Raw genomic sequence first — 57,021 nt, forward strand, 5'->3', positions numbered from 1 at the left:
TTGGTGACACACTTACGCCGCTAATCCGGCGCGTCCTTTTATTTTTTTTTTCCTTCGTGATTCACTCGCGCTGGCCTTTCTTTAAAGCCTTGTATTTCGCGACGACCGACGAACTTGTCGCGCTATACCACCTCTCACGTGGCAGAAGACTCGACCCGAAGTATAATCAAAACTTGGAGATGCGTCCGTTCGCTTAAAGCGTCCGTAGCCCAAAAAAAAAGGACGAATAACGCCTTTTTTCTTCCTCCACGGAAGTGATGCTTGACAGCCGCTTTGTTGTGCGACTGTCCTATGCGCACGGTTGGTGATGACATTTACCGTCATATAAGTGTTATACAGTACGGGGGGTGCTGTGTTGTGTGCCATTTATTTATTTATTTATTTATTTTTTTTTTAATTATTTTGGTTTTATGCTGACAAAAACGCCACGAATGTTACAACATACTGACATATATCTCACCTTCGGCCAGGCCTAAGTTTTCGTTCAACTGCCGTAAAACTGCCCGGCTGGGCATCGGAGCATTTTTGTAGAAGCCTTGGATCTAAGAAAAAAAATCCGTTGAATAATTGTTGTTGTTGTTTTCTTCCATCACCATCCGAAAATAGTTTATTTTCGTAGTCATACGTTAGACGCAGCAAACGAACAATACATTCTGTCAAATATATACCGGGAATTTATAATTTAAAATATTTTTTTTTAAGTTGGTACTACTGTCAATAGTCTCAATGTCAATGTCAATCGCGATCTGTTATTTAGTTTGTTTATAGCGTCATTAACAACAAGATAACTTTTTTTTGTTCGGTGATATTTGGATAATTATATTGGGAAAATTATTAAAACTTTGTGAAATTTTATGTTTAAAATATAATGTGTTAAAATATAATGTGTAATTTTTGTGTTAAAAACGCAGCGGTACTCAACATTTTTTCCAGAGGGGCCACAAACACATGTTGATCATGGTGTCGCGGGCCGCAAAAAAAAGAAGGGTGGTATCCAATATACAATCGCATTATTAGCGTAGGACTAAGAAAATATGGATTAAAGCATGAAACTCTTTAGTACAGGGTTTTCCATTTCGGGCTTCCGAAAGTATACAGCCCTGCGCTGACAACCGTTTGACATAGCTGTCAACCAAAGCATCATATCGTTAGTTGAATGTCTGCCATTTTACAATATGGATCGTTTTAGCATCGCACAACGTGTTAATTTTGTTAAATTATACTATAAAAATGATGAAAAACCGGCAAATGTTTTTCGAGCATTACGGACGGATTTTGGTCGTCACGTTTGGACGGCCTACAGAGCACACAATCGCTAATGTAGTGCGTAAATTCGAACAAACTGGATCCGTAGCGGATATTGTGAAACCTGTGCATAATCGTAATGTGCGTTCGGTCGAAAATATTGCTGCTTAAATGTAAAAAATATTGTGCTTAGCAATTGGGCTTGTCAAACACATCATTGTGGCGAATTTTGCATTTGGACTTGCACCTACATCAATATAAAGTCCAACTGGTGCAAAAATTAGAGCGTGGTGACCATGGAATGCGTCGGGCATACGTCGATTGGGTGAACGAACAACAGCAGCAAAATGCTGCTTTAATTTGATAATATCGATCATCTGAATCGGTCCAGTAGTTCAAAAGTAATAAATTTTTGAACAAACTCATTTTTGGAAAAACAAAAACATAACTCAAAAACGAAAAAAACGCCTCTCTGGTTTCGACATATGTTATGTGAAAAATCCTCAGCTTTTCAGAAAAAATATAAAAAAACATAGCACCCTTGGTCCCGAGACTACGAACACAATAAAAAACCAATACAATCAATAATAACGAGAACAGAATTCGAATTTAATTTAATTTGATATGTTGATCATATGAATCGGTCTAGTAGTTAAAAAGTTATGAATTTTTGAAAAAAGTCATTTTTGGAAAAAAAAAAAAAAAAAAAGATGAAAAAATTAATTTTTCGGATAACCCTAAAATGGAAATGGTCATCCTACTGAAAAAATTAAAAACTTCGGGTCTATTGTTTTGCGATAAAGAACAAAACTACTACTTTTCACGGAAATCTGAGAACCACTTCATCGGTTTGGCATGGAATGACTGTATAGCGATATCAAAACAGTCGCGGTATTCCCTATTTATTATGTAGTTTCTGCTTCGCTTCTTCCCGTCAGTGCATTCTTTGCTTGCTGCGGGAGCGAAACTGTTGAATAATAATGACCATGTTTTGTAGTATGACGCATTTAAATTTATCCGTCAATTCACCTCTAGCATTGAAAAAGGCCATTTGTAAAGCCTCGCTGCCGTTCGATCACTAACTGAATGACTGATAAATTGTGAATACAGTGAAATCGCTTGTGGTCACGTGGGGTAAAGTGGTCACCTGCTTGTTTGGTAATATAACTATTAACTATTGGCACCGTATTGATAGTCATCTTATGTTTGAAGAATTTCATGACTTTGCCATACAAATGAAATACAAATTTCTGCATTACTCGGCAATTAATCAAATAAACGAAACCAGATTTGGCATGTGGAGGTTTTAGGGTGCAATAAATATTTCTATGGTGGTAAGACACTCCGCCCCCCTCTCTAAGGGGGGGCTGCCATACAAAGGAAATACAAATTTCTGCATTACTCGAGAATTGATCAATCAAATGAAACCAAATTAAGCACATGAGGGTTTTAGCGTGCCATAAATGTTTCTATGGTGGTTAGACACTCCACCCCCTTCTCTAAGGAGGAGCTGCCATACAAATTTAACTGCCATATAAATGTAGCATACATTTCTGCATAATTTAAGAACTAATCAAGCAAACGGAACAAAATATGGCATGTGAAGGTTTAAGGGAGCAATAAATTTTTTTATTGTGGTTTGACACTCCTTTCCCCTTTCTAAAGAGAGAGAGAGAGAGAGAGAGAGAGAGAGAGAGAGAGAGAGTTGTTGGGGGACAAAGTCTTCAGTGGAGGATTACTACTGACAAAGTTCTGTTTTCAAAAGCTGATATACCTTATCACCTTCTGATCCTAAAGGGATCCCTTTTGTGGTTTTGACCCAAGAAAAATATGCCACACCAACCAAAAACCAAGCTTCATTATGAAAAACGTTTTGTGTTTCCTACTACGTTTGAATAGGCTTAGCTCATTTCATACATGTACCTACTATTTCAATAATGATTTAAACAAATTTGGACAAGAAAACACGCATAAATCTATCCCTTCTAGCGTGATATGTGCGAGTGACCACTTTGCCCCCACAGGTGACCACTTTACCTCCTCACTAAAAAAATGTTCGATTTTTCAATCTTTTTTCAAATAATGAAAAATGTACTATTTTCAATTTTGACAATAAAAACCGCTTACTATCTTGAACTACAATAAGTTGAGCTACAATTTTCTTCGAAGAACGGGAATTTTGGTGGTATGCGGACACAGGAAATGGGCATGTTCCTTAGAGTGACCACATTCCCCCCAGGTTCCACTACGTCTGTCAACAGAACGGCGCACCGACCTACACGGCAAATATCGTCCAAGTGTGGTGTCGGGAGAATTTTACTGATTTTAATAAGATAAGATAAAATTTTGGTGCCTCCCAGCTCCCCGGACCTTAGTCCCATGGACTTTTATGTATGGTCGTCGGGGTGCCAATGAAAATGGTCATCTCTAATTTCAAAAAATGTTCACCACCTCGAAAAAACACCCTATGCCAAATATCAGCTCAATCGGACTTAAGAGGCCCCGCATACTACAGACTTTCTGTCAACCAACAGTTTAGTCGGGTCGGCCTTCTGGTGCAAAAACCGACCCAACTGAATCGGCGTAATGTGCGCACATGCATACCTCTCCGTACTGATTAAGAAGCCGACCAAACTATCGGCCCACAAATCAGTCTGCAGTCTCTAAGGGAGAGTGGCGCAGAACGGTCAAAGTTTGAGTTTTTGGAAAATCGAAAAATCACCCAAGAGGGGAATCAAGGTTTTCGAAAAAAATTTGGATGCCAAATGTCTTAAAATTGCATAAAACGTCGAGATCTAGTGTCATCTTGAAACAAATTTTTTTGTCAAAAATCGACACTCTGGTACGTTTTTTTTCGGAATACGAGGCGAAACGTATGGTTTTAAGTGAATATAAAAATAGTTATCTCGATTTTTCATTCGGAACTTGTTGCGGAATGTTGATTTGCACGATAATATACGCTATGCAAAATATTGACTCATTCGAACTTCATTTATAAGTGTGTAAAAAATCGACCTTTCAGACGAAAAAACAACCAAGTGCCAAAAAAATTGTTTTTGATAAAAAACTGTTTTCGAGATAACAGTAAATATCGAAAAGTAATGCAATTTTGAAACATTTGGCACCAACAATTTTTTTTAAAACCCCGATTTTCGGCAACCTTTCGTTTAAAAAAAAAAAACTCAAATTTCAACGTCTGTGACACGAATAAATGAAGTTCGAATAAGTTAATATTTTGCATAGGGTTTTTTCAAGGTGGTGAACATTTTGTATAGGGTAACGTTTTGAAATTTTAGGGTCGATTTTTTCCCATACATTCATTGGCACCCTAATGGTCGTACATGCTGGCCAAACAAAGCGAACATAATGTGAGCACTTTGGACCAATTCAAGCACAGCTCATTTCCAAGATCTGGAACGAGATGCCGATGGACGAGGTGCGTGCCGCATGCGATTTTTTTGAGAAACGTCTCAGGCTCATCATACATAGGCTGACCAAATAGTTCAGGATTCAAAACGGGACAGGTGAGCAAATAAAAGACATAATATTTTTTCAAAGAATTTTATTGGGTGAATTAAATCAAGAATAAAACAAACAATCAAACATTCTTGGACAAGCTTAAACGATGAAGAGACATTGCGAAGGAGATTATGATTTTTGGAAATGTAAGATTGAAATGAAAGTTTGAGAATACTCATAACTTTCGTTGTTTCTACATTGATTCGTAACTGACTTTTCAGTTGTCTACCTATTGATCATCGTATAAAAATCGTTTTAACTGATGCGATACTACCAGGCAAACAAAAAATATAACCAGCAAGCTTCACGAATACCTTGCTTTCTAGAAATTCGTTTCTCGCCAGTTGATATAGAAGGTTTTCTCCACCCTTTTAATTCATTTCTTCATGAATCCTTTTAGCCTTGTCCACCCATCAAACAAAATGTTTTCATCTGTCTGAACAGGAAGATTTTTTTTACTGATGCTTTTTTAAATCTCTGGCCATTCAGGAATAGACTTAAATACCATCCATACCATACAGTTGTGTTTTTCCTAGACTAGCCTTCCATTTTTCAAGGTTCTACCGTATACATGTTCCACAGTTTTAAAACTTTTAGCCTCCTGTATTTCTCCTGAATCAACTAGACCTTTAATAATACTTTGCGATTCACTATTCAAATATATTTGAAAAGTTCTAATAAAATCATTAAAATTGACAGCAACTCAGATGGTACATCGTTATTTTTTAACGGCCAATAAATGTTTGAAAGATCACTAACTAACATCCGGTTGAAACCAACCATAATTTAAGGTTTAAATAAATCGCGTGGGAGGCGATCTTGCGTGGTGATTAATATTCGTATATCTCACGCTAAAGGTCACGAGTTCTATTCTCACTCCTGGCATTCAACCTTCGAAATGGAAGTAAAGCCGTGGCCCGATCGATAAACTCTAACCAAAAGGTTAAAAGTTACTAAAATACAGAAGTTAATAAATCGCGTGTACTACACTGCCCATGTTTGCATAGGAGACGTAATCACCAACACCATTAATGTTGGAAAAACTCAATTTTGTTGCCTACAAGCGTAACCATGCAAATTTCCAATGAAATAATCTGTCCAGTTGAAGGATATTATCGGCAAAAAGAGGGCCTAGGAGATTTTGCGGATTAAAACTTTTTTTTTCCATTCGGAAAACGCTTAATGAACATTTGTTCGCATAGCTAAACGTAATCACCAGGTTGTTCTGTCTGTAGCGTTAGTATTTACATTTTCGATAATAGTCAAAACGTCTCCGTCGGTAGTTTCAGTCGTTACCGGATAAAATCAAAAAGGGTTGTAAGAAATTTATGGAATGTCTGGAAAAGGTGCTCTGGATTTGTTGCGAGTTTATGATAGTACTATTTTCCTGAATACTCTGGGATATGATAAGAACAGCAGGTTCGTGTTTTCAATCAATTGAATTTGTAAAATCAATCTGCAATGTTGGTAATTTTAGCAACATGATTAACCGATATCACGATCAATCACATAAAGATGGTGGAGTGACATACACCAACGGCATGAGTAAAGGGTGTGTCACATCAAATTGCATCACGGAAAAAACGCTGTAGAAATTTAATTTTTAGGAATTATATCTTCAGCTCTCGCTTATAATCAGATAAGAGTGTATAGATCACGTTGGCCATGCTTCACTGTTAATTTTTCGTAAATTTGGAAAAATGTCGTCGAACGAAAAAGAGCGTCGTGAATTAATCCTGTGCACTCATTTCGAGAATCCAGAGTTGTCACATCGGAACATCGGTTAGTGCTGGGAATCGTCCAATCCACGGTCAGCAGAGTACTAAAACGATACTTCGAGAACCCAACCATCGACCGGAAGGTGAAGAACGGCAAAAATGGATGCTCCGTCAGTGAAAAAGATCACAAGCGCATAGTTAAGCAGTTTAGACGTGATCCGAGAAGTTCGGTCCGGGATGTCGCCAAAAAGCTAAATTTGTTAAGTTCATTCGTCCAGCGGACCAAGCAGCGGGAGGGCCTGCGTACATACATGGTTCAGAAGGCTCCTAACCGCGACGAAAGGCAAAACATGGTGGGGAAGACGCGAGCCCGGAAGCTGTGCACCGAAATGCTGACGAAGCCGCATTGCTTGGTAATGGACGACGAAACCTACGTCAAAGCGGACTTTCGTCAGCTGCCGGGCCTGTTGTTCTTCTCCGCAGAGGACAAATTAAGCGTTCCGGAGGAGATTCGCAAGCAGAAACTATCCAAGTTTGCCAAAAAGTACATGGTGTGGCAAGCGATCTGCTCTTGCGGAAAGCGGAGCGCCCCCTTCGTGATGACCGGCACGGTAAACGGGCAGGTTTACCTTAAGGAGTGCCTACAAAAGCGCTTACTACCACTATTGAAGCAGCACGAGGGCCCGACCATCTTCTGGCCGGATCTCGCTTCGTGCCACTATTCAAAGGACGTGTTGGAGTGGTACGAAGCCAACGGGGTCACCTTCGTGCCAAAGGAAATGAACCCGCCCAACGCGCCGGAGCTTCGCCCAATAGAGAAATATTGGGCGATTATGAAGCAGGCCCTCCGGAAGAATCCAAAAGTTGTCAAATCGGAGGCGGACTTCAAGAGAAAATGGATTTCTGTTCAAAAAAAACTACAACCTGACGTTGTACAGAACCTTATGGACGGGATAAAGAGGAAGGTGCGAGCATACGGGCTTGGGCTCGAAGTATGAATAAAAAGAAAATGCCAAAAGTTGTTTAATAGTTTTTATTTTACTGTCTAAAATTTTCAAAAGGATCGGTCTACTGGGCGAATTTCTACAGCGTTTTTTCCGTGATGCAATTTGATGTGACACACCCTTTAAATGCTGAGTTTGTGGAATAATTCGATGTCGAGTCCTAGAAGTTACAATGCTAAGAACCAATATTATTTTAATTTTACTACTGATCTGATTGTTTCATTATCTACTTGAAGATTCATATGCAGATATTTAGGTAATTATAACATTACAAAACACAATTGCTTCTCTTTGTTCAACACAGTGCAGTGTACAGAAAATAGTAATTATTTGAGCAGCGTTCCAATGGTTTCTTATATTCATCAATTAGGAAACACTAAGTAATAAGACACTATCGTGACAGGCATGTTTGGACTCTACAAAGAATGTGATTCAAATGTAGATTTAGCTTATAGCTCATAATACTGACAATTGTTGATTTTCGAACGATGTATGAAAGCTGTATGGAACTACGTCTGTTATGCGGACAAACAGTGATTTGTCGGAAAGGTTTTTTCAAAATTGCTCAATTGTTTTAGAACAAAAAATGTTTGTTTGCATGTTGAGCAAATGCATAATGGCGACCAGTGATTTGTCGGAAACATTTTTTTCAAAATTGCTCAATTGTTTTCGAACAAAAAATGTTTGTTTGCATGTTGAGCAAATGCATAATGGCGAAAAAGTCGATTTTGTTCATTATGTCGCTTACGTCTCCTATACAAACATGGGCAGTACAGGCACTTATTACAAATATTTTTATACTCAAAATACGGTACAAATTGCTGAAAAGACGGGACACTCAAAAATAGTCGGCAAACGGTACTGTACCGTTAAAAATGGTACGGTTGGTCAGCCTAGTCATCAGCACAAAAAGGAGGGTGCTCCCAGCTAATATGTCGTAAAGGTTATCAATAAACTTCTCAATATCTTGTATTTTTTAACACAGGTTAAAAGTGCATTCTAATTTATTGAACACCTTGTAAAGCATTTACAAAAAAAAACACAGTCTCCCGAATACAGTGTTATAGATTTGTCGAATCATCTGATAAAAAATCAAATCAGTTCAATACATTACATACAATACAATACATTTAATTTTGATATTCCTACATTTTCGACAAAATGTGCCGAAGCCATTGTTAATGTATGAATTGTATCTCAATCATGAGGGAACACATTTTACGAAATTTACAAAAAAATTGTCATTTGTTTTTTCTATACTAATCCATACTTATTTCAATGAATGAAACATCGATACACCCCGCAAAATAAAATTCGGGTAAATGTTACATTCTGGTCAACTTTACATTGGGGTACTTGTTGCATTCAATTAAATGTGTCCCGTATGATTGGTATTTGGGTATATGTTACAGAAACCTTGCGAAAGTAAATTGTGAGAACAAGATTCAGCAAGAATTGCTGAAGCACGAGGTTGGAGAACTGCAGCCATGAACGGGGTTATTATATATGAAATGGAGCTGTAGAAAAAATAGAATCTCTCTGTTTTGAGGGGGCTGAAATAGATGACTATTAACACTGAATGAAGATGAAGAAAACATATTTTCTGGAGTTTTTTCATTCAATTATACAATCTTCTTCAAATAAATACTAATAAAGTCTAAAAAATACACAAGAGCGCAATATTACAGAGAAGTTCAACTTTCGGTTTGTGACAACGTCCGCGAGTACGGGAGAGTTTAAAAGTAAAGCCCCTAGATTGTAGTTTTGAGGAAAAGAACTCTTTCTTTTCACGGTATAGATACCATTTCGAATATAGAAATAATTTCGCTCACGTTATTATACTCCTTCTATGCTCACGACATGCCGTCCTAAGTCACATTTTCAACATTGCTGCTCATCAGCAGCAGCAGTTGGTTTTATCCTGTGGCTCGAGTGGAATCTAGTGGATCATTAATGACCATGAATTGAATTATTAGCCCTATATATCGACGTTTTAATACACCAACAGTTATAAACCGTTAGAACTTTTATCACTTCAACAGTAAAATCACTACATTATGTCTGAGGTTATATCGAGAAAGAGTTTCCTCGTTTAGTTTCTGCTCATGGGCAATTGATAGTTAATGCCATCATGAAAACCTCTGCTCCAACGATTTTATTATGCCATTGACAATAAAATGTGTTTGGAAGAACAGTTTGCTTTATAGTGGCTATATATCAATAGTGATTTCGCCACGTAATATATTCATCGGTAGCATTAAGGATGAAATAGATCCAATTTTGTCCTGCGAGCAGGCAAAATATATAAAACACTGCCGAAGATGTTTATACTGAATCACGTGGCACTGTTAACATAAAAACTGCGTCTGAACATTTTCAATACATCCATACGTTCGCTTATGCCGTTCCGTAAACACATTTTTGCTTCAGGCTGCTGCTCCTAGCTGCTCCTGTCAATAAGGATGCTTTTTTCTGTGGTGGAATCAATTCTTCATTTGAGCTTGATTGAATTTGTGGATACATTTTGTGAATGTGCCAACCAGAGTACGCGGTGTAGGTGATGTAATCCCAGACAGTAGAAGATTATTGATTCGTATAAGTCAACGCCATTGATATGGTTGGGAAGCGCACAGAGTCGGCAGCAAGAAAAACGTGAAAATGAGGGCAGATTCAACAGCTACATGCGAATAATATCAGACAGTCGTACAGACACGACGAAGGGATAAAAAGGAAAATCGCCTGATTATAATTCCGAACGTGTTCTGCTAGATTTTCTCGTTTACCAAAATGAAGTGTTAGACGGTTTGGTTTCGGATATCATGCAGTGCATCACCCCAGAGGGCCAATGAGTACTTTTTTGCTGTAACAGAGGAGGAGGATGTTGGTAAGTGGTTCTGCCAATTTGTGGTCTGTGAGTAGATTTGTGCTAGCATTTGTCGTGGACTAGACACAATGCTGGTCTGGGAATTAAATACTTCTTAGAAGTATCTAACTCTCCGATTAATCTAGACATCGATCCTGGAAAAATAAACAATGGAGTAGGTGTTTATTTTTTTCTGTATATGACAAAGCAATTCTTGCAAGCCACAACGTGCGTATTTACTTATTTTGGGAAACCAGAACTGTTTCTTCGTCATTTGAGCATTTTGACGTAGGACTACGTCTTTGATTTCTATATAGGGGGTCACTCTATGAAAAATGTAACGTTTATTAAGAGTTTACAAATGCATATTACGCAGAATCGTTCTTACGATATATGTTATAATATATACCTTTAGACGGCATATTTATCCACCATTTTTTTCGCCTGAGACATCAACAGTGGAAATAATAAAACAAGTGAGCAATTTAACAAATAAAAGAGGTATGTTTTGCGAGTGGATGCGAAGGTGAATTATGTATTATGCATTCTTTCCTCCAACTCCGTCCCCATAAATATTGTATGTAACACAAAATTGCGTGCAATAATTCGTTCTATCTAACAGATTAGCAAGATGTTAAAATAATCAGATGCAAGATTTCATGCATCACTCAAACTTCATACAAGATTTCATCAAAGCAACGAGGAAAGTGTCACCCATACAGTGATCGTTCATTAATTAGGAGGAGGCAGCGATTATCATGCGAAGACTTATTGAGATCGGCATTACAACGCATCACAAAAATGAAACGAAATGAAATATTATTATTCTTCATGACTCATATTCATAATTCTCAATGACTTAATTCCTTCTACGATAGATTGAGTAGTAGAACCAATACGACTTGATTGTGATAGTCTACAAACGAACATTATTTCACCGAAAAAGCTACTGTTCCCGATGCCTAATAACAGGAATACGACAATGGAAAGGAATTACAATAACATAGCTATTCATTAAAAATAAAGCAACTTCATGATTTAATGTGTATTTACCTCAAAATATCATGAAATCGTGAGCATTTTCAATTTGTTTTTTCGTTTCTTCTCGATAAATTTCATATTCAATGTAATCAATGGAGATATAATTTTTTTTGTTTGCAGCTTTCACATATACTTTATCTACCATTCCATCCTGTTATGTGTCCCACTGATATTCATTAATCATTTCCATTTAGACAGTTGAACTACCTGCCAGAAGCTTATTGTCTTTCTTTTTTCGATACAAACCGTTCGAAGGTTAAGAGTACATACAACAAACGGCCCTTTTCAGGGCTACTATTTAGAGTTTCAAAAGAGTTGAACTGACATATTTCTGAACAATGGGAAGAATTACATTTAAAATAACCAAGTGTTCTGAACAATCACAGTCCTACGTCAAACTTCCGTCCGTGCCCCTAGGCTCAGACCCTTCTACTTTTTTTCTTCGACAGAACAGACTCGATTATCATGAAAGCCTTTCGCCTTCCTACAAAAAAATTTTAGCTTGAATCAACTAACATTTCGTTCCATCCACTAGTCGGCAGAGGTGATAATTTTCCAAAACACTTCACGATTTTAATCCGTTAGAGGGTTTCTACATAATTAACCAATCGTCTCCGTCAACTTTGGGAAGCTTTGAGTTGCTAATCTCAATCGCCAGCACATTTTCCACATATTCCTGTCATGCTTTGTCTCTGCACACAAACATTCCAAAACATTCCATGTATGTCACGAGCGCCACCACGTATGTCACCAGCGCTGCTGTTATCTCGCATTTTGACGTAAGCGCCAGAGAGAAGAATTATCAGTACGAGGCTTTCCTTCCAAATGCATGTATAATCAGTAAACGCGTATTCTACAAAAATCAGATCTGTACAAAATGTGTACACCTGTGAAAACGTTGCCAAAGTATTCTGTTTCCAACTATTTTCTCAAATATGCCGCCGTTGAACGAAGTTTGAGGAAGCATCAGGAAGGTTTATATTAAGATCTGAAAGTAGTTTATAGAAAAGATCTTATGATCAGCAATAACAACAGATATTATCATTAATAAAGGATAAATAATCCCTTCAAGCTGAGTTTGATTTTATGAATTTAAATATTTGATTAAATGTTTAAACAGAGATTCTAAATGCATTTTATTCACTTCAATATGGCATGAAGTTCATTTAACGGTGAACACCGACCGTCGTAGAGCACATAGTGACGATTGTTATCTTTCATGTTGAAAGAGAATCTGCTGGAAGAAGTTGAATATGACATTGCTGAGCACTGCATCTGCATTCTTATTGTGATTTGGTCGAACTGAAAGATTTGCTGTTTTCTTCTTACAAGCATGTCTGAAGAAACTTTTGAATATTCAGATAAAAATATGACTATTACATAAATCAAAATTCAAGGCAATTGACTCCATTTTATTCAATTGAAAGTTATATGCCTCTATATAAATTTAGCAAATCGACTAGATCAGATGAGATCACATATCTTATTTTGATCTTCTAATGCTATGTGGCTTACTAAAAAATGTCTGCATTGATGAAGTAGATACAATCCGGAATATGATATCGAAATTCTTGAAACTTTTGAGTTCTTCACCAAAAATATTTCAAGGCAACAACAAAATAGATAAGAATGATTCTGGTCTGGTGATCTGGTAATAAAGGTTACCGACGAATATTCCTTTCTACATTCTTTTCTATTCTCGAAAAAAAAAAATACTACCGGTCTACAGTAAAAATTGTATGCACTTTGCTTACAACTAACACTATCATAAATCTATATTTATGTTAATTGGCACCCAAATCCAAACTTAGTAGGGGAAAGGCGGGAAAGACGGACAGGGTGGGTAAGAAGGACACCTTTGTATTATTAATAAATTACATTTTTATTTTAAATTTGAATGATGTACAAACTTGCAATACAGTGCATCAATGTTATTGATACTTACTGTGTGCGCCTTGCTGGTCTTCTGTCAAAAATGTAAATAAAAACATGAAAATGATCTGCAATGAACAGTTCGGTGTAAATTTTTGCCTGCAGAGAATAAGGGTTATTATTGCTAACAACTATTTTTTTTGTATTTTTCGTTACGTGAGTGTTTTACCAACACTTTCCTTCCTTTTTATCGAATCAGCGGTATTTTTTTTTGCTTTAACTCCAGAGATATTGACCTTTAAAATCACTAATCAATTCGAGGAAGACGGATACTTCACCGAAGGGGTAGACGAACATGTTGGTTTGAAAATAATTCGAGTATTCCCTTCTTTTTTCAGCAGTTGCCCATTGACTATGTTTACAAGAGGAACCGGATGTCATGACCGAACCAGCGGATGGTAGAAACTGTTAAGTGAGGGTCCCACGTGAACACAGCTGCATTGAATTCCAGCATTCCAAGAATAATACCAAGAACGGCAAATACCAGTTTTTCGTCACGACCAGGATCACTTCCGACAGTTTTGAGTCAGCACCAGGAATAAGAAAATACAAATGGAAGAGACAGAATCGTTGAGAGTATCGAAATCTCCTCTGTCCAACTTCTATAAGACCACCCTGATTATGTTTCGTTGCAACACAAACAGTTAGAATTCCAACAAGATACATTCATACATTGTAGAATGCTTAGAATAAAGTATATTTCACGTCAATTTCGTTCAAAAGAGTTGTTTATTCATTTATTGTGCTTAGATATGATAATTTCAGATGTCCAGTTTCTATAAGACCAATTCAAAATTCATAAGTATTATCATCCTTGGCATTTCGGCTAATAACCTGGAAAATTCCTGTTGGCATACTATTTACCAAATTTTGCTGAACGGATTTCTCGATATTTTTCTATTTTTCCGAAATTGCGAATTTGAGCTCTTCAATCATTGTGTATTGCTTTCCTTCAGTGTAGATTCTAGGTACAAGGATCCCTCTAAGACTTCCAACAGGATTCAAGTCTGGAGAGCGAGCCAGTCAGTCTAAAAATTAAGTTTTTGGTACCTTATCCATTGCTTAGTTTTCTTGCTGGTATGAATAGTAGCATTTTTTTTGCTGGAATGTGAATTTTTTGTGATGATATCCACGCAAAAACGGTAGGAGAGGATTTCAGAACATGTATGTAATCCTTGAATCTTGAGCTTTCCAGTTGCACAGAATTCCACCCAGACCATGCACGAGCTGCCACCAAAGTTCCTGGTTAAACAATACTGTTCCTCCTTCCGTAAATCACGCCAGTACCCGTTGAAACCATCAGGACAATCCAAATTGAACTTTTTTTCGTCACTGAAGATAGCATGGCAAAATTAAAAGTTAAAAAATAATTCAAAAATTTTTCGTTATGATATATAGCAAAATATATTCTTTTGAAAACGTTCTTTGTCATGACATACCACGTCCCACTGTTTTTTTTTATCCCTTTTGTTTATTTCAGGCTCATTAGCATCTTGGCTGTAACAGAGCCGAATTTCAATCGTGTACATGTCACATGCTTATCATATCTATAATTAGCACATTACACAGTTGCCATGTTTTCGGCGTTAGAGTATTCCCTTCTATACCATTGCATATGGTACACATTTACACAGTTGCCATATAGGCGTAAGAGTTTTCGTTCTGTTCTTCCATTATCCAGTTAGACCGGACAGCGGAGACAGTTGGATTGATCATTGTTGAGTTATTTATAGAACAGCAGCCCGATGTGTCTTGCAGAGCAGAGCAGTTGTATGGATGAATCGATCTTATTTCGACCGTGGATCGATCTCCATCGCTGATGATTGTTGCGTGGACGTAGCTTTTCTGTAACAACACAAAGATGGTCAATGAGGGCCCTGAGTTTTGAACTCACGATCGATCGCTTACTAAGCGAACGCGCAACCAATGTGGCTACGGAGACCCCCCTGTCCCACTGTTGATTCATGTGAACTTTGGCAAAACTCTGACTTTTTCGATGTGAGATGGTGTAAGATTAGGAGCTTAAACCATTTAAGCCCTCTTTATGCAAGAACTTTTTACCAAAATTTGACGAATTGTCTCCCGTGAAACATTTAAATTCTAAGATTGCTTTATTTGCATAAGCGATTTTGAAGTACTCGAAGCTGTTATAGTTATTTCCCGCTTATCCCGGTCAGAGAGCTTCGATTTACGTGGAGCTCTCTTATTTTTACCGTATCCTTTCGGTAAAGGATGAGGATTCGTCAAATAATTGAGAACTACTTGATTGGATCGTCCAATCCGACGAGCAATTTCTCTAGTTCCAACATTTTCATGGTAAATTGCATCGATTTGTCTTTTTCTCTATCCGTGAGCACTTTTCCTTTCGGCATTTTCTAGATTTATGAATCAAACTAACTAAAAACAACGGAAACCGTAACTGGTCTTATAGAAACTTGACACTTGAACAACACAAAAACATTTGTTTACACTCAACGCTTGCACACACACATATGAAAATCACGCAATGTATGATAGTTACCAATACATATACAGTAGAATATAAATTGAAGCGTTGTTTGTTTACAATGACACAAATCAGCAAGATCATCATCTGGTCTTATAGAAGTTGGACAGAGTGTAGAGAGGAGATTTTATGGGAAATCCATGACGTAAGGCAGGAAATTAATTTTCGAACTGACGGAAAAAGACGGACGGAAGCATTCGTCCAATAAAGCAACTTAAATGGCTGGAAAAACCTGGCTTAACGGTTTTCAAAACGTAATCCTAATCTGTCATTCCGGATGCCGGAAACTATTTAAGATATGAAAAATGAGATAAATTACAAGGCCCTTCTAAGTGATTTTAGTCAAGCCTTTTTGTTCAATCATTTGTGAGGGAAGACCTCAAAAACCTGTTAAGTACATCAACATGAATTTCAAAACATAACTTTTCAGTCAGTGTCCTTCTTTCCCACCCCAAGTGTCCATCTTTTCCTTCAAGTATCCGTCTTTCCCTACTATTTCTTATTTTTTTCAAAGATGCCTCAGAAACAATTTTTATTATTAACAGAGACTTAGACTATCGATTCGTGATGATAGCTGTATATTTTTTGTAAAATTCAAGAAAAAATCAATTTTTACTTAAAGTATTTACCACCCTTCCCCTACTAGAGAAAATATCACAGGCAATACAACATTGAAAATGCGAAAGTTTCCATAATAACATGAGTCCCAAGCGAAAACAGATCATCAATAATTGTACCGTATCTTATTTGTATAGATAATACTGTTGTTTACCTAAAACGTATCATGGACGTACATATGACAAGTGATAATTGATTCTTCTGAGATAAAACAGACTTTCATTGATAAGTAGCTGAGTTATCAATGGTATGGCAAACTGCATTATTGTTATTCGTTAAGTGGAACTAAACTCATCATTCGGACTTACACTCGTACATACCATTATTTTGGGTAAGTTGCATGGTCCTGATTATCGCATCAAATCATACGTATTTTCTAATCGTATCTTACTATCAGAAATTTGTTCAGGATTTTATGTGTAGATTTAAAGTTAAAGAAGAGTGCCTAAAGTTATAGTGCTTTTAGTGATCTTACTCTTGTCATTCCGAAACAATGACTACTTTAATTTATATTATATATAAATTAAATTAGTCACTCTTAACGCCGAGTTCATCTATAACATCGGTAGTTCTACAATTCTACTATTCTACAATCCTACTAGTTACGTTGATCATGATTCGTAGTGCGGATTATCCGTGATCGCGAATTCCATCGTAATTATATTGTCTTTCCCAAAATTTGTCAGTGAGAGCCTTTTCTGTCGCAACATTCACATTATCTGATCACTTGTGTACACGACCTGGCAGAAAGATAACATAATGATTCCTGTATTGATAAAACATAGTTTTCATGCTGAAATACATTTTTGTGTTATCCGCGGTGACCTTGCCACTCAATTCCGCGGATAATCGGGGTTCTACTGTACTTACAAACAACAACAGGCTTAACAGTTGATTCAAGCAACAACAAGGTAGCCAACAAGCACTATCGTACATATAGGTGAACTGGGGGGAATGTGGTCACCCTAAGGAACATGCCCATTTCCTGTGTCCACATACCACTGAAATTCCCGTTCTTCGAAGAATACTGTAGCTCAACTTGTTGTAGTTCAAGATAGTAAGCGGTTTCTATCATGAACATTTAAAATAGTACATTTTTCATTATTAGAAAAAAGGTTGAAAAAACGAAATATTTTTTAGTGTGGTGGTAAAGTGGTCACCTGTGGAGGGCAAAGTGGTCACTCGCACATATCACGCTAGAAGAGATAGATTTATGCGTGTTTTCTTGACCAAATTTGTTTCAATCATTATTGAAATAGTGGGTACATGTATGAAATGAGCTAGGCCTTTTCACCTAGAATCGTAATTGAAATTTTCTCGTGCGTACAAAAACGTAGTAGCAAACACATAACGTTTTTCAAAATGGTTTTGGTTGGGGTGGCATATTTTTCCTGGGTCAAAACCACAAAAGGGACCCCTTTAGAAGCAGAAAGTGATATGGTATATCAGCTTTTGAAAACAGAACATTGTCAGTAGTAATCCTCCACTGACCACATTGCCACAACGCCCCCCCAAAACAACGAAATACGAAATATCCGAAATAATCACTTAAATTGAACAAAATATCTGTTCACCTCCCCTAGAATATGTGAACAATCGTCGCAAATATCGTCGCAAATAATAAACTAAATTAAAAACACTAGAAATTCCTTAAATTCGGAACGCACAAAACTACGGCCGAGAGGCGTTTTTTGTTTTATTTATATTTTGACATGCGACAGCTCCACTGTACTACAGGGTGACTCAAAAGTCATGAAATTCTTCAAACATAAGATGAGTATCAATACGGTGTCAATAGTCAATAGTTATACTACCATACAAGCAGGTGACCATTTTACCCCACGTGACCACATTACCCCCATTACCCCTACATGAATACTGGTTTGCTAGAGCTTTCATAGAAAGCTGTTGCCCTAGTATTACTAAATAATCAGTAACATTGTCGGAGTTCTAAGGAATTTATCATGTTTGTGTAGCTGTAAATATGATTTGATTCGTGGTAAATATGTATGTTAGTTTTTTTTCATACTTAGATTTCTATAGCACATTGTTCTTACAAATGGCTCCCTGAGAGCAAGATTCTCTTCGCACCATTCCTCGAATGGCAAATTACCACGCTTTCTGAATTAAACATGGTAATAGTTATCACTTTTTAGTTTCTTCGGATATTATTTTAGAATGCTGCGAAATTTTAGAAATAACTGTTTAGTAGAATGGTTTGGTCGCTCTGAAATGGTGATGATTCATTCTTGCCCTCGCAGAACAATACACAAGCTGATCGTATGTCGCACTTTGTTGCATATCAATGCATTTAAAAGTTACGTCGAACGCTATTCCGGTGGCCTTTTGCGCAATTGACATACACTCGGCTGCAGGCGATTACATACTTGTTGCACTAGCACCATTATTCCACATCTCATAACTACATCAACCTTTCTTTTGCGCCGAATGGAAACAACGTCAACGGCAATACTTCCAAGTATCAAATATCATGATACATGTTGTTTAGTATTGTCTCAGTGGAATCGCACCTCGAGACATCGTTCATACAACGAAAACCAACCAGCACCAAACGAGCATTCATACAGCATGCATACAGAGCCATACATTGGTGCCTTGAAGCGACTAAGAATATAAACACTTCTTATTATTTTGCGCTATTCTCAAAAGAAACGCTTCTGTTAAAATTACTGGCCTCGAAAAGAGTTACATTACTTTGGGGATCACCATGACCTCAACGGTTGCGCGTTCGCTTATTAAGCGAATGGAAATCGGTTCAATCTCTGAACCCTCCAATTATTGATCTTTCAATTATTCTTTTGACGTGGGACTACGTCTAACCGGAGTATATTTGGGGGTGAAATGAACACCTAAACACAGAACATGCAGGAAAAAATGAAAGATTCTGAATGCTTATAACTCGAACATTTCTTACTGGATCGGACAGATGTTTGCATCAATTGACAGGGAATATTTCTACGCATCTATCGCAATTAATAAAATGTTATTTTTCATTAGATAAACAAATGAATAACTGTAAAATGTTAGGCGTTATCTAAACGCCCTTACTACCTCGTTTTTATTGGTCCGATTTACGGTTTCCCCAACACAGCTATCATAACCAAGCAGCCTTGGGGAAATCGGCAATGCAAATACATGAGAAGTATGGGGATTTTAGTTCTCACCGAAATGTGTTCCCTAACACAGACTTCAAAACCAAGCAGTGTCGTCGGGTATTTTTGTTCCGACTGAAATGTGTTTCCCTAACACAGACTTCAAATCCATGGAGCGTGGGGAAATTGGCATTGCAAATTCATACAAGTGGGGGGTATTTTTGTGCCGACTGAAATGTGTTTACCTAATACAGACTTCTAAACCAAGGTGTCTGGGAAAATCGGCATTGCAAATAATTTCAAGCTGCGAGTACTTCCGAACTCGCTTGCCTTTGTGCAGAATATGTCTCCTTCACATGGTTTTCTAAACATAGGAACCTGGGAAAATCTTGCAGACATTAGAGGCGAATGAACATTCAAGTCTAAAGGCTCTATAATAGTCGTATAAGTCGAAGTATAAGAAATCGTATAAGTCGAAGTTGTTGATTCATGCAAGCCGAGGGTACTTTTGCAGCCGCATGTTTTTTTGCACTCCGAAAAGTGTTTTCCTAACACGGATTACAAAAACGGGTACGAACACAATGCTTTGGTTCGGTTATTCAAGATTGCATTGAAGGATATGCCTTCATATCTTCTGCTCACTGAATTTCTGGCACTGAGTGCCTGAAGTTAATCAAATCAAGCAAATGCGCGGTTCGAGAAGTACGTACACTTGAGAGATGCAAACTTCAGAAGGAAATGTAAAATTAAATAATTGTTCGATAATTCTTCCGTTCACATATTTTGTCCTAGGCATCATATCTAACGTAAAAGGACTGTCATTAAATTTACTTGTAACGAAGAACATAATCTATCACAATATATAAATTGACCTTACATGGCATTTATTCAATCTTTTTACTCACAAAGCAAATATATTGAATTCGATTGAATCCGGAAATTGTTTCATTCAATCAAAAAATTAATCAATACAAACAAATGATTGCTAAGCTAAGCTAGTCCTACGTCAACTTTGCGGTTATATCATAAATATAAACCACCCATTTTTTCAAGACGAAAGGACTTTGGAATTATAAGTTTCTATAATGAAGAAAGATTAATGAAATAAATCGTTCCTCACATCAAAATTGCGACTATGAAACTTTTCGGACCACTCATAACATTGCGATTTTCAAAGAAAATTGTTGCCATAAGCTCCAACATTCTATGCGAATCGAAATTGGAAAGTTAGAAGGTTTTTTGTTTATAGTTTATAGTAAACAATCAATGTCCTCAGATCATAGTTCATAGTCACAAAGTGTACAATTTTGACGTAGGACTACGTCTTTCATTTCTATACCGGGGTGTAAAATCAAAGTTTCAAAAACGAACGCGTTACGCCGAAGACCGGAATTTTGAGCGTTAATAGCTCCTAAACAACTGAACTAAATGGTATGATAAACACTTCATTCGAAAGATAAAATGTCTACGCGTTATATACTTTTCGATCCAAAAACTTGTTTCAATAGCCTTCAAATTGCTTTTAAAGAAGGCTATTGAAACCACCAATCGGCATATAAGCGAGCGCCGCTCGGAAATCCACTAAGTTGTAATTGAACAGCGATTGGAGCATGTTGTCGCTGTTGTGGTGAAGCTAACTTCGTTCATCATGAAAGCACTGACGAACGGTGTCACCAAGAGCCTGTTTGTGCACCTTAGGCCAGAAGGGAATCCAGCAGGAGGAGAGTGATGTCGCTGAAAAGGTGACCAACAAAGTACCAGCATCGAAAATTGGTTCCGTTTGATGTATCGGAGCAGTCGCCACATACACACACATACACGCGCGCAACTATTTTCGTTTGCTGGTTATCGAGAGGAATCCGGAAAGAAGTGATCGTTGCTGAAAAATAATCCGCCAGTTCCCCTTGGAATTGAAAATTACATTCAAGCAAATGAGTTTATTTCAATGTTTTCTATTCATATAATACTGTGACCGAATACATTTTGTTTTGTGGAGAAGGCGACCAAGAGAGTAACAGTATCGAAAATTGGTTCCGCTTGAGGCATCGGAGCAACCGCTACACACACACATACACGCGGGCAACTCTTTTCGTGTGGAGGCGATCTGGCGTAGTGGTAACATCCATATTTCTCACTCCAGACATTATTCCAAAAAAGGAAGAAAAAGTGACGGACCAACCGAAATGTGTTGGAAGTCACTATAATAGAGAAAAAAAAACTCTTTTCGTTTGCTGGTTAGCCAACGCGAGCAACACATTTTTAATGTCCACTTTCCACTTTCTGGGACTGGTTAATTTCGGAGAACGAAACGAAAAGTATGGTTTTGGGTGCCGATAAAAATACTTATCTCGATTTTTCATTCGGAGCTTGCTACGAAATGTTGATTTGCACGATAATATACCCTATGCAGAATGTTAGCTCATTCGGGCTTCATTTACTGGTGTCATAAACGTTAAAATTCGAGTTTTTTTTAAAAAAGGAAAAATCACCGAAAATCGAGGTTTTCAAAACAAAAAAAAATTGGTGTCAAATGTCGGTTTAGATTATCGACATATCTAAATGAAGCCAATGAGCTGTTTATTTAAAAATATTGAACTTGCAAAAAAATGGATTTTATTTTCGTAATTATCGATTGTATTTCTTTGTTATTGTATTCTTGTCTTTGGACTAGAGGGCGCCATATTTTTTATATTTTTCTTGAAAGATGAGGATGTTTACATAACATATCTCGATTTCAGAGATGCTATTTTTTTCGTTTTTGAGATATGATTTTTCAAAGTTAACCGGTGGTCCGAAAAATCATTTTTCCTCTTGAGAACGCATGGAATGGCTGTATATATATACTAGCTGAACCGGTAAACTCCGTCCCGCCCAAAATTATTGTTTTGATATGAATTCTTTAGAACGAATTTCTAAACATCTTCTCATCATAACATTGTTCTATGGGCAGAATACAACAAATACAATAAAATGAAGATGGTTCAAAAGAGACCTTTACTTCATCGGATTTTGCGATTAGCAACACATTTGGCCTTCCATTTTTACCATTTTTATTTATATAGATGGATAGATAGAAGATATAGAAACGCGTTGTTTTGCCTGAAAATCCATTTCCACATCCGAACAAAGATTAACTTCGCGAACAAAGATCAAATATCGAATGGCCTAACAACGCTTATCATGATGTAATTTTCGGTCATTCAGTTTTCCAAAGTTCCCGACATTCCTTCATAGTTTTCCGAAAATTTTCCGATTTTGCTCTCCACTATATTGATCTACGGGAAGAGACGAATACAACAAAATAAAGAAGCTAAAATCGGGCCATCCCTTCTTCGGGTTTTCCGCTTACGAACAGATCTGGCTTTCCATTTTTATTTATATAAATAGATATAGGCTAACAGTGCGAGGTTGAAGGGATGCTCATGAACTGGGATGAAATGATCTCCGTTATCGCTTGGATGTAGTCAGTCTTAATATTGCTCAAAGATGTTCAGTCAGTGCTTTGAGAATCAATTCATTGTCGTTTACTCAAAAGAGACCCCTCAAGGAGTTGCCGTCCGCACGTTTGCTAATGAACGATTCGCTTGGCGCCGGCAGCGCTAATTCGGTTTACTTGGTTTGTTGCCGGCCGTTCTTGACATTATCGGAAAATTACAATCTGTTAAGTTTTACCAATCTCATCGATAGTTCTCATAGGTTCTCGACTCTGTTCCCTCACTGTCATGAAATTTCGAAGTGTAGTACAGTAAATGTATAGTATGTATAGTAAATGAATGCAATTTTTCATTCATCGTGGAGAATCGTATCGTCTCTTTCGTCTGCAATGATGTCAGGGTAAAAGTACTTATGAAATCATAAAAAACGTTGACGTGTACAAGTTATTGTTACCAAACAAAACACCTACAGAATGCAAAAGATACTGAAGTACCGTCGTCGGCCCGTGAACGATAGTATGCTCACGACATCATTGCGGTGCGACCTATCTTGCGAACGTAACCACTGTGGTACGCCGGACGGCAAAGTGTTAATGAATTACTCAAAAAATAGGTCTAACGTAACGTGTATTGATATAAACTAAATATGAACACTTTTTATGTATTATAACTATGGAAATATGTCACACGGTGATATCTTTGATGTAATGAATAGAGCCTCTCATTTGTCATAAACCTGTGAAATATTGTTATATCCAAAAAGTCTGCAACAAAAATAAAAAGTATTTTACAGATATGTCTGTAAATTTAACAACATATCTGTAAATCTGGCATCTCTGTTGGTCTGAGAATTTATTGCAAGAAATCACTTGAAAAAATGCATTAATTTGCTTGAAAATGAAGTGAATTAAGTCCGCATCACTTAGATATAACCCACTCCCTGTTTTTAATATTAATCTTATCCTTAACAGTAGTTATTTTTATACGTCCAAAGCGAGGATCACCTTCAAGACTTACATACTGCTGTTATTGATGAATAAATTGAGCCCCCATTTAACGAGGATATGGAAATGGTGTAATGGATCAGAATGTTTACTTGAACATCCTGGAGGAAAATATGAAGCAAAGTGTCAACAAAATGAGATTGAATCGAGGATTTAACTTTTACCAAGACAATAATCCAAAGCACAAGGCATATAAAGATCGCCAATGGTTACATTACAATTGCTCAAAAGTTATTTATATTCCTCCACAATCTTCCGACATCAATCCAAGAAAAAAAATCTACGAAAGTTATCTGTTTTTTCTGTATTATAGTGATTTTCAACACTTTTGGCTGGTTCATCACTTTTGCTTCCATTTTTGGAAGAATATCGGGAGTGAGAATTGAACTCGTGATCTTGAGCGTGAGAGGTATGGATGTTACCACTACGCCAGTTCGCCTCCACAAAGTTATCTGTGTAGGAAATTTAGAAACGATTTTAAAAACCACTTCTAAGAACTTGTTGAATAAATTGATGAATATTCCTCCCGAATACACAAAAAAAACGTCAACGTCTTCGGAATAGAGTTTTCAACCACCATACGAATTCGAGTTTAAGTCAATTTTCATACATTCGCCATTCTTAGAGGAGTAAAAACCATTATTCTGGAAACAGATAGCAATTCTTTTCAAATCATATGACACTGTGACTTTAACCAACTAGAATGTTCCGAAAGCTTGTTATCGACTTTCAAAAGAATGTAAAAGAGATTTGCATGATGGCGTACAATTTCGATTTTGAATCACTGTATGTTCGACGCGGCTTCAACGAATATTTTATCACACATTAATCCAAGTTGTACGAATCGACAGCACTGCATTCCTCAAGACACAAATTGCTCCACCTATGTGTGAAATTGTATAAAATGAAAACAACTTTCATTTCAGTCATCAAAATTGACGTGTCGGCGAGAAGCAAACTTTTCATCGTTCCTGCCAAGACGGGTCTATGGTACTAGGTGAGGCCGTTTCGTCACTAAGTTGGTTAGGGGAGCGGTATATGAAAACAGTACGGAAGAAAGCAGAAGGGGAATTATTCCCTTGAAGTGCGAAAGAGACAGACTGATCACGAGCGAGCTTGGGCACAAGCGTATTGTGTTTTGTTTACAAACAAAACACAGTAGACTTCCAAGATGGCTGAAGAGTGGTTTTAGCAAGTTGGCCCACCTTAGGATATACTTCTACGCGCCTTGGTTCCTGCATTCAGCCATTATATTTAATCGGGAATGGTGTCAGCATTTAGCCGGTTCGAGTTGTGAATTTTCGTGATTTAGCTTCTGAATTTGACTGGAAAATACCACTCAATCTTGTGCCTTGCCACAGGAAAATTCCCTTCACTATGAAGGCCTTACGTGTTGGGCTACCACTGGTGCTGCTTGCGCTCGGCTTTCTCCGGGAGATAGCCAGCGTTGATCGGAATAATTTCAAGTCCTGTGAACAAAGCAGTTTTTGCAGGTTGGTTTTATGTAATTATAATAGTAACACTTAATGGGCAAATGCTTCGCAGACGTCTTCGCCGAACAGAACCAGATGTGAGCAAATTCGAGATTCTCCCGGGAACGCTTCAGACATATAAGCAGTATATTCTGCTAGATTTGCAGCATTCGGAGACGAAGCATCTTTACGTTTTGAAATTGAGTGCTGTTCGCGGTGGAATTTTCCATTTTCAAGTGGATGAGAAAAGTCCACTGAGCGAGCGGTATCGTGTTGTAGATGCATTAGCCGGGGAGCCGGAATATGTTCCCATTAAAGTTCAAAGCAGTTCTGCATCGGCAATTACTGTTTCGACGGAGGATGGCACAAGCAAAGCTGTGGTAAACGTTTCACCATTCCGGATTGACTTCTACAAGGATGCACTTCTGGTCGTTTCTGCTAACTCTAAAGGCTTGATGAGATTCGAGCATTTGAGGAGGAAGGAAACCAGTTCTGCTCCGGCTGAAAATGAAGAACAGGAAGCGCAGGAAAACGAAAACCAGGAAGTGGCAAGTATTTTATGAATTCAAGATTGAGATTAGAAGTTTCAATTCGATTCGTATTACACAGAAAGAGGATCCAGGCACATGGGAAGAAAATTTCAAGAGTCATCATGACTCGAAACCCAAAGGTCCAGAAGCGCTTTCGATGGATTTCAGTTTTCCCCAGGGAAAGGTTCTCTACGGCATTCCGGAGCACGCTGATTCATTTGTACTGAAGCAAACTGTAAGCGGAAAGGGCGATCCGTATCGGTTGTATAACCTGGACGTTTTCGAATACGAACTGGATAATGGAATGGCGTTGTATGGGGCTGTTCCGGTTATCTATGGAACTGGTCCTAGTGCAACTGCTGGTGTTTTCTGGCAGAATGCAGCTGAAACATGGGTTGATATTTTCGCCCCCGATCAGGAGACAAACGTGATGTCTTCGATTGTTAATTTTGTATCCAGATCCAGTCAAGACGATCCTCCGGCCGCAAACTTCATTTCGGAGAGCGGAATCATCGATGTGTTTGTGTTCGCCGAGCCATCACCTCTTGATGCGTTTCGGCATTACACTGATCTCACCGGAAAGGCACCTCTGCCTCAGTTGTATGCTATTGCCTATCACCAATGTCGCTGGAATTATAACGACGAACAGGATGTCACGTCCGTTTCTGCTAAATTCGATGAACACGACATTCCGATGGACACAATGTGGCTGGACATTGAGTATACTGATAGTAAGAAGTACTTCACATGGGATCATCACAAATTTCCTCATCCACTCGAAATGATCCGCAATTTAACGGAGCATGGTCGTCATCTCACCATTATCATAGATCCACATATTAAACGTGATGGAAACTACTTCTTCCACAATGATTGCACCGATCGCGGCTATTACGTTAAGAATAAAGACGGAAACGATTACGAGGGTTGGTGCTGGCCGGGAGCTGCTAGTTATGCTGATTTCTTCAACCCTGAAGTGCGGAAATACTATGCCGATCAGTACTTGCTGGAAAATTTTAAGGAGTCTACCAAAGAGGTCGGCATTTGGAACGATATGAATGAGCCTTCGGTATTTAATGGACCTGAAATTACTATGCTGAAGGACAACATTCATTACGGAGGATGGGAGCATCGCGATGTACACAATTTGTATGGTCATATGCACATTTTGTCTACATACGAGGGATTGGTGCGAAGAGGTGAAGGTAAGTGTAGTATCCCTCCAAATACCTTCAAGGCGAGATAAGTATACAGTCATCTAGTTTTCGATAAGTAGTGTAATGTTCAAATTTTTGTCTCTATCTTTTCACCGCATTTTTTGACGTAGAACTATGTGTTTAATTTCTGTACCGGGGTGTAAGTTCAAAGTTTCGAAAACGAGAGCGTGACGCTTGGAGTGCAAGGTTTTGAACGTTAATATCCATCTAGCGGCTGAACGGAGTGATGTGAATATCTCTTCATTCGAAAGTCAAAATGTCCAAGAGTTATATGATTGTTAATTATTGACCCGAAAACTCGTTTCAATAACTTAAAATTTGGTTTGAAAACAGGCTATTGAAATCACAAAAATCGTATACAAACGAATGCCTGTTCGGAACTGTTCACTCAACCAATACACTCAAATGATTACTAAGCCAATGCTAGACCTACGTCAACCTTGCGGTTATATCTTAGGTATAATAGTTTTTCTAAAGAGGAATGTGGCAAAATCTCTCTCTGAAGTTCAACGAAAATGCTTTTTCGTTTCTCATTTAATGCTGAAAATATGGAGAACTAAACAAAGAACGAAAAATCAAAGCTAACTTGACCAACGTTAGTCTGTCCAGCCTAATCTGTTAAATCAGAAAAGTTGTTGGCGTGCAAGCCACGAGATTCTGAAAATTAATCATAACTTGCCGAAAAATAAAAATCGGAATTGCGTTTCTCGCGAATATCGAATTGAGCCTATAACATTCCCTCACCGCTGCACCGAGGGTGCACCATCGAATCTGGACTCAGCCAATAGTTTGATTCCACGTCATCAACCGCCAACGAGGTCCAATATACATCAAATCAACAAAGCTGACCTCTCAGTGGAATGTCAATGGTCTGTATAACAACCTTGGAGAGCTAGAGATTTTAGACCGGGAACTGTGTCCTTTAGTCATCGCTCTTCAAACCGAAGTGTCTCTAACGAATGTCGAGAAGATCCACGGCGGTAAATACCACTGGTACACAAAGCTGGGCTCCGTACTACAACATTCCTTGGCTTTAGGTGTCAAGAGGAGCATCCCCCATAAGCGCAAGCAAATCAACACCGATCTACCAAAAATTGCGGTCAGAATAGAATCTCCATTTCCGGTGATCATCGTTTCCGTTTACCTACCATGCAAGATCCCGGATGTGTTTGAGAGCTCCTAAAATCGTTCTGGGGTATTCCAACGCTCCCCACCACAACTGAGGGAGGCAAACAACGGACGTTAGGGGAACATTATCTCTGATTTTTTTGAATAGTTGTAGCTCTCGGTCCTGAGTGATGATCCCGACACCTTCTGTCAAAGTCGTAGCAGTTCAGCCATTTACATTTCCGCAGCCTGCATTGATTTGGTAGGTAAACTGGGGTGGAAAAGCAGACGACTTACATGGAAGTGACCATCTGATTTCAATCGTTCTCAACGCACCGCCGCTTCAACCCACCCGAAGGCCAAAATGGATCTTCGACAAAGCTAACTGGGATACCTACAGGGCTTCCTCCAACCATCTGAATGCAGAAGCTCAACGGAATATTCACCGAGGTATCAGAAATCAAGAAACGGAGGAAGTTGCTGCATGCGGTAAATCGAATCCGGCACGATGGCCCGGAGGAAGAAACGGCAATGAACAGCTACTGAACACACCACATAATGAGGACGGGTCAAACTGGACAGTTGGAATGGCTTACTGGAATCCATCAAGGAAAGCCAGTTCTAAGGAGACGAGTGAACGCGCTGAATTGGAACAGAAGATCCCAAAACATTATCCTGCAAACGAATGGAACGACTTACAGAGATTCAGTCGACAGCCCGAAGCACAGCCCAGCGGAATGGAGACATAGTATGGTTACCCCTATCCCAAAGTCGGCCAAAACAGCTGCTCCGGGAAAAGATATAGGTCAATATCCTTAGGCTCCTGTACGTACAAAACTCTAGAGAGGATGGTGAACCGACGACTCGTCACCTACTTGACCGAAAACAGGAAGTTAAACTGCCGACAATTTGCCTTTCGATCGAGGATGGGCACAAACACGTACGGTTTCTGGAGATGGTAGCCCTGGATCTGGAGAAGGCTTACAACCGAAACTGGACTCCACTAATTCTGAGGACACTGGCAGACTGGGGGGTAAACGGCAACCTGATGCACTTTGTGGAAAACTTTACTACAAACCGGACTTCGAGGTAAAAGTTGGCCACACCAGTTCCAGGTGCCTCCATGAAGAAACTGGTGTAGCTGAAGGTTTCGTCCTAGTCGTCACCTTCTCTTTCTGATAGCGATGAATGCGATGATGTTCCGGGTATTATCGAAGGGAGTATTTGTATTCACCTATGCGGACGACCTCCTTTTGGTAGTGGTGGGAAACACGCACAGGGCACCACGCATCAAGATCCAGGCAGCTAAAAATGCTATCAGTAAATGGGCTGTCGAACGATGTTTTCAACTTTCGGCGTAGAAGAGTGGTCTGCAGTCACAAGCACCTAGGTTGCAATTCGGGAGTCAAAATTTACATCGACCACATTCCCCACCGTAGAACGTTGAGAATCCTGGGAGTGGTGGTCGACCCAAACCTGAACTTCCAGCACCATTTCGACGAGGTGAAGAAAAGCTGTGCTACCCGGTTAAACTTCCTGAAAACCACTGGAGTAATAACTGAACGATCCGTTTACGGGTGACCAAGACCATCATCAACAGCCGCCTCACCTACGGTCTCGAATTGAAATACCTGGCCAGAGATAAACTCCAAAAAATTCTATCACCGATTTATAGCAATGCACTGCAGATTATCTCTGGTCTGCTACCATGAACGCCAGCAGCCTCGGTATGCGCTGCAGATTATCTCTGGTCTGCTACCATGAACGCCAGCAGCCTCGGTATGCGCTGAAATAGGGGACATACCTAGGCTGCAATAGGGGACATACCGAGGCTCATTTGACTCATTTGGGTAAGGAGACGCATCTGACTGTTTTAACGAACGAAATCTTGCAGCAGGTGACACATTCAGATTGGAAGATGAGGGAGCAACGAATCCAATTCGAGCTAAGAACCGGCCACTGCAACATGTCTCACAACTTCAACAGGAAACCCTTTCTTCCTCTTTGCGATCTTCCCGAAGTGCTAAGAAGAATTTCTTCGACTTGTCCTGTGGTCACGCGTATTCTAGAGCTTGCCACTCCCAGAATACATCCAAGGCGTGTTATTTGGCATAGAAATCTCAATTAAGTACTACTAATAAAAATGACGCAATATTTGTTTTGTTACAGTCAGTGCTTTTTCATTGCGTATCGGGACATTCTGTCGAATTTGCAGCCATTTGATTGGGATTTAGTTTACTAGACAAGCAGAGTAAAACAGATTATTGTAACCTTTCAGTTGTTTTTGTCGTAATTGCTGCTGCTCTCTGCGCTCTGTGTTCAATTGATGTTCTGGCTTCGGTTCCGGCGTTTATCACGGCTCCTGGAATGGATATGTAGTTCGGCGATGACTCGGTGCTAGATAGACGAAACGCAAGATCCATGTAATAGATATATTGTGGAATAAATAAATTAATTCCATGTGATGGAAATATTTTCGGAGTGCTTATTCGTCCGATCGAAGGATAACAAATTCTCCACCGCTTCCACAAGAAATTCAAACTGCTTGCAATTCGTCACAAGCACTATGAAAATTGACGATAAATTGAATTGAAAGATACATACAATACCATAACTATCGAATAGGGTGTATAGTTCATTCAAGTGAACGGCATACGTCTGCTGGTATCGCGTGACATACGTGACAATTGTCATCTCACCTCATACGCCACGCAAAATCAGACCGAATGAATATTATGATTACGTTTGCCGTGGCCGTGGAAAATTTCTTTCAGAGTAGATGCTATATTGAATCGCTAGCGACAGCGTATTTAATGTGCAAGGGTGGAGTTTATATCGCAAATATTCTCATTAGTTTAAACCATTAACAGATTATAAGATTGTACTGTGTAGCATATTAAACAAATCTTGGGGATGTTCGATTCTATTGGTACGCAATTGCAGCAAAAAGAGTTATTTACGTTAACTTTATTTCATGAAAACATGATCTGTTTTCTGATTCGGCACCCTTAATGAATGACGAAGTCCTACGTCAAAAACGAATATTTATTGAACGAGTTTGCATGTAGAAAAATAAATGTTAATAGATAATTTATTACAGGAAATCTACGTCCATTCATTTTGACCCGATCACATTTCGCCGGAAGCCAACGATATGCAGCAGTTTGGACCGGGGATAATATGGCCGATTGGGGTCATATGCAGGCGTCGATCAAAATGTGCCTCTCGCTGTCGGTAGCTGGAATCAGCTTTTGTGGTGCTGATGTTGGAGGATTCTTTGGCAATCCTGACTCGGAACTTTTCTACCGCTGGTATCAAATAGGTGCCTTCCAACCGTTCTTCCGGTCCCATGCTCACATTGACACCAAGCGTCGGGAACCGTGGCTCTATCCCGAAGACGTTAAGTTGATCATTCGAGATGCCATCCGCAAGCGTTACCGTTTGCTGCCTCTGTGGTACACAATGTTCTATGAACATGAGCGTTCCGGATTGCCAATCATGCGTCCAATGTTGGCTCAATACCCTAGTGATGTGAAGAGTTACGCTCTCGACACCCAATTTATGCTTTCCGATAAGTTACTTGTTGCTCCAGTGCTGAAGACTGGTCAAACGAAAGTTGATGTTTATTTCCCAACAAATAAAAACGGCGAGTCCGACTATTGGTACGATGCAGATGATAACAGCAAACATGCTTCAGCTGGGTACCACTCAGTATCGGTTGACTCGTATAAGGTGCCAGTATATCAGCGTGGTGGCACAATTGTACCGCATAAGGATCGCATCAGACGAGCGGCTACTCTGATGAAGGATGATCCTTACACGTTAGTTGTTGCGCTAGATAAAGACGGACACTCCAAAGGAACGCTGTATATTGACGATGAGACAAGCTTTGAGTATCGCCATGGAAAATATATGTACATCGAACTGGAGTTTAAGAACAACGTTCTCAGCAGCAAGTAAGTTCTTACAGCACTACATAATACATTTTAAAATAATTAAATTTTGATTATTTTAGGAAAATTGATGAAACGGCCAGCTATGCAACGAAGACCTGGCTAGAAAGAGTCATACTTGTGGGTCTGTCCAAACAACCAAAGTCAGCAACTTTGTATTTGTTACATGGCGAATCAACGGAACTGAATGTTTATGCGGAAAATAATGCATTCATCGTTCGTAAACCAGGTGTTTCAATGGTTGACAGTTGGTCACTGAAGTTGAACTACTGAGCACATAAATTTCTAGCTGAATTATCTGTTTTAATATTGATTCCGACTGAACACATTCCATCGCATAGAAGAACCTGATGGAACATTGTGACACTAGTTTTTTATTTTTGAAATATGATAATGTAATTCAAACTCAAACTCTTCACAGATGTAGACTAAATAATTGAAAAATAAAGCATCATATTTCATCTAGTAGAAAGTGTACGATTTTGCATAAATAAACATATCTCCACATAACGTATTACAGCTGTGAGGGGCATTCGAATGTAATTTGAGATGTTTTAAAAAATGACATCATTTTCGCATGACAAAAACATTGACTAAATTACAGAGAAATAATTTCCCCAAATTATATATCATACCTGTTGTCGCATTTGATACAAAACTTCCAGTAGAATCCTTTTGTTGATCCAATTTCGCGATCAACACGAATCAAACAATTCATTGAAGTTCTCCTCGAATTTATTTTACGTTGTACATGCCGGTCCAGTAGGAAAGCGAATGTCGATAATTGGGCTTCCTTTCTGGGTCAGTCACCGAATGTTTACTGTAGTGCGTTGCAGAAGTTTTCTCATATCTGTATTTATGGTTCGCGCAGCCATGCTGCAACGAGCGATTCGACGAATCGTGGAACGATACAGATTGAAACGAAGACAGCAAACAAATCTCGGGAAAAAAGCGCCGCCTAGAAGAGAAAGATTGTGAGGAGATGAAGCTGCTTTACCGTGCTCGAGAATCGGAAGTTCTTCAAGAAAATGAACGCCTCGCACAAAGGCTTTGTGCTGCGAGCCGAAATGTGCAGTAACAAGGAAGGAGGCATCTTGACGAACGAACGCGAAGTGATCGAATGGTTGAGGCAGCATATTACAATGAACACCCGAACAGCGCACAGACAGAAGACCAACACATCGTATGTAATTCGAAATTGATGTATACACCCGCAACCTGAAAAGAAAAAAGAATTTATAAAAAAAAAGAGTACTTACCAGTGTAACGCATACGAACATATAAAAGCCTGAAAATTTATATCAACAGAAGATTTAATAATAAAGATTTAATTTAATAATAAATTTAACACGCAAATTAGATGACCAATTCGTGAACATCTCAACAGAAAGGAAAAGGACACCATCACAAGCCACAGCACACAAATGGATAGTGAAAGACGAACCACAGCCAAATATAAACATTTTTACGATCTATTAAGAAATGCTTGAGTTACAAGCGTTCGAAATCTTTAATTTTTTTACTTGTTCATTGCCTAGATTTTCATTTTACTCCCACCTATATCTTCCGGTTAGACGTAGTCCTACGTCAAAGCAGACGGAAAACAGATTTGAATCAACGAAATTTATAAGTTTGTTAGATTTATAGCGAATTCCTTTGTGTTCAGTTTAAACCCCAGTGCCACCCTAACTGCTGTCAACACGTTTTTTTATTCACTCAGTTTTAACCTAGTTTCGCACTAGGATCAATCCGAAAGCTGTTAGTTTCGCACTGAAATGTTTCACGAGTTCGCACTCGAGTTCACCAACACAACTATACTGAACTGTCAAGTTCCGAGTATTGTTTTGGAAAATCTAAAAATAAAGACTATGAAAATGGAAAACCTGCTGTTCTTGCTTTTGTATTATTGGAATCGTAATCCAATTCGGATTCTGATTTTGAAAAGTATATTCGCGTAGACGGCATTAAGCTTCGTGTGCTTTTATTGGAAGACGAAAACAATTATGGATTTTTAGGTGGAATAAACATGCTTTCAAAATCGAAATTATGAATGAAAATTTACGTTAACGTATCGAATATTTATTTTATTCGGATTCTGATTTTGAAGAGTATATTCGCGTAGACGGCATTAAGCTTCGTGTGCTTTTATTGGGAGGCGAAAATAATTATGGATTTTTAGGTGGAATAAACATGCTTTCAAAATCAAAATTATAAATGATAAATGAAAATTTAGTTTAACGTATTGAATATTTATTTTGTGTGATGAAATAAGAAGTTTTTTTCGAAATTTCAGAAACATATTGAACGAAAACTGTGTCTGATGGTGATTTCATATTATAAGAGTAATTATTTGTGGAACAAACAGGAAATGCATCGACAAAAGGTTAAGTGAGTATCAGGACTACATGTATCAGGTGATCAAACAATATGAAGTAGAAATTTTCATTCAAACTTTCATATTTTCACACTGCACTTGGACTATTGGCGATCTAACGTACAAATCTACACCTAGGCGGCGCTGTGGTGAAAGTGATGATGGTTTTAAATTTTGCTATGTGAGCTTATGAAAGGTTTGTAGTTCTTTCCATAAATTACAATGTTATAATCATAAAAGATTATTTGATTGCGATGAGTTTTTAAGAAATTTAATTCTGCGCAATTTTATATATAACATGTTATTTCATTACCTCTTTCAGTAGTGAAAACTGTATAAATGTTGCCAATGGTTGAATCAAAAAAGGAAATTCGAGAGCACAATCAAAAACAAGTTGAAAAATGCATGGTTCCTGCATGTGAGAACTACCTTGGAAATACAGGAAGTAAAATATACGTGATTTGTTTTTGAGTTTTAGGTTACCTTATCATCATTTTCTTAGTTCAAAAACTAAATCCAGATGTCTCACCGATCGTTTACGTTTTGCGTTAGATCGCCAATTGACGAATTTACGCAAAGCTGAATCAGCTCATGCGACATCTACATTAGAGCTCAGAACCACAAAAGTGAGGGTGTATGTTTATTTTACGCACTGAAAAACAAGATTCGGTGGTGATTATTTATTTTATTTCAATTTAGATTCATTTCAGCCATTGAATGTCATCAGTATACGGTAAGAAAATTGGAGTTTTGTATATTTACGATGGTTTCAACACGCGATTTGACCAAAGTCATAGATAATCTTCGTAAATTTTAAGTTTGACAATGCATGCCGGTTATTGATACTATGGATAATTGCGATGAAATCGATATCATATAAAATTGGCTGATATCATTGATTATGTAGGGGCCGATACGAGAAGGATTTGCAGTATTTTTAGCACAAAACACCCTATTCATCGTTTATTTAGTTGAAAAATACGTATAACATACATACATAAAAACAGAAAGTGGGTTATATCTATGGTATAACCGCAATGGTGACGTAGGACTATCGTTGATTCAGTGATCCTTTGTTTGAAGTTGAATCTGAATCCATTCTGAATGAATGAATAAATTAATATTTGGGGGACTTCGAAAATGAGAGCGTTACGTTGGAGGTACAAGGTTCTATGCATCCAATATTGGATACGAAAATATCCTACTGATGAGGAAGAATAATCTTCAGAAGCTATCCTGCTAATTGCGATTGATTAAAAAATCACAAAACCAAATGTATTTGGTCACAGTGTTACATGGATAGAAAACATTCAAATAAACTCTTTCACATGAATGTATTTTTAAATTCCCAGAGGAACTGGCAGATTATTTTCCGGATCTTTCTCGATGCTGAATGGCATCCAAACGGAAAGAATTCCGCGCGTGTGTGTGTGTGTGTGTTTTTTTTTTGCAGACTTATCTCACTTCTTAACTAGGCGAACCTAGCCAGAATTTTCACCTGCCCCCGGGCTTCTGAATGCCAAAGGGGGACTAGGCTCTGCGGAATGCACGTATCTGCATGCTCGTGCTGTTTTAGTCCTGACCGAGGAATTGTCGGACAATCGCGCAGGTGCTAAGGATGACCGACTTTTGGATGCCGGCCAATTCCTTCTCGATGTTCAACACCTTTAGCGCTTCCAGAAGTGTCTTCGGGATAATTCCAGTTCCAGAGAGAACGACTGGAACAATTCTTGGGACCTCCCTTAGCCCCCACAGTTCCTTGAGCTCCACGGCCAATGGTCGGTACTTGCAGATTTTGCGACCGTGGGTCTCCTCCAGATTCTGGTTCAGTGGAATAGCGACATCGATGATGGTGACTTTGCGGTCGCTCTTGTCGTAAACCATTATATCTGGGCGGTTGTGGTGGATCGAGAGGTCGGTCAGAACAGTGCGATCCCAGTACAGCTTGAAACGGTCATTTTCCAGGACAGGTGCAGGCAGGTACCGGTAGTTTGGTACGTTTTCTTCCAGTAGAGCACATTGGAGCGCCAGTTGTCGATGAACAATGCGGGCCACGTTGTTGTGGCGCTCGGTGTAGGCTGCGTTGGCCAAAACGGGACAGCCTCCCATAATGTGCTCTATGTTTTCACCTGGTTGATGGCACATCCGGCAAATGTCATCAACGTCTTGATGCCAGACGTACCGCCTGCAGTTTCTCGTCGGCATTATCCTGTCCTGGATGGCTATCATGTCGGCTTCTACTACTGAAGAGAGTTCACCACGCGTTAGCCACAGATTAGATGCGGCCTTGTCGACGTGTGGCCGGTCCAGTTGATGGGGGTGGGCACCATGCACTGCCTTCTGCTTCCAAGCTGCAATCTTCTCCTCCACTGTCTGCAGATTGCAGTTTAGTTGGTACTCCGCTTGCGCCAAGTGCAGAGCGCTGTATCCTCTGTCAGCGGCGCAGACGGCCCGGTATAGCGCGTTTTGGTTGGCGCGTTCTGCGAAGTACTCGCGCAGTTGTCGTACCTGGGCAACACACAGTGCAGAAATGTCGACGATTCCAAGTCCCCCTTCTTTGCGTGGTAGTGAAACTCTCTCCAGTGCCGATTGAGGATGGTGCATTCCGGCCTCTTTGAATGCTTTCCTCATCCTCCTCTCAAGGTCCTCTAGGTCAGGGTCTAGGGTTGCTCCATTTGACTACACCAAAACTGAAGGTCAGCAGCGGAACCGCGAATGTGTTGATCGCGCGTACCTTGTTCCCCGCGTTGAGGAAAGTCCTCAGGACACAGTTCACTCGACTCAAGAACTTGTCTCGCAGCTCCGTCTTGATGCCGGAGTGGCGAATCCCGGTGAGCTGTCGGAATCCAAGATATTTATAGGATTCGCCACGAACCATGTCTCTTATAAACTCGCCGTCATAGACCTCGTAGCCTCCGGATTCGGTAAGTTGTCCTTTCAGCAGGTGGACACAGCGACACTTGTCGAGGCCGAACTCCATACAGATGTCCCTGCTTATTTCTTCGACAACCCGGATAGCTACACCTACAGGGTGTCGACTACCTTGAAAATCCTTGAAAATCAGGGAATATCAGGGAATTCGAACAATGTCAGGGAAAATCAGGGAATATCAGGGAATTTCGTAACCTATCTGGAAAAATTAAATTTTGATTATTTCAGAAATTAGAAAATTTTGATGCCACCAAAAGCTGAGGTCTAGGGCGTGATAAAATGAACTTTATGATGATGTTTGGCTTTGTCCTGTTTTCTAAATCTAAGCTTTCTCGTTGGTTTCGACGAGTCTTTGAACATGACTACAAAGAGTCTGCAGATGGATCTGAATGTCAGATATTGGGATGAAGAAGAGATGAAGGTGGTAAATCGTCGCATGACGTCAATGTTCTTGGGACGTTACCAAACATCAGAAATCAACTTGCAGCTTTTAAAGAATGTCTGGGAATTATATATTTGAACAAACTTCTTCTTGTGTCGATAAACGGTACCAACGTGAAATGGTCATATTACGTGGGCTGCCACTGGACTTTCAATATGGAGAAGAAAACTCTTGAATTTGGGTACCTTCGGATTGCATATTTTACACGGTTCATCAATAGATTGATGGATACAAAAAAGCCGCTAAAATTTAACGACAGGCACATCTTGAAACTTCGTCTGGGATGTCGAACACTGGTTTTAAAGCATCCAATGCATCCTTGATCTTGCCGTCATTGTTTCTGATAGAAAAAAAAACTGGTGGAAAACAGTTCGAGAAACTTTTGAGTATTAACCCTATTGATCTTTTTGATATTTGACAGATATTGAAAGTATCAGTGGGGCTCCAGCAGACTTAGTACTGAAACAATATTGATAGCAACAAAACAACAAGTTTGCTCACTATGATCCGAAAAATGAACGACTGGAGCATTTTTGTGGAAACCCCATCGGTTGAGCTAGTTAATTCAACGTGTCCGAAATTCGCATTCTATTTATCTAGAAGACAAGAAAGAAGCTTCTGCGTTAAATGAGTTAATTAATGAGTAAGTTAATGAAACGGCTACGAGAAGCAGAAGCGAAATTTTTGGAGGTGAAACAAAGAAAACTTTGGGAAACACACAGAGGGGAGCCGAAAGATTGCCAGAAACAGCATTTCGTTGAAATCGTAACCTTATCGTGAAATTGATCCGAATCAAATTGATATTACTCATTCTATGCTAGTGTTTTAGATCCCTTCAAGATAACTTTGAACTGCATTAGCTGAATAAAATTTCATTGTTTAAGCTGACTAAATATTTTAGGAACTACAGCTAAAGTACTAGTAGAGACCTTGATTACTAGTCTATATCTGGAATTTTACTGAAAAATTACTGGAAAATCAGGGAATGTCAGGGAATTTTTTTTCGGGTTTTGAGTCGACACCCTGACCTAGACGCTGACGTGAATCAGCGTAGACCTTGAGATCGTCCATGTAAAAGGTATGGGTCACTTCTTCGTGGGCGCCGTCGCCATACCTTATTTTATAGCCATGACCGTTTCTATTGAGCGTCCTACTGAGGGGGTTCAGTGCCAGACAAAACCAAAGCGGGCTGAAAGAGTCGCCTTGGAATATCCCCCTCTTTATCTGCAACGTTCTAGACTGCAACACATTTTCCCCATCACTAAGGTGCAGAGACGTGCTCCACTGCCTCATCGCATGCTGCAGGAACCTAACGACGACGGGATCAATTTTGTAGAGCTGCAATACCCGGACGAGAAACGAGTGAGGTATGGAGTCATAAGCCTTCCTGTAATCGATATAGGCCATGCTTAGGTTCCGCTGGTTATAAACCGCCTGGCCGACTATGGCTGCGTCGATGATGGCCTGGTCTTTGCAGCCATGCGTATTTTTTCTGCATCCTTTCTGCTCTTCTGCGATGATATGGTGTTGTTCGCAGTGGGCAGAAACTTTGGCGGTTATGATGCTGCTTAATATCTTGTACAGACTCGATAGGCACGTTATCGGTCTGTACTTTGATGGGTTCAATGTGTTGCTGTCTTTCGGGAGGAGGAATGTGACGCCACGGGTGGCGAATTCAGGGAGGTTGTGTGGGTCACGTAGCACCTTGTTGAAGCACTCAGCTATCTTTGGATGTGCGACGGTCAGCTTCTTGTGCCAAAAGTTCTGGACACCATCGGGGCCCGGTGCTGCCCAGTTCCTCAGGTACCGCGAGGCTTCGCGGACATCGTTCTCTCCGACGATGATAGCTGGCATCTCTCCAATTTCACCACAACTCTCCTCCTCCCGTCTTAACCACATTTGCCCGTCGCGATGTTCTACTGGGGTCTCCCAAATACCAGCCCAGAAGTTCGTCACATCGCTAATATCTGGCAAACCTTCGCGGTAGTCGGGCTTCTCGTCGCTAATGTGGTCGTAGAACGCTTTCTCGTTATCTCTGAACATCCGATTTTGTTCCTGGCGCTTTGCAGAGTCAGAGTAACGTTTCAGCCGTTTTGTAAGGACGCTCAATTGCTGTACCAGTGTGTCGAGTTTTTCCGTCAGCTGGTGAGCTCCCAGCTGGCGAAGTTCAGTAGGCCGCACGATCACAGCAACTTGGCGACATAATTTCGCCGATCTGCTGCCTCTTTTGTACGCCATCAGTCTTCCAATTGCGGCGCGCTTGTTTAGGATCCGTTGCTCCAATCTCCTTCGCCATGGAGGCTCACGCCTTTCACGGAGATGTTGGAGCAGTCCGCCTCTTGGCCTAATACGGTATCCTAAACTTTTGGCGGTCGCCACAGCAGCACAGTAAACTTTCAGTTGCAGCTCCTCCATGTTCTTAGCATCAACCAAGTGCAGCGGAAGAACGTGCTCGTTCATGAGCTTTACTGCACTTGTCAGCCTGCGGGAATGCTGCAACTTCGGGATCCTGGGGCGCGACAAAGGGTCCGTGTCGCGGAACTGTGAGATCGCCTCGTCGTAATGGAAGACCAGATCGCGTAGTAGTTGTTGATCTGGCTGTGGGTCTTCCGGCTCAGGGGGTTGTTGTACTGTGGCCTCCACTGGTGCTGATTCGCGTGCCCCACTCGCGAATGAATTGCTCAGCCGTACTGAACTTCGTCTCGACACATCGCTTGCTCTGTTGTTCCTGGAGCTTATTTCTCTCTGCACCTGCTGCTTGATCTCGTCGATTTGCGTTTGGGAGAGCATGTTGTTTCGTACTATCGCTCTACGCCTCGCGTTCATCGCGTTCTGATCAAGCCTCCCGACGAACTCTGGATACGCTTCCTCGAACATTGTTAGTATTCGAGGGCGACCGCTCATGTCCGTCTCCAAAGCAGTGCAGATGTAATAGGCGCGGATCACGAATTCATTCATTTCGTGTGTCCACATGATCCGGCGCCTAGTGGTACCCACAAGTGTGGACGACTGTCGTCTGGCAGTCGCAATACGTCTCGTAGGCGCAGCGTTTCTTGGGTGATGTCGATGGCTGCTGTTTCCGTGTGGCGGTAGCTCTTCGGGTTGAACCCGGCTGGTGGCCCGCTCTTGCACATCGCCCTCCAGCCGCTGGCCGCTCGCTCTTACACCCGTTCCAGGACCAGCTCCAGTTCGGGGACCCTCCTCGGGTGATCGCATTCTAATTAATCTTCGTGATCGTAGCTCCATTTTATTGGGTGTATCTCCTTTGCCCGGGAGACAGCGGGTTGGCTCCATGACCCGGGAGGCCTTCCCCGGGAGAGATATAGCGCTCTGACTCGCTCGCACCCCCTCACTTAGCCACTTTCGACACCCGTTCTCGGAGGCAAGACCAGGTGTGTGTTTCCAGTTCACGCCCGATCTAAAAATGTCGTCATATGATCTTCGTGGAGGCGTGAGATAGGAACATTTGAGACCAACAGGCAGGCTCCTACCCTATGTTGATCCCCATTGAGAACCCACAGAATTTTTTTTTTTTTTTTCCCTCCCGGAACCACCGTTTGGTATTACTTCGGGAGGTGGCTGTGCTTATGCACTCACTGCTCTGTGTTTCTTGCGCTCATTCTTTGGTCTACTCTCCATCTTCGTTGGAGTTCCGTCATTATTGCGACTATGACACTATTCACTGCATTCCACGAGTTCTCGCTTTTACACATTTCGTGTACGATGTTATCGGCATTCAAATTGGGCCCACACGCAACGATCAATTCTCTTCTCTGCTGGACAAATCGAGGACATTCGAAGACCACGTGTTCCGCTGTTTCGTCTACTTGACCACACTCAGGATAGAACGGTGAGTTCGCATGTCCGAACCTGTTCAAGTACCGCCTAAAACATCCATGACCTGACAGAAATTGCGTCAAATAAAAATTTACTTCTCCATGCTCTCGCCCAATCCAATTTGTGATATTTGGAATTAGCCGGTGGGTCCATCGACCGTTAGACGTGTTGTTCCATACCTGTTGCCACTTTCGTATTGAATCTAATCTTGCTCTTTTCTGCAATTCTCTGTTGCTCTGCGCGTTCGTTGTTTTTTGCATATAGCGTACGTTGTCTTCAGCGAGGATGATGTCGATGGGGATCATTCCCGCTATGACGAATACTGCTTCTGCAGATATCGTTCGGTATGCACTCGCTACTCTCATCGCCATAATTCTAAAGGTTCTGATTAGCAGTGTCCGATTTTGTTTAACTTCGAGCGCTGCGACCCAGACCGGACCACCGTAACGTAGTATCGAATTGGATACACTAGCCAGAAGGCGCCTCTTGCTACTACATGGTCCCGCGTTATTTGGCATAATTCCAGCCATTCCATTCGCGACCTTCGCTGCTTTCTCACATGCATATTTCACGTGACTCTTGAAGTTTAGTCGATCATCTATAATAACACCCAGATATTTCAGTTCTCGTTTGGACAGGATACTGTGTTCACCAACGGTAATTTTCGATTGCTCCAAAACTTTGCAGTTACTGATCAGCACCATCTCAGTTTTCTGGTGTGCTATCTGTAGTTTGGAGTTGCTCATCCAGTCTTCGACAGTTTTGATTGCCTCTGTAGCCAACATTTGGACTTCCTCTCGAGATTCTCCGATCGCCGTCAATGAAATATCATCTGCAAAACCAGTGCCCCGTTGGGCCCAGAATGGAGCCCTGTGGAACCCCCGCTGTTATGTTATACGACTTCTGTCCTGTCGCTGTATCATAAATCAGGACTCGGTTCTGGAAGTAGCTTTTAAGAATTTTACACACGTAATCCGGGACTAGCATTCTATGTAACGCTACCGCGATAGCTTCCCAGCTGGCACTGTTGAATGCGTTTTTCACATCGATAGTAATCACCGCGCAAAATCGATTTCCGCGCCTTTTTTGCCTCAGTGCTTTGCCGGCTGTCTCGATGACTGACTGAATAGCATCAATTGTGGATCTTTTTTTCCGGAACCCGAACTGCATCTTCGATAGTCCGTATTCACTTTCATTTTCTGTGCACTTTAACAGCCTATTGAGAATGATTTTCTCCAGCAGTTTCCCGAGTGTGTCGAGAAGGCAGATGGGCCGGTACGAAGATGCATTCCCTGATGGTTTCCCTGGTTTTGGTAGCAATACCAGTCTCTGTCTCTTCCAGATATCTGGAAAATATCCATCATCGAGGCATTTCTGCATCGTTGCTTTGAATATGTCCGGGTACGCTTGCACAGCGGCTTTGATGGCCACGTTGGGGATTCCATCTGGACCAGGTGCTTTTTTCATTCTCAACTTTTTGACTGCCGCTATCAGCTCCCCTATGGTCACTCTCTCGACAAGATCTTCATTATCGTCGTATGGTGCAAGTGGCCAGCTCGTAGGATCATGCTGCGGGAAGAGCCCTTCAACGATGCTGTTCAACTTGTCCGGGCACGTTTCTTGGGGCGTCGAGGGACCTTTGAGTTTTGCCATCACCACTCTATATGCATTGCCCCAAGGGTTCGCATCAACGTCGCGGCACAGTTCTCTAAAGCAGTTCCTTCTGCTAAGCTTTATTTCGTGTTTGAGTGCGGCTCTCGCCACTCTGAAAACTTCCCTGCACACTGCTCTGTCGGTATCAGTTCTAGCCCTTTGCATTCTCCGTCTGGCCCGGAGACAGCTAGTCCGAAGGGTGTTGATCGCCTCGGTCCACCAGTATACTGGACGGCGTTCGTTTTTCGGTATTGTTACTCGCGGCATGGTGACGTCACAAGCCCTCGTTACAACATCTGTCAGTTCCTTTGCATTTAAGGTGGTGGCTATTCGTTCTACCTGCAGTGCTTCGATGAAGAGGTTCTTTTCGAATTCCTTCAATTTCCACTTCTTACAACTTGTTCTCGTCACTCTCCTTGTTAGCGAAGACTGGGTGCTGACGGTGTATCGAATTGCTTGATGGTCGCTGTTGGTATAATCATCACACACTCTCCAGTTTATGTTAGATGCTAACGACGGGCTGCAGAAGGCTACATCAATAATTGACTCTCTCCCATCTCTGCGAAAAGTGCTAGTACAGCCCTCATTGACTAGTCTTATGTTCAGCTTTGCCAGTCCTTCGAGCAGACTAAACCCCCTCGCATTGGTGAATCTGCTCCCCCACTCTACTGCCCAGGCGTTGAAGTCCCCGCCGATAACTATGGGATTCCGTTCGATGAGCTCTTCCGTTATATTGTGGAGCATCTGGTCGAACTGCTCGATCGTCCATCTCGGAGGTGCATAGCAGCTGCATACAAAGATATCGTTTATTTTGACAATCACGAACCCTTCATAATCACTGGATACAACTTCCTGGAAGGGATATTTTCCCAACGTCGTAATTGCGGCTATTTTAGCTTTATCGGTCACCCAATTTCCGTTGTTTGGGGGTACCTGATACGGCTCTGCTATGATCGCCACATCGCATTTGGTTTCAGATGCGACTTGCCATAGCAATTGTTGTGCCGTGTCGCAGTGGTTGAGGTTTATTTGTGTTACCTCCATTTAGTTGTTGCTGCCAGCGCTCTTTTAAGGACTGGGCATCTCGAGCCCCCGGTAACGTGATCGTTATCTGCCTCCGCCGTACAGAGCATGCATCTTGGAGGCTTAGTACACACTTTCGCTAAGTGCCCCTTATCACCACATCTTAAGCATGAAGCCGAACTATCAGGTCCATTGCAGTTTCTAGCTTGGTGGCCAAAGTCCATGCATTTAAAACACCTCATCATTTGCTGAATAGCTCTCAGAGGGCACACCGTCCATCCAACTTTTATTTTTCCAGTCTCTAGCAGTTTTCTTGCTGCGATTCTTGGCAGATTTATCACTGCTGTTTGTGTACCTCCAAATGCTTTCCTCAGTCGGATTGTTAAGGAGACATCGCTGAGTTCGAACTGTTCGTTCAGGGCTTCTCTCAGCTCGTCCTCTGTCGTGATCTCATCCAGATTTCTACATTCGATCGCTATCTCTTGGGAAAGAGCCCTAACTTTCGCCGTTTCTCCCAGAGATTTTTCGACTAGCTCTTTATATGTCGAACTTTTAATCGCTGGGTTCTTCTTCAATTCAAACAACATTTCTCCATTCTGTGTTCGTCTTATCCTGGCCACGTTTTCCCCAAGATTCTGTAAGGACGGATCTTCTTTCACCTTCCGCAGGATCTCAGCATAGGTCGCAACACCCGCTGCGCTCACAATAAGAGCTTCTGGTTTCTGCCTCTCCATCTTCGGCTTAATTTTTCCTTTCTTTTTGTTTTCTTTCTTCTTCCTTTCGATTGTCTGCCACCCGTTCGGCTCTTCATTGTTTTGCTTATTTTCACCCCTAGCACCTTCACAGCCATCTTTGTGTTTTTTCGTCACCTTCTTTTCTTCTGGAGTTTGCCTTCTCCTCTTTGCGGTTAGTGGGGTAGAGTCTACCGTCGGTGTCACTTCCTTTGCCTTACTCTGCACAGCTTCTTTCAGAGCATTCTCCGCTTTTTCTGCTCTCGCCCGCCAGATCTGCTGTTCACGTTCAGCTATCGCAAGCGCGGATCTTATTTTTATGGTAAGAGTTCTTATCACCGCATGAACATTACTACGAGGTTTGATGTATTCGTAGAGTTCTTCACTTGCCTTCTTGGCTTCGCCCAGCTTAGTTCTCACATGCAAACTCGGCTGCTCATTCTCGGGTTTGCTTTTGTTGGGTGTTGGTACCTGATATTGGTTCAAAATCGGTGATCTCATCACCTGTCCCCTTCTTGCGAAAATTTGTTCGTCTTCTTGTTCGCTCTCGATTTCGATTGTATTTTGTGTGTACTCCATATGTAAGTGGGTCCCACCTTCAGGCCGCTATCTCCACTCGGAATGTGCAGTCGCTTAAGTGATCCCATGGTTGTCTATGCAAGCAGGGAGGCCATGCAAAGGGTTGGCACGATCCTTCATGGGGTACCGTGCTCAGAGCCGGATCAGCGCAAGACAGGAATGCAACATCTGAGCCCACACGATCAACGAGTTTTGAACGTACCTGAAGGCCTGCCAGGTTTTTAACGGGACGGAGGCAGTCACGCCATTAACCCGCTAGCCGTTTCAAGAAGATGTCACCCTGCTCTACTAAAGTAACGGAATAGCGCGGCTGTCAGCCCTATAGCGTCTCTTCCAAATCATTCCAAATCAGTCATGCGTCGTTATTACCAGTATGCCGTAATTAGAATCTCACTGGCGTCGATCCTAATATGCCCGTTGGCATTCCTTCCTTCACTGTGTGTCGCGGTATTTCCCCCGCGCTAGCTCCCTAGGGCTTTACCGCGCCCTTACTCGCGTTGTCACCCGATTAGTTGCCTCTTACGACAGGGACAGGGACCAAAACCCGGAACGCTATTCTAGGCCGGCAGCTCCACGGCCTGTGTGTGTGTGTGTGTATGTGTGTGTAGCGGCTGCTTCGATGGTCACCTTCTCTTCTCCTGAAAGATCGGCTTCTCTGTGCTCCCTCACAGTTTCAAACAAACTGCTAGCGTTTCAGGGCAGATCTCGATCCTTCGCCGTCCAGCATCCTCAGCAACGATGTTGTCTTGTCGATGTCCTCACGAAAAATGAATGCGTCTCACCACCAGAATATCGCTTAAGTATGCTTTTTGTGCGTGATTGAATCGAGAGAAGGCGTGGTTTACGATGGCAATTTGGAAGGTAAACTAAAGGGGAATGAACTCTCTGAGCTCGGAACTTTCGGTGACTGAGCAATAATCGATTGCGGGCGCATACAATATTGGATACGGAAATATCCTACTGATGGGGAAGAATAATCTTCAGAAGCTATCCTGTTAATTGCGATTGATTAAAAAATCACAAAACCAAACGTATTTGGTCACAGTGTTACATGGATAGAAAACATTCAAATAAACTCTTTCACATGAAGGTAATTTTAAATTCCCAGAGGAACTGGCAGATTATTTTCAGTAACGATTAGATATTTCCACATTTTCCTCGATACTGGAAGCCCACCAGTGGTTTATGCTAACTCGATAACCATCTGTTAATAACACTTGATTGAAACATATTTGGTCACAGTGTTACATGGATAGAAAACATTAAAATAAACTCTTTCACATGAATGTATTTTTAAATTCCCAGAGGAACTGGCAGATTATTTTCCGGATCTTTCTCGATGCTGAATGGCATCCAAACGGAAAGAATTCCGCGCGTGTATGTGTGTGTGTAGCGGCTGCTTCGAGATCTTCCCGGGGAACCGTTTGTGACATCACTCTCCTCCTGATGGATTCATGTCTGGCCTAAGGTGCACAAACAGGCTCTTGGTGACACCGTTCATCAGCGCTTTCATGATAAACGAAGAGCTACGTCACAACAGCGACAACATGCTCCAATCGCTGTTCAATTAGAACTGAGTGGATTTCCGAGCGGCGCTCGCTTATATACCGATTGGTGATTTCTATAGCCTGTTTTGAAAGCAATTTTAAGACTATTCAAACAAGTTTTTGGATGAAAAAGTAACAAGTATAGAACGCGTAGACATTTTATCTTTCGAATGAAGTGTTTATCATACCATTTCGTTCAGTTGTTTAGGAGCTATTAACGCTCAAAATCTCGGTCTCCGGCGTAACGCTTTTGTTTTCGAAACTTTGATTTTACACCCCGGTATAGAAATGAAAGACGTAGTCCTACGTCAAAAAATAAATTTACAATACTTATAACAAGCCATTGTTCGTAATATACATAGCACCGGGGCTCTGGCAACCCTATCCCATCCAATGCAAATTGAGCGTAGGCAGCATAAAACAGGGCTCGCGCTTAGGGGGCTCACGTATTGTTTAATGTTTGGAGTCATATATGTTAATATTTGATTACGTTGGATAGTTTTTTTTTGGCAAGCGATGTTTGGATACCCATACGGAAGCTTTCTTGACGATTTGCAATTCAAATCACAGCCGAAGAATCGCGCGGAGCACTTCATTTTGAATTTTAGGTTATGATTTCTATGCTCATGATTTTCTATGCTGGCTACTGAAAGGCGGCCATCTTAGCAATCCCTTGCATAGCACATTGTAAAATGATGATTTTCTAACCTTTTCAGCGAGGAAAGAATACATGAAACCGGGAAATTTGAAGATAAATTCTGATTTTTCTAGAAAATTTGAACGAATTTCATACCAAAAAACAAAACATCCTCATTTTACTCGCTGCGCCATCTGGTTGTAAATCCAACGTAAATTCGTCAATTGGCGATCTAACGTACAAATCTACACCTAGGTGGCGCTGCGGTGAAAGTGCTGATGGTTTTAAATTTTGCCATGTGAGCTTATGGAAGGTTTGTAGTATCTTCCATAAATTACAATGTTATAATCATAAAAGATTATTTGATTGCGATGAGTTTTTAAGAAATATAATTCTGCGCATATTTATGTATAACATGTTATTTATTTACCTCTTTCAGTAGTGAAAACTATAAAAATGTTGACAATGGTTGAATTAAAAAAGGAAATTCGAGAGCACAATCAAACACAAGTAGAAAAATGTACGATTCCTGCATGTGAGAACTACCTTGGAAAGCACGGAAGTAAAATATACGTGATGTGTTTTTGAGTTTTAGGTTACATTAGCATCATTTTCTTAGTTCAAAAACAAAATCCAGATGTCTCACCGATCATTTACGTTTTGCGTTAGATCGCCAATTGACGAATTTACGCAAAACTGAATCAACTCATGCGACATCTACATTAGAGCTCAGAACCACAAAAGTGAAGGTGTTTGTTTATTTTACGCACTGAAAAGCAAGATTCGTTGGTGATTATTCATTTCATTTCAATTTAGATTCATTTCAGCCATTGAATGTCGTCAGTATATAGTTAGAAAGTTGGAGTTTTGTATATTTACGATGGTTTCAACACGCGATTTGACCAAAGTCATAGATAATCATCGAAAATTTTATGTTTGATAATGCATACCGGTTATTGATACTATGGATAATTTCGATGAAATCGAAATCATATCAAATTGGCTGATATAATTTATTATTTAGGGGTCGATACGAGAAGAATTTGCAGTATTTTTAGCGCAAAACACCCTATTCATCGTTTAATTAGTTGAAAAAAAATAAAGTTACAATACTTATAACAAGTCATTTTTCGTAATACACATAGCACATTGTAAAATGATGATTTTCTAACCTATTCAGCGTAGAAAGAATACATGAAACCGGGAAATTTGAAGATAAATTCTGATTTGTCTAGAAAATTTGAACGAATTTCATACCAAAAAAAGACGGGTGGGTAATGTCGGGGACATAACCGGAGTGACGTAGGACTATACAAAGGGGACAGCTTTTGCTAAATATATATTTCGAAAATATTTTTTTATTTTCTTCTCCTACGTGAATACCTACCTATCTACCTGAAAAATGGATTAGTTTACTGTTTGCTCTTCATGAACATGTTGGGGGTTCTGAAAAGAACCTTTGGTGTTGTGTTTTTGCGTTTTTCTTACAAACTTGATTCTTGTTTTTTCTGAAGGCTTTGTACTTATTAAATGTTCAACGCCGGGCATCTTTCGGCGTATATACATATCGTACAATCAAAATGATGGCTGTGATAGGGAATGCATAGATGGTTATCAGCTCATTCACTATCATATATTTCACTATTGAGCACATTACCGTACCTTAAACTGTGGTTTCGGAGACGAATGAATTGTAAGATTTGTAGTCTCCGCAAACAAAGTAAATAAAAATGAAAAAGAACTGAGGTTTTGGAGACGAACTCTACGATCTGTCGAGAAATAAACGAGCTAGAAGCGTTCTGAAAAACCAACAGTAAATACAGGGACGGATGACCTTCGGATTAAAGTCCTTTAAAATAAGAACAGAGCAGCAGGCAATACATAGCTCATCATGTTGCTCCTTAGTTAATTTTCTATACAATGCAGATGTAACGTCAGTCAATTTTCAACATCAGTTATCAACCAAAGAAAGCAGTTCTTGCTACCGAGAAAATTCGTTAATGCCATGCTGCATACAATGTGTTGTAATTTGAAGCCACTTTTAATTCGGAAACCAAGCATGGGTTTGTGAAAACTGAATGATCAATTTAAAAGGCCCCAACCACCAATCAAGAACAAGCATAAACAAAATAAATCAGTTTATATTATATGTCATATTATGTCACTTTAGAATGCATTGGTATTGTGAATAACTTTTAATAACTTTTCTTTGAATGGTTTAATGGTCCTGAAAAGCGCGGTGTTTTACGGTGGCTGGTTTTGTCACCAAAGCAGTCTGTATAAACAAACTTTTTCCTTCGTCTACCTGCTGCCGTTTTGCGATTGCGTTTGCCACTCGCTGAAACTAGTTGTTGCCTCCGAACCGAATGTGCTCTGTTCTGTAGGCGGGTTTTCTTATTGTCGTGAGCAGCTTCGCAAGCCAACTCGAGCACTCCGGCAGCCGAAATTCTATAACCGGTATTAGGTATATTACTGGTGCTCCGGCACCAATCCGTTGATGCGATGTGATGTGAAACGATGCCATACAACCACCCTTATTTACGGTTTGAAAGAGAATGATATATTTTTCAGCGGATCCGCGCGTTTTGTACTTTAGCGGTTCACGCTCACAGGATAGAGACAAATCGGCAGACTCAGCCAGAGGGGCGAGTCCAACGAGACGAACGAATGGGCGTTAAAAGGGAGCGATGACAAAAAAATACATTCATTACGAATTGTTCGCTCGTTGGACTCACATGAAGGCTAAAAAGGGTCCTTTTCAGGATCACAAAATTATCTTCAATCTAAGCTTTCACAGTTGGAAAATTTCTTCCCATCCAGCTTGTGACATATTTTACAGTAAATTACATTCAATGGCACGTCGCATTACCACCACTCAGTATCGGATTGGAGGTAATTTTAACCTGTAATTGAACATTTGCGATGACAGTGGTACAGTGTCGACTTTCAATGTGGGGTCATAATTTGGACCCCGAACTCTATGTTTACAAAAATGGCCAACTAAATATGTCGCATTACAGGTCCGTCCAATTAGCTAAATGTCGAGATAAGTGTAAATTACTGTACTATCAATCTAGAAGCAATTTAAGAATTGGCGAAAAACAATAAGCTCAGAACAACTGCCAAATTCACATACTCATCATATCCTGGCAAACAAATTATGAAAAAATCAATTTGTGTTTTATTATTATTTTGGATATTGTTTTAGAAAGCATTGAACTGTATTTCCTAAACTCTTTTTTGGAAGGTTCCAATTTAGAAAACTTAGTACTCGTGGTTTTGAAAAAAAACCATTTCGAACGCCCTCGATGCCGCCTTGTTCTGGATTTGCCACCAAAGCAGATTGTACAAAGAACAAACTTTTTTCTTCTGCTACCTGCTGCCGTTTTGCGAATGCGTTTGCCACACGCTGCAACTGCCTGTTGCTGTCTTGATGTCCACCGAACCGAATGTGTTCTGTTCTGAATGTGGGTTTTCTTATCGTCGCGAGCAGCTTTACCAGCCAACTCGATCACTTCGGCGGCCGAAACTATATAACGCCGGCTAGGTAGACTGGTGCACTGGAGCAATTGGCGAATACACCTACGGGGAACTGCACACTTGCACGGTTCGAGTGGGACTTTGCCTTTCCCTTAACTTGTCCTCCTTTGTCACGTTCACACGTCCACGTTGCTGCTTGTGTTGCTTTGTCGATGTGATGCGATGCGATGTTAAACGATGCCGTACAGCCACACGGGTTTACGGTTTGAAAGAAAATAACATATTTTTTTGGGGTTCGCGTGTTTTATACTCTAGCGGTACACACTCACAGGATAGAGACAAATCGGCAGACTCAGCCAAAGGGGCGAGTCCAACGAGACGAACGAAAGAGCGTTAAAAGGCAGCGATGGCAAAAAAATACATTCATTACGATTTGTTCGCTCGTTGGATTCACATGAAGGCTAAAAAGGGTCCTTTTCAGGATCACAAAATTATCTTCAATCTAAAGAGTTTATTGTTTTGTTATCACTCGATATCCCCATCTTGTTCGGCTAAACTTTCTGTTTAGCGATTGCGTTCGCCACTCGCCACAGCTTTCACAGTTGGAAAATTTCTTCCCATCCAGCTTTGTGACATGTTGTACAGTAAATTACATTCAATGCGACGTGCCGAAGCGCCACTCAGTGTCGCATTGGAGGCGATTTTAACCTGTAATTGAACATTTGCGATGACAGTGATACAGTGTCGACTTTCAATGTGGGGTCATAATTTGGACCCCGAACTCTATGTTTACAAAAATGTTCAACTAAATATGTCGCATTACAGGTCCGTCCAATTAGCTAAATGTCGAACTAATTGTAAATTACTGTATTTTCAATCTGGAAACAATTTAAGAATTGGTGAAAATTGAATAATCAGGAAAGTTCCCAACTATCAATAAGCTCAGAACAAGCCAAATTCACATACTCATCAGATCCTGGCAAACAAATTATGAAAAAGTCAATTTGTGTTTTATTATTATTTTGGATATTATTTTAGAAAGCACTGTATTTCGTAAACTCTTTTTTGAAAGGTTTAATGGCCCTGATAAGCGCCTTGTTTTATGGAATGGTTCCAATTTAGAAAACTTTGTACTCGTGGTTTTGAAAAAAAAAACATTTCGAACGCCCTCGATGCCGTCTTGTTCTGGATTTGCCACCAAAGTAAAAAGAAAAACTTTTTTCTTCTGCTACCTGCTGCCGTTTTGCGATTGCGTTTGCCACTCGCCATTCGCTGCAACTGCCTGTTGTCTTGATGTCCACCGAATGTGTTCTGATCCGAATGCAGTTTTTCTTATCGTTGCGAGCAGCTTTGCCAGCTAACTCGATCACTTCGGCTAAACACGGTTCGAGCGGGATTTTGCCTTTCCCTTCACTTTTCCTCCTTTACCATGTCCAGACATGGCTGCTTGGGTTGGTTTGTTGATGTGTTGTGATGCGAACTGATGTGGTGTACGGTATGAATGAGAATGATCGTTACGGCAGCGGCGCGGGGATTTTGAAGCTGACTGGCTGGCTCGAGAATTACGCATGTGTGAGACTGCGACCAATGTTTCGTTCATTTTTTTTCTTTTTCCTTTCCAATCGTGCTTCATTCTATTTCGCTTCTGCTCTGGTTGCCCGTTTTGGTCGGTACGATTTGAGGAGCACAAAATGGACCAATCAAAAATGGGCACATAGTGCATTTGGACAATGCTTGATATTTCACAATTATTCAATTATTTATCTCAAGAAAAATGAAATGTTATTCGTTATGATAGATGCGTAGATATATTTCCTATCAATTGATGCAAAAACCTTTGCGATCTATTGAGAAATGCTCGAGTTATAAGCGTTCCAAATCTTGCATTTTTTCCTACTTGTTCAGTGCCTAGATTTCCATTTCACCCCCTATATCTTCCGGTTAGACGTAGTCCTACGTCAAAACAAAACATCCTCATTTTACTCGCTGCGCCATCTGGTTGTAAATCCAACGTAAATTCGTCAATAATATATTGACGAATTTACGCAAAGCTGAATCAGCTGATGCGACATCTACATTAGAGCTCAGAACCACAAAAGTGAGGGTGTTTGTTTATTTTACGCACTGAAAAGCAAGATTCGGTGATGATTATTCATTTTATTACAATTTAGATTCACTTCAGCCATTGAATGTCGTCAGTATATGGTAAGAAAGTTGGAGTTTTGTATATTTACGATGGTTTCAACACGCGATTTGACCAAAGTCATAGATAATCTTCGAAAATTTTAAGTTTGCGATGAAATCGATATCATATCAAATTGGCTGATATCTTTGATTATGTAGGGGCCGATATGAGAAGGATTTGCAGTATTTTTAGCGCAAAACACCCTATTCATCGTTTACTTAGTTGAAAAAAAAATTAAAGTTACAATACTTATAACAATCCATTCCTCGTAATGTACATAGCACATTGTAAAATAATGATTTTCTAACCTTTTCAGCGTGGAAAGAATACATGAAACCGGGAAATTTTAAGATAAATTCTGATTTTTCTAGAAAATTTGAACGAGTTTCATACCAAAAAAACAAAACATCCTCATTTTACTCGCTGCGCCATCTGTTTGTAAATCCAACGTAAATTCGTCAATTTCAAACAACGTTGGCTTTGAATCAACAATCGCCGTTCTAACGTACAAATCCACACCTAGGCAGCGCTGCGGTGAAAGTGATAATAGTTTTAAATTTTGCCATGTGAGCTTATGGAAGGTTTGTAGTACTTTCCATAAATTACAATGTTATAATCATGAAAGAATATTTGATTGCGAAATTTAATTCTGCGCAATTTTATATATAACATGTTATTTTCTTACCTCTTTCAGTGGTGAAAATGTATAAATATTGACAGTTGAATCACAGAAGGAAATTCGAGAGCAAAATCAAAAACAAGTTGAAAAATGCATGGTTCCTGCATGTGAGAACTACCTCGGAATGTCCGAAGGTAAAATATACGTGATTTGTTTCTGAGTTTCAGATTACCTTATCATTTTCTTAGTTCAAAAACAGGAAGTGGGTTATATCTATGGTATAACCGCAAGGGTGACGTAGGACTATCGTTGATTTAGAGATCATTTGTTTGAAGTTGAATCTGAATTCATTCTAAATGAATGAATATTTGGGGGACTTCGAAAACGAGAGCGTTACGTTGGAAGCACAAGGTTTTATGCATACACATTTTGGATACGGAAATATCCTTCTGATGGGGAAGAATAATTATCAGAAACTATCCTGTTAATTGCGATTGATTGAAAAATCACAAAACCAAATGTATTTGGTCACAGTGTTACATGGATAGAAAACATTAAAATAAACTCTTTCACATGAATGTAATTTTAAATTCCCAGAGGAACTGGCAGAATATTTTCAGTAACGATTAGATATTCCCACATTTTCCTCGATACTGGAAGCCCACCAGTGGTTAATGCTAACTCGATAACTATCTGTTAATAGCACTTGATTGAAACATATTTGGTCACAGAGTTACATGGATAGAAAACATTCAAATAAACTCTTTCACATGAATGTATTTTTAAATTCGCAGAGGAACTGGCAGATTATTTTCCGGATCTTTCTCGATGCTGAATGGCATCCAAACGGAAAGAATTCCGCGCGTGAATGTGTGTGTGTGTGTGTGTGTGTGTGTGTAGCGGATGCTTCGATGGTCACCTTCTCTTCTCCTGAAGGATCGGCTTCTCTGTGCTCCCTCACAGTTTCAAACAAACTGCTAGCGTTTCAGGGCAGATCTCGATCCTTCGCCGACCAGCACCCTCAGCAACGATGTTGTCTTGTCGATGTCCTCACGAAAAATGAATGCGTCTCACCACCAGAATATCGCTTAAGTATGCTTTTTGTGCGTGATGGAATCGAGAGAAGGCGTGGTTTACGATGGCAATTTGGAAGGTAAACTAAAGGGGAATGAACTCTCTGAGCTCGGAACTTTCGGCGACTGAGCAATAATCGATTGCGGGCGCATACAATATTGGATACGGAAATATCCTACTGATGGGGAAGAATAATCTTCAGAAGCTATCCTGTTAATTGCGATTGATTGAAAAATCACAAAACCAAATGTATTTGGTCACAGTATTACATGGATAGAAAACATTCAAATAAACTCTTTCACATGAATGTAATTTTAAATTCCCAGAGGAACTGGCAGATTATTTTCAGTAACGATTAGATATTTCCACATTTTCCTCGATACTGGAAGCCCACCAGTGGTTAATGCTAACTCGATAACTATCTGTTAATAGCACTTGATTGAAACATATTTGGTCACAGTGTTACATGGATAGAAAACATTAAAATAAACTCTTTCACATGAATGTATTTTTAAATTCCCAGAGGAACTGGCAGATTATTTTCCGGATCTTTCTCGATGCCGAATGGCATCCAAACGGAAAGAATTCCGCGCGTGAATGTGTATGTGTGTGTTTGTGTAGCGGCTGCTTCGAGATCTTCCCGGGGAACCGTTTGCGGCATCACTCTCTTCCTGATGGATTTCCTTCTGGCCTAAGGTACACAAACAGGCTCTTGGTGACACCGTTCATCCGCGCTTTCATGATAAACGAAGAGCTTCACCACAACAGCGACAATATGCTCCAAACGCTGTTTAATTTGAACTGAGTGGATTTCCGAGCGGCGCTCGCTTATATACCGATTGGTGATTTCTATAGCCTGTTTTGAAAGCAATTTTAAGACTATTCAAAAAACTTTTTGGATGAAAAAGTAACAAGTATAGAACGCGTAGACATTTTATCCTTCGAATGAAGTGTTTATCATACCATTTCGTTCAGTTGTTTAGGAGCTATTAACGCTCAAAATCTCGGTCTCCGGCGTAACGCTTTCGTTTTCGAAACTTTGATTTTACACCCCGGTATAGAAATGAAAGACGTAGTCCTACGTCAAAACAATACGCCAATTGGCGATCTAACGTAAAAATCTACACCTAGGCGGCGCTGCGGTGAAAATGATGATGGTTTTAAATTTTGCCATGTGAGCTTATGGGAGGTTTATAGTTCTGTCCATAAATTACAATGTTATAATCATAAAAGATTATTTGATTGCGATGAGTCTGTAAGAAATTTAATTCTGCGCAATTTTATATATAACATGTTATTTATTTACCTCTTTCAGTAGTGAAAACTGTAAAAATGTTGACAATGGTTGAATTAAAGAAGGAAATTCGATAGCACAATCAAACACAAGTAGAAAAATGTACGATTTCTGCATGTGAGAACTACCTTGGAAAGCCCGGAAGTAAAATATACGTGATTTGTTTTAGTTTTAGGTTACATTAGCATCATTTTCTTAGTTCAAAAACAAAATACAGATGTCTCACCGATCGTTTACGTTTTGCGTTAGATCGCCAATACTGCTTCCGCTTTCTACCTAACTGTTTTCAAATAACTTATCTACACCAAGATAAGTGAAGTGGAAGGTAAAACGTAATGT

General features: G+C 40.1%; 1 protein-coding gene across 1 annotated transcript; it reads left to right on the plus strand.

Moving 5' to 3' along the window:
* Positions 1-25,229: 25,229 nt before the first annotated feature.
* LOC129761756 (neutral alpha-glucosidase AB) lies at positions 25,230-32,748 on the plus strand. Its single transcript, XM_055759506.1, has 5 exons — positions 25,230-25,490; positions 25,543-26,021; positions 26,083-27,204; positions 31,424-32,279; positions 32,339-32,748. Exons 1-5 carry the CDS (start codon positions 25,375-25,377, stop codon positions 32,547-32,549), a joined length of 2,784 nt encoding a protein of 927 aa, XP_055615481.1. The 5' UTR covers positions 25,230-25,374; the 3' UTR covers positions 32,550-32,748.
* The last annotated feature ends 24,273 nt before the right edge of the window (positions 32,749-57,021 follow it).

This window comes from Toxorhynchites rutilus, chromosome 1 (assembly GCF_029784135.1).
Source record: "Toxorhynchites rutilus septentrionalis strain SRP chromosome 1, ASM2978413v1, whole genome shotgun sequence".
NCBI classification, from domain to species: Eukaryota; Metazoa; Arthropoda; class Insecta; order Diptera; family Culicidae; genus Toxorhynchites; species Toxorhynchites rutilus.

Coding starts and splice junctions, on each gene's coding strand:
- LOC129761756 (XM_055759506.1), top strand. CDS start 25,375: ATGAAGGCCTTACGTGTTGGGCTACCACTGGTGCTGCTTGCGCTCGGC. Junction 25,491..25,542: donor GAACAAAGCAGTTTTTGCAG/GTTGGTTTTATG, acceptor AATGCTTCGCAG/ACGTCTTCGCCGAACAGAAC. Junction 27,205..31,423: donor ATTGGTGCGAAGAGGTGAAG/GTAAGTGTAGTA, acceptor AATTTATTACAG/GAAATCTACGTCCATTCATT.